We start from the raw sequence: 70,526 nt of genomic DNA on the forward strand, positions 1-70,526 counted from the left end.
AACAACATTGTTTGTGCTATGTTAATATGCATTGTTTGCACTATTACAGTCTAGTGAATGGACGTAGTATTGGATTGGATTTCTTTTCAGAGGATCAGGTGATGGTGACATTTGTAGTACAGTAACAGTAGCCTACAGACTTGTAAATAGTCATTCAGCACTTGCTCAGTCATGCTCAGTGGCAATATTCATACCTCAGACAAAGTGTCAGGTTGTAGCTACAGTATCTATCCTGACCTACTGAAAAGGGTGAAATCCTCTGGGTTTTTGCTGGGACAAATCTGACACCTTTCTGACAATTGCCACAGTGTCATTATAATGACTCTAGCCTGTCCTAATTGAAGTCTGCTTTATACTTCGTTTTCGCTCAGCGGAAATATCCAATCTACAAGCTCACGCTGAGAGCTTGTATATCTGCTATTTGCAGTGAGTGACGTATACACTGGACTATATATACATTAAGCATGAGCCTGTACTTGACGTCATGTTCAGATGTTGCCTACGACCCTGGTTTTCAATGTCGGGTCCGGGGAAACGCCAGGCGGTCCAAAGTGACCCTTGCGGGTTTGTAACTCAGAGGAGGAACAAACGGGTCCATTTGGTTCCATTTGTATCTTCTCAGAGTTGAATTAACACTGAGAATTTTACAGTGTACATTGGGGTCCCAGAGATAAAAAGGAAAATGTGTACACTGACTCTCAGAGTTACAGACCCGTAAGGGTCCATTTGGACCCGCTGGTGGGCCCCGGACCAGACGTTGAGAAACAGGGGCCTTCAAGTAATGAATTAGCTGAAGGGTATTTAACCACCCTGACCCCTGACCCTTCTTTCTTACAGATGGTTCGCTCCTCCCAATCAACCACGTTGAGGTACAAATATCAAACGCCCCCTAAACCCTCCCTCTCTCTGACCTCAAATAGTCGACCTTCCTGATTTCTTGTGTTAACCCCTCCCATGTACACAGCAAAAAAAAAGTGTTAATGTAACTCCCAAAGTGTAAAAAAGGTTCATTTTTTACACTTTCAGAGTTAAATGAACACTTGTATTTGACTGTGTAGCACTCGTCTTACCAAAATTACTATTTCCCCCCTTTGCTTCTCAACTGTGTTTCCTTAAGTGGAATGCCATTTCCGATATTTCTTACCCCTCTCCTCCTGCTTTTAATCCTAACTGGAATGGTACAGTATGTATACTCTCCCATTTTCAAACTTTTAATTCTTTAATTGCAGTCTCTCTTTTCCTTTAAAAAATGATCCAGGCACTGGTGTTCTCTAAACTGGGTTTATTTCCCCGCTATTTCTCCCAAAACCCACCCCCCCCCACTCCCCCTCAATGCAAATTGGGGTGGGGTGGGGGGTGTGGTCCTTCACTGTGTTCCAAACCTGCCTCTATGCCCTCCTCTCTCTCAACAAAAAAAAACAACAACACCTGTTTCCAATGTCTTGAGAGTTTTCTCTGATTAAACGAACTGTCACCTGTTCTCCCTCGCCACTGACTCGAACCCCAAACAGTGTCGCCTCCTACCCAACCCCCCTGCCCCCCGTCCTCCTCCTCCCCCCCTTTGAAGCGGCGGTGGTATAGCCTTGAGCAGTGATACAGTAAATCTCGTCCTCCTTCCTTGTGTTTCTCGTCCTCTTCTCACTCTCTATTTCCACCCATTTTCCCTCCTCCTCCTCCTCCTCCTCTTTCCTCCTCAGCCTCTGCCTCCAGGGTCGCATCGCTCTCTCCGCCGCCCTACGTCGTTATTCTCATCTCCTGTTCCGGCCTCGTCTCCTTCGTGCTCCTGCTCCTCACCTGTCTCTGCTGCAAGAAGGGAGGAGTGGGGTTCAATGTAAGTCTCCAACATGTAAGAGACCACCTATTCACCTCGTCTTGTCTTTTGTCTTTTTTGATGTCACACTGTATGGAGGCCTTGTGTATGTATGTATGTACGAACATGGGTGGATAAAGCCTAATTTAAGCCAGACTTGTGCCTCTTCGTATGGCAGACTATCAAGCAATATACTTCAGTGCATGACAGTGTTGCTCTGAGTAATAAATTAGAGAGGCCTTAAGGAATTTAACTTATGTAAGTTGCTCTCTGTTCTCATGCAGAAACGAGGAAATGGGAAAATAGGAATCCAAATCTAAAATAGAAAAAGAAAATGAGTTATTTAACCACTTTAGCCTATAAAAAAAAGTCTGACTTTTTTTTAATTTCTTTTTACAGTTTTAAAACAATCAACATGGCAATTTGCTATTTCAAAAATGAGCTACAATGTTTGAAAACGTTCGCCCCCCCCCCCCCCCCCCCCCACAAAAATAGGGATGCCAGGGTTAAAGGTGGGTACCACCCCACAAAGATTGAATATCAGATGGCCACTGAGATCTTTTGTCACCCCACTCTGATGTATTGTATCATTGTATGATGAAAATGAACGTCTGAGCCAGGTATTATGGACATAGAACATTGGTGATAACGACAGGTCTACAACTAAACAGGCATGTATACGGTATACTATGCAGTATTTCATTTGTATTACATGCTTTTCTAAGTGTGCACAGGAGCTTTCTCGTCCACATGGCACTGTTAATATAGTTATAATCAGAAGCCTGGTGGTCTACAAACGTACTGAAACATTTTTATTGTTCACTTAAGGTTTGGCACTCATTACCACTATTGATTTAACTTTAAAAAACGACAATTCCAAGTTAAATCCACATCAATTTAATACCTTTGCACCTTACCAAACACACATTTCCAACCTCACATTTTAATTGCATCGAAGAACAAATTCAGATGATAAAATAATTGATGAATGTCTCTATGTTCAAGGAAACGTTCAGATGAGATCACTTACAGGCCTATTATTTATATGTATTGTTTGGGTTACTGTAGCTAAGTGGTTAGAGAGGCTGTCTGGTAATGAAGTTACAGTTCGACCCTCGACGCGCCCACTTAATACCACTTAACCCTTAACTGCTCCCCACCAAGTGCTCATCAAAAACCATCTGAGCAAGTCATCTGCTGGGTGGGGACGATACAATACTCTCCTTTCCCTTTCCTTTCCCTTAATCGTTACCTATAGCTCCATCATTACAATGTTGCAGTCTCTCTGCTTGTCTGGAGCAGATAAGACGATAGCAACAATGTCACAACATTTCGGTTCAAATTAAAATAATAATCGTAGGCACACAATTAAAACCAAAATACGCTGTAAATAAAGTGTTGCGTTCTTATAACTTTCATTAGTGTAAACTGGATTTTCCCTTCGTGGTGCAATCTGCCGCCGTTGTACTAGAATTGGCAGATATTCGAATATATTCGAATACTATTATTATTAATATTTAAAAAAATATTTAAAAAAAAATTGTTTTATGTTTATTTGACAGGGACAATACAAAAAACAATGTATCAAGTGCTCGGATCCAATAATACATTGTTTTTTGTATTGTTCCTGTCAAATAAACATGAAAAAATATATATATTTTTTAAAATTCAAATATTAATTTTCATATTCGAATATACATATTTCCCCCATATTCGAGGAATATTCAAATATTTATATTAATTTAATATTATTTTACCAGCCCTACGTTGTACACGGCATTACAATGGCCTGTTTAAGTGTGCTAGTAGGCAGACATGGTGATTCACACTATCCATGAGATAAGGAGAGTATACCCACCAACTGTGAATAAACCGCTGCTGTAATCCTCTTAACGATTTTGATATTAAAGTAGAAACTGTATCCCGGGTCAACGGACAGACAGTCTCTCGAGTTTCAGGATTTGCACCTGTGCGCCACACAATATGCCAAGCTGTGTCCACGCATGTTCTGTACTCTGTACAACTGGTCTGTTGCTCTGATATACTGCTGCTGTAACATGATGCATGCTGTTACTGAATGCTTAATGTCAAGTGATTATGCAGAGTATGTATTGTTGTATTGTGTCTGTCCTCTACTGTCCCATTGTACTAAATGTGAGGTCCTGTTATTATTATCGACATGCACATAATGACACACATAATGTGTGTCATTATTCCCTCTACGCTTTTTATGGAACCAATGCAAGTAGGCGTAGTGTTGAACCATATGAACCATAGCATCCCTATTCTGGGCATGTCATAATAGGCAAACGTTCAGCGAAAATAGCCGACCTACAAGCTTACAACAAGTCGTAGTGTGAAGAGATTTGGTGTAGAGAGAAAAAAGGAGGCGAACAAGTATAGACCCCTAGGGGACCACAGTCAGCAAAGTACTGTATATAGGGTTTAGGTGGTTAAAAATAGGCAACTCCCTCACTGTAAGGAAGGAAACGTTCAGTATGGCGTTGATAACTAGGTTAAAATCCCACTGATTCAAGGGAAGGTTGTGGGGTCGTTGTGGGGTGGCATCCCATAACACATACATACTGCTTTGCTTATTGCAAGTGGATCCTGATAAGAGCATCAGCTAAATCCTTAAGAAAATATAAATAGAGGGGTAAACTGTGGTCGTCCACGAGGACACACACTGGGGAGATGGAGTGTCCTCATTTGCAGTGGAGGGGCCCAGTAAATCCAGACTCCCTTTGCGATAAGAACTCTGAACGAGTCGATGACTGCAACTTGATGAGGAAGAAAAGCTCAATAATCCTCTCTCTGTTCTAATTGTGTGTAAACCCTTGTTATGACCTGCCAGTGCGTTTTGCTGTAACTTACGCTGGCAGACAGTGTGTCATTAGTGGTCCACAATGGCTGCATTCACCTTCTCATCTGTCCTCGATGTTCGCTTATAAATGGCTACCCGCTGTGTGTAGTTGGTAGGTAGGCCATGGCGCTCGGACAAGCCGGCGTGTGTGTGATCCCCATACGCACAGTGCAAGATCAAAAGAATGGAATCTCACTCTGCACTGGCGTGCCAAAAACACTTTGTCCTCAATTGATTTAACCACTTGAACCCTAGCATCCCGATTCTGGGGGGAACATTCGCCAAAAATAGCAGACACATTGAGAGCTTGTAGATCAGTTAGTTTTGGCAAATACATTTGGTGTAGAGGGAAAAATGAGCACACCAAGTATAGAGGCAACTTATGTCGAGTTTACAAAGTATAGATGGTTTTAAGCGGTTAAGAATGAAACGTACCTACCTGTCAAACACTGTCAAGTTTAGCTTTTCTTTCCACATTTATTACCTGATGACTTTTGACTGCTACTTCTCTGATCTCCCCACGGCAACCCCTGGTGACCAATCAGGAGTTTGACAATGCGGGGGAGGAGTGTTCTGGGGGGTCTACCCCCGTTCAGGAGGACAGTCTTTCCTCCTGCCCCTCCCTTCCTGAAGTCTACACCCTGCCTGTCAGGGATAGACCCATCTGCCCCGCCCTTCAGGATGGAGCAGGTAAGACCCACAATCTATTAAATGCCTCTCTCACTTTAGCCACATACTGTATTGTACGTAAATAGGGATTTTTTTTCTGTAAATTGCTTTAATTTTTAGATTCAGTGTGTTTAAATATTCTCCATAGTCATTAAAATCGTATCTAAATAATTGAGTCAACTAATCCTCACAGAGCCGCCAATTTTGTTGATCAATGAATCAATTGAAGCTTCTCTTATGTTGCTTTTGTAAGTCACTCTGTCTAAAATGTTAGTGATGTTGAACTGCGGCAGAACATTGGGTTATATAGCTAGCTACGTGGCCATGGTATAACTCCAAGTATTATGAAAGTGTGGTAGGCTATGCACATCCCCCCCAAAAAATAAGAAAGAATTCAGGTAACCAGAAGGGAATGTCTGCACACAGTACAAGACTGCTCTCCCAATGCTTTAATTAATTAAAGAAGAATAACGTTTCGCCCATGCAAGGGCTTCATCAAGACCTGATGAAGCCCTTGCATGGGCGAAATGTTTAATTAAACAGCGGAAATTCCCTTATAACTCCAAGTATTGTCAATAACCTTCATCAGCTATTCAGTAGTTAACAAGGAATCATGTTTTTCTCTCTCTCTCTCTATTCACTCTCATTGCATGGCAAAACGGGTCTCAACGTCACACTTTTAGCCCATGAATGAACACAATACAAACAAGCCAGATGCCACCAGTAAAAAACTAAACAAAAACTGAATCTTGTAACTCTTGGGAGAATGAAATGCTCTTTTCATGTTATAGTAATCCTGGATTTTAAAAGTGTGTAGATGAGCCATTTCACTTTAACAAAACAAACCAATTCACTAGCTAGCTAACTAACTAACTAACTAACTAACTAACTAACTAACTAACTAACTAACTTAATAATAGAATGCTTTGTTTGCATTCATTTATGTGCTGAGAGCGTGTTTTTGAGTCCTGTTAAGTCATACAATAAGAGTGAATGGAAAGAAAACAGAAACATGATTCCTTGTTCCCTTCCCATAGAACACAGGAGCAAATGATAATGACGCTTGACATTATTTGGACTAATATGATGGCCATGTAGCTACAGTATTCAACCCAAGGTTCTCTACAAAGGTTTAACATCACTTTAAAAGGCTGATTACCATTATGAATGTGATGGTGACGCAAAAGCAATCAGAGTAACAAGTCTTAATTGGTGTTTTAGGTTTTATACAGTGGTAACTAATGCACATTTAAAGCAGGAGTGTACATTCCAAATGAAAATGTATTCAGTAGATAATGAGGACAATTGTCAAGTTGCACCCTGAGTTAAAACGTAAAGCAGGGTGTCCATGGTCATGGTTCCTTTCAAAATACAAAAAAAGAAGTACCCGGTTTGATTCCCAGACGGACGGACCATAACTTTGAAAATGAAGAAAAAAAGGTTTGAATATATATTGTTTTTTTTTCTATTGATTATCTTAATAAAAACATATCTAAAAACATGTCTGAGATTACATGAAATACATAACTTTTATAACTAATATGATGTAGTGCTGCACTGCATGGGCTGTGACACTGTGGCCTATACTCTGTAATACAACAAACATTGTTTAACAGAGTAATACAACGTAACGTAACGTGACGTGACGTGACAAAAATAACAGATCTGCAAGCTAACAACAACGCATTGCACTGCAATGCGTTGTTAGCTTGTAGATCTGTTATTTTTTCCACGTGACACCCTCGCACCATGGAGTATAAATAGATCACATGGTACATATTTGTGTAGCAGTTAATTTGCACCCTGACCACCACCTGCAGTTGGTGGTGGGGATGTTAAAAGTCTACAAGCATGCAGTTTGCTTATCCACAAAAATGCCTGGGAAGAATTTGTTCAATAATGTATGGCTTTTGAACACAAAGTATCATGATAACTAGCTCAAGAGAGAGGCAGATCCTAGCCGTGCTGGATGTAGGCTATGCACCAAAATGTTTGATATTGTCATTGTCAACATGGGGGGAAGCAGTTCTGGTTGCTAAAGGCAAAAAGCATAACGACAACCAAAAGGCTGCTGAACAGACTGCCAGCATTGGCACATATTTTACACCTGATGTACTGTAAGGCCAGATAACGTTAGGCCTACAGCTTCTACAAGCACGGCAAGGCAATTTCAAACAATGCTCAACCAGTCCATTGCCACATAGTGTGACCTGCTATCGGCTGAAGAGTGAAGACATGTGGGCACTTAAAACAATGGACTCCCATTATTTGTACAGGTCCTGTGCTAACACAGGTGAACTTTTCAGAGCTATGTTTCCAACAGCGGAATAGTGGCCAAATGTACTTGTGGGGAAACAAAATGTGGCTACCTCTCCACATTTGGAATTGCACTTCCACTTCAAATCACTTGTTGTCAGAGAGGTGTCCAGGCAGGCTGGTTACACAATGATGTTCAACAAAAGCCTGAACAAAGCTCTCCAACTCAAATAGATGGACCAGCTTTGGGATGGGGCAGGTGTAAAAAACATAATTATGTAGGCTCTAAGTTCCTAGAGCACACAATTGCTCAGGACATCGTAGAACGGATGCAAAATATGCTCTCCAGAAGTAATGGAAATGGGGTAAAATGTTGTGGGAAAGTTATGGAAAGGTTTTGAAAATTAATTAATTAAAATGTGATAATTTTTCTAAATCATCTCCATGTATGGGTCCTCACTAATTCTCACTATGGGACGCCATTTCTGACTGTGGATGGTTTGAAAATGTGCCTACCGATAACCGAAGACTGGTAATGCAAAATTTCAAACTTTTTTTTAAATTTATGCCAGAAATGACTTCTATTTTCAGAATTTCCAGGAAGAGAAAGACTGTAGTTTCAATTAGCTTGGAATCCCACCGATGATGTCATTGGTAGACAGGTTTTTGAACTGTCCACTATAATAGTCCACCTCTGAGACACAGAGAAGTAGATGGAAATGGTGCCATCGTCTAATAAGCATTAGTGAGGACGAATTACTTTAACTCTACTTTATAGGAATTATCATCGCAGTTTGATACTGACCACTCATAATGCCTAGCTGAAACAACTCTGTGTATATTAAAACACAACATAGTTTTTGGTTCCTACTGGAGTAATTGCCTGTCATGTCTATAGCCTGTATGTGTAAGTGATACTGCCACATTGATACTGCCACATTGAAAACATCTGACTGTCATATTATGACAAGCACTGCACGATGTGACTGTCTAGTCTACTAATCTGCAATTACTTCTGGTGGGAAGTGAGTCATCTGTCCACTTATTTTTGTATTTGTTCTTTCTGTAGATAAACAGTAGCAGGAGACAGTAGGGGAGGGACAGTTCATAAGTTACACATTGTTTTAGAGATGACCATACTTGTGTCACTAGACATGACATTATTCACAACTTTAGCCACATACTGTATTGTACGTAAACAGGCAATCTTTCTGTAAATTGCTTTCATTTTTAGATTCAGTGTGTTTAAATATTCTCCATAGTCATTAAAATCGCATCTAAATAATTGAGTCAACTTTGGCTAATCCTCATCCTCACAGAGCTGATAAGATCTCTCTTCAACATAAAATGTGACTTTAAAATGCAACACTTGAAAGGATTTTTATCCCCCCATGCATATTAAATCCTGCTCAACTGCTATTCGTCTTGTACAGTAACAGTAATTCCAGTGAGAATAAACAGCCCAGTGGTTTTCACAATACTGAATACCTCCACTATGCCTAGCAAGTTTCAATCCTCACACACTGCTTTTCCACACCTTATTAACTTGAATGACAGTGAATCGGAATGAGTCAAGGACCAAATGCAAACACAAATGAGTGAAACTAAATGGAAAGCTATTACAAGAAACTGGTGTACATTTATGTACGATATGTGGCCTAAGTTGTGAATAGACATTCAGAAGAATCACCAGCCCTCACGGAAATGTCCTTCAGGTAACTTTTATAAGCAGGCACGTGCAGCATACGGACACGTTTTGGCAGAGCCTTCCTCAGCGCATGCTGAGTAAGGCAGCCAAAGGGCATTATTGTGAGTGTTGGTGATTCTTCGTGCACCTGCTACAGAAACTGCTTGTAGACTTGAGCTGTGCTCAGATCTTCTTAATTAACTAGTCAATGACATATAGCGTGACCACCATCTCTGAGCACAAAGCTCTGTTTTTCACTGTCGTTTCCATCTCATTTTACAGACCCCACATCTCAGTGTTTCAGAAGACACACTCTCAACTACCTGCAGGAGATAGGAAATGGCTGGTTTGGCAAGGTGAGGTGATTCTCTGTCTCATTCAGTTGTCATATTTGCACTTGCTCAGTAAATTTGAACTGCTCTATCAATGCACTGGAGGAGTGCCCCGGACTGTTTGTGCAGGCCTAATACCGCAAACTACTACACCGATCTGCACTTAAGTTCTTGTGCATGCTGCTAGTAGACCAGCGAAGTACCTCCACACATTTCTTTTCCACATACGTATGTTTTATATATTATTTTTATTTTTTTATATTTAACTTTTATTTTATTATGGAAGTCAATGGGGGTCCATTTTTTGGAATGTGAACATTCCCTCTACTTTTCCCCTTTTCCGCTCATACCAGTAACTCATCCATACCAGGGCAATATGTTATTTCTTTCAAGCTAATACTGGCTTCCCACCAGATGGCATGAGTCATAACACATTTTTATTACTGATCTTCCAGTCTCTGCTTTGGCTCCTTTGCCTTTGCACAGGAATGTGATGCAGCCAACCCCTTTGATATTTAGATTGCACATCTACTATTATCGAGGTTCGGAGTTGGAGAGAGTCCGTGTGTTATAAGGGTTGTAAAGTGAGGACCAATCTCCTCTCAGCTCTTGCAAAATGCAAACTCATCTCTTAAATAAGTACGTCACACACACTCTCTCTCTCTCTCTCTCTCTCTCTCTCTCTCTCTCTCTCTCTCTCTCTCTCTCTCTCTCTCTCTCTCTCTCTCTCTCTCTCTCTCTCTCTCTCTCTCTCTCTCTCGCTCTCTCTCCCTCTCATCATATTTTCCTGCTGTACTCTCTGAAGTATCCTCTTGGCTTGATTCATTAAAGAGCATACATCTTCCTTCCTACTTTTTGTTGTTGTTGTTAGTTTTAAGCTGTGATCTCTATTCCTGTTACATTTTCTTTCACAGGAATATTCTCTGATGGTTGCTTGAAAAGTTCTGCATCTAACAATGGAAGCTTATTTTACTGTTACCCTTGAGGTTGGTTGGTTGGTTGGTCATCCTGGATAAGGGCAACAATTAAATAAATGCTTCAGATGTAATTAAACTTAAAGCCTGATTTATACCTCACTGCGCGCCGCCATCCCCTTGCCGAAATGCGTCACGTTGTGTAGATCTGTAGCAGTAGATCTGCTATTTTCTGCGCAGGACACCGTCAACCAAGTATAAATCAGGCTTAACCAATTAAAACCGGGAAAGCATCTGTAATTCATTGGCTATTCAAAAATAGCAGATCTGCAAGCTCACAGTGCGTCACTTCGTGCCGGCGCTGTGAGCTTGTACATCTGCTGTTTTTTGAACATTTTAGAAAAATCCTGAAAGTGTGCAAACTGCTGGTTTACAAGGCATTTGTAGAATCGGCCTCAGGTCTTAATGGGTTAAAGGTATCATGACATTCATTTTCACTTTTTTTATTTTCAATGTTTTATTTGGGGTTTTATGACCTCAATTACACCCAAAAAACCTGAACTTAGAACATTCATTGGATTTTCTGTGGTCTGGGGTTTTCTGAATAATTAGGCTGAAAAGTAATCTGAGCTTGGCCCTTCGACAGTGAGGTCACAGTCGATTAATCCCGCCCACTCTCCTCCTCGCCCCTCCCCTCCCCTATCCTTTCCTTTGGGGGGGGCGGAGCAGAGGCGATGATTGACAGGCAAAATCCCTCACCAGCGACACCCGCAGGCAAAGATTTCTTTTTTCATTGCAGTTGAAAAGGCTTTAGAAATGTGAGAGAAAAACACCTGCCATGGATCACTGGAATGGAATTTTCACTTAAAACTTTTTGTACACTTTTGAAGGACCAGGACAAAGACTTTGAATGTGGTGTAAAAGTGAATGTCATGATACCTTTAAGACCTGAGGCCGATTCTACAAATCTGTGTAATTTTTTGACTTGAGCTAAAAAGCAGTATTTTACACTTTGGCTATTCAAAAATAGCAGATCTACAAGCTCGTAGCGCGGCACTGAGTGCCGCGCTACGAGCTTGTAGATCTGCTATTTTAGAAAAATCGTGAAAATGTGTGCAAATCTTTGAATATATAATTTCTTTCAAAGCGAACATTTTTTACTCAAATCTTTGCTTCTGGGGGGTCCCTGGAACAAAACATTTTGAGATGGGGGTCCGCAGCCAAATACATATCATTTTTGGCCTCAGGTCTTAATGGGTTAATGGTTAAGCTCTTCCCCTCTAACTATTTGCTATTTTATTTTCACCCATCCCTCCATCCCTATGTGTCCTCAGGTGATCCTGGCGGAGGTGCTGTGTGACTGCAGCTCCTCCCAGGCTGTGGTGAAGGAGCTGCGTCTGAGTGCCAGCCCTCTGGAGCAGAGGAAGTTCCTGGCCGAGTCTGAACCGTACAGGTGAGAGAGAGACGCTAGTAGCTATACTGACAGAGAGGAGGACATTTTGGACTCTTCTTGTCCAACAGCAGAAGGAACGTCTCTATATCCACTACTAAAGTGAAATGTCAATTAGTTGTGTGGGGACTGAACATTGGTGGATAAAGACTGGTCTAATCAGTTTACTATGCAAGTAGATTAGCACACACACACGCACACACATGCACGCAGGCGCACACGCACACACACAATACTAAGCACATCAAGACACCATGCAGACATAACACTGTCACGTTCATTTCCATTTTCTCTTATTCTTAACCACTTTCACCCTGGCGTCCCTAGTATTATGTCATCATAGGCCACAGGGGTCTCTCCAGCTCTTTAGTAAACAGAATATATGTACATTTTCAGGTAGGGGACAACTTTTAAGCCAATCAGGAGAGAGCACTGAAAATGCATTTTCTGTCTAATTAAGAGCTGGAGAGACATGGGATACTCCTTTTACTGAACAAACACTCTAATAGCAATGAGTACTATCGGAATATTTAGCTATTTAACACTTATTTTAACCAAAGTAAATCACTTACCATACCTTTAAGTATAGACGCCTTAAGTGGTTAAACCAACGCCTTGCTGCTGTATCTCAATGACTCTTCATTTCACCAAGTCTCATAACCTCTCTCTCTCTCTCTCTCTCTCTCTCTCTCTCTCTCTCTCTCTCTCTCTCTATCTCTCTTTGTGATTTCTATCCCCTCTCGCTCTCTTTCTGTTTCTCCATCCTGTACCAATGTCCTCTGTCTCCAGGAGTCTCCAGCATCCCAACATACTCCAATGTCTGGGTCAGTGCAGCGAGAACATCCCTTTCCTCCTGGTCATGGAGTTCTGTCAGCTGGTGAGGACAAAACAAACCTCTCACAGAGGGCAGTGGATTTTGTCCACTGTCCTTAAATAATATTTGTGTATTTTTATTTGTTTATAGGTAGTTTGTTAGTTTAGTTCAGTGAGAGAGAAATAGTGTTGACGAGACACAGGAGGTACTGTAGTAAGTCACCCATATTGTTCGATCCTAGGCCAGCTTTTGTTTCGCAAACGTGGCCCATCTGAGTGTTGGGGCCACTGTCAGTGTTGCCAGATTTTGCAAGGGAAATAAGCAACCAGGTTTATGAAAACAAGCCCAAAAGAAGCGACTACACATGAGCACTTTAAACCTACGGTATATATATATTGGCTATTTGAAAATAGCCTATCTACAAGCTCACAACGCGTTGCGATGCGATGCGTTGTGAGCTTGAAATCTGCTATTTTCAAAAACATCTTGGGAAAAAGGTGACAAATTTGATTTATTTTTGAAACATTTTAACAACACAAATATGGTACGGGGGTCCCTGGCACAAAATGTTTTCAGATGGAGATACGCGGACAATTACATATTGATTTGGGGGTCCTTGACATGAAAATATTTGAGAACCACTGGTTTAAACAACATTTAGGAAGCAAGCCCAAATAAGCAACTACACTTTAGAAACAAGCCCAAAAAAAACGCAACCCGCAACTACCAATATTTACAAGCGACTTTACAGAAAAACAACCCCAAAGTCGCTTATAATAAGCGGACATGGCAACACTGGCCGCTGTAGCTTAGTGGGTAGAGAGGCTGTCTGGTAATCAGAACAGGTCACCGGCTCGCCCACTCGGCACGCATAGTGTAACTGTTGAAGTGTCCCTGAGCGAGACACTTAGCCCTAACTGGAGGAGACATTCCTTCCCTCTCCTCTCATTAGTTAATTTGATTGGTTCAGGCAATGTCACGACGGCATGGCCGACGCTCCATATCAGGACAGTTTGTCGCACGATTTCGTTGCCAGATTGCTTGCCTGCTGGCAGTCAGGATGTGGTGTTAAGAGATCTGAATGTGAGAGACAGCATTTTAGTCAATTATCGTTTGATGACTCTGTACTGTCGCTTGCTGTTTTTAGTAATCATCACTCGCATTATTAAACATGCATTATTTTCAACCATTGCAAACCCTCCCTGTTTCGCTGATATTTAAAACCTTCAGTGTTGGAAAAGGTACTCAAATGTTTTACTTTAGTCAATGTATCAATACTGCAATGTAGAAGTACTCCATTACAAGGGAAAGTTCGGAATTAAAAATGTACTTGAGTAAAAGTACAAAAGTATTGGTATCAAAATGTACTTAAAGTACCAAAAGTAGAAAGTACTCATTCTGCAGAATGTCCCATTTCACAAGTTTTCAAAAACTGTAAAATTTATAAAAAATCTTTTGAAAATAGCAGATCAACAGCTTGTAGATCGGCTATTTTCAAATGGCCGAAATGTATATAGGGCTGAAGTGGTGAATGTATGTTTTGTAATAATAATCAAAATCTACAAAGTATCTAGTAACTAAAGTTTTCAAATAATTGTAGTGGAGTAAAAGTACAATATTTGCCTCTGAGATGTAGTGGAATAGAAGTAAAAGTATTGGAAGTTGGAATTACTCATGTAAAGTACAAATACCTCAAAATTGTACTTAAGTACAGTACTTCAGTAAATGTACTTAGTTACTTTACACCACTGAAAACCGTATGTGTGTAGGGTCTGTTTCTTTTTTCTCCCCTGGCTGTTAATGACAGGCCAGCATGGGATTTGACTTTCATGGGGCGATCGATGACCCAAACAGATCAATTACCGCAACTGAGAGGGAATCCAAACAAACAACACTGGGAGTCCTTTGTTTACATTTCTGCCCTGTGTGACAGTAACACAGACTCACAGACACACAGAGCGACAGGGTCATATGACAAAGCCTAATTTAGCCATAAGTGTTGTGAGTATACTGAAGCTGAGAAAAAAAGATTCAGTCCACCAATAGTGCTGTTCAGTAGCATCGGTGGTTACAATTAAGAATCAAGAGAAGAATCGATATTTGTATGATAACCTGCAACCTTCAAAACACAACGCGGTAGTTGGCAAATTAATTAATAAAAATTCGGAAGACATTGTTACAAGGTCAAATGTTACGTTATCAGTTTTCATTCATTGTACTCCGCTCTAGGGACATTTAGTATGCATATACAGTATACTACGTCTTATCCTATGTGTATATACTGTAGGGATTTAACAGACTAACTAATCAATTATACAAAAAAAAAATTATAAAATAATCGACAACTATTTGACTTGTAGATCGGTTATTTTAGCAGTTTTTGCGTGGCAGCATTGTATAACAAAGTAGCCTAAAATAGGGCTTGAAAAAAATCTATTAGAATTATTTTGCATCGATTTGTCGATAAATAAAAAATAAATATATGTATATTTATATTAAAAAAATGTGCTTCTCAATTATTTTATTAAATGAAAAAGTCATCAATAGAATAATCACAAGACAATAATTGATAGTTGCAGCCCTAATCCTAATGTACAAACCACTACCACTGACATGACCAATTCCCTTAATGTGTTTGAGGACATGTGGAGGGAAATGTGGAGGACATTTTTTATTACAGCCATTTCATATAGCCATTTCAAAATGACTGTCCTTGTCGCTTATTAAGTGCTGTCTCCAGTCGCCATTCCTGTTTTAGGAGAAAGGCACGAAGGGTTAGCAATTTATTTTTGCTAAATGCTAAATGCAAAACATACATGGAAACATGCAAGACACATTAAAATATAGAATTAAATGCAGAAAATAACCTAGAAGGGTGAGGCATGGAAAGTCTATCTGTCTATCTGTTACGTTTTGGTTTCACAGCAGAGTAATGAGAAGTGGCCATGCTGTGTGCTGTGGGGCACCATTCACTCGGTTGGTTGGTCATTAAACATTTCAGGGTTCCTCCGTGGTGCATCCGGCTTCAGGCATTTCCAACCTGCACAATTGGCTGTGATTGTGGGGAGGGAAGCCGGGCGGAGAGGGCTATCTCTGTCGCTACACTTTTATTGACTCCTACAGGAGTCTCTCTCCCGGAGGAGAGACATCCTGATAGGTCAGGGTGCCAATCAGTAGGGCTGTTGAACTATGAGGAATAGGGTGTTCCTCCGCAAAACACATTACATCCTCCCAGTGAAGCTCCTCACATGTGCTTTCAACCAGTCCAAAAACCAGCCTGTTGGCAGTGGCGGGAGATGTACTCAGATATTATACTTAAAGGGCTGTGGACAATTCAGAAACCCGCCTACCAGTGACATCATTGATGGGGAATCCAAGCTAGTAGAAACTGCAGGATTTCTATTCCTGGAAAGTTTGCATGCTATAATAGAAGCTATTGTTCTTGCATTAATTACAAATTAAAACCATTAAAACATTTAAAAATCTTGTTTGAAATGACCAAACCTGCCTTCAGATGATGTCACTGGTAGGCAGGTTTCTGAACTGTCCACAGCCCTCCTCTGAGACACAGAGTGAATAGACTACACAAAAAATACTACACAAGTGTGTGGGGAAATAAGGGAATTGGTGCAACGACTAAAGTGAGAAAAAATAAAAGTAAAACCATTTCATTGTTCTGTTGCTGTGATGTCTAACCAGGGTGACCTGAAGAGATACCTGCGGGCCCAGCGGAAGTCAGACGGGATGACCCCTGACCTCCTCACCCGGGACCTGTTGACCCTCCAGCGAATGGCCTTTGAGCTCACCTCAGGCCTGCTGCACCTCCATGAGAACAACTACATCCACAGGTATGTCAACATGTACCCTGACACTAGAGGGCAGCATACTCATTCACAAATCAGTCACAAACAGAATCACTAAATCATGGTCCAAATACAATAAGATGTTACAGTTTGCAGTCTTAAAACCTGGACGTAAATCAGCATTTTTTTTTAGCTATGGGTTTGTTCACTAGATTTCCAGTGCTTTTTCTTCCCATAGGCATAGGGTTTTCGATTTATGCAGAAAATGAGGTCTGTGGTTAACAAAACCTAAGAGTTTCATCACTAGGTTGCAATCGTTTTCTCAGAGGGAATGGAGTGTCTTATCAAGGAGGCTCTGAATATGATGCCTGGTTTGCAAATAAAGAAAATGAAAAGCTTTTCTTTCACCCTTTAAACGTGTTTCACATTCCACTCTTTAATCTGGCTTTTATGGTTTTCCCAATTTAACAATAATAATATACAATTCATATCACATGAAGGGCAATATTCTGAAAACCAAAAATTGCAATATGATTTATTTTTTGCTTTTCCTTTTCTTTAATAATATTGTGCAGCCCTGTCTGCCATGCTCATCGGGATCATGATTTTGGATCATGATTGTGCTGTAGCTCTTAAAATAGAGAGCATTTGTATCATTGATGGATCTAAGTGAACTATTTGGGTGTGTTTTCTTCCCTGCAGTGATCTGGCTTTGAGGAACTGTCTTCTGACATCAGACCTCACTGTTAGAATAGGAGACTATGGCCTCTCGCACAACCATTATAAGGTAAGTAGATATTGTGTGAAATATACCATATACAACTTTTCAAAATTGTCAAATGTCCTAAAATTATTTCACTTTTATTAAAAAAAATAGCTTAAATGGCCAATCTACAAGGTCACAACAATGTATTGCATCGTTACATGCATTGTCAGATCTGCTATCTGCTAGATCTGCTATCCCTACTAGTGGTGGGTCTCTAAGGATTGCCATAGAAGTTTCTGTGCACATTCATGCTCCCAAGAGGATGCACGCTGTAACTCAAAATGTCTAATTGCACACAAGATATCTCAAAATGTAATGACCCGCTACGCACATTCATGCTCCCCATAGGATGGTCCCTAATAATGATTTTGGTGACCCAATGGCCTTTCCTCTAGTGCCACTCTTAGGCCATAATTTCCAATTAAACACACAGTATCTCAAAATATAATGGGTACATTGCCTTGAAACTTGATGAACACATTCATGGTCGCTTGAAGACACATGTTATGGATTAATCATTCATATCTTTGTCTCCTTTGTTACATTGTTAATTTATCGTTTATTTGTTCTTCTTTAAATGAACATAGCAGTGGTATTGCATGTTTAGTCCATCGACTATGACTCACCGTATACTTCACTGCTGACCTTTTCTCAAAGCATGCACCAGTCGCCAGATTTTAGAATAATTTCTAGACTGTCTGTATTTGTAAAATGCTCTGCTTCTCTGAATGATTTTTATGTTACCATGAAGAAGTTATGGACCTTTGACCGTAAATCAATCTCTTATCAGGGGACTATTTTTGGCTACATTTTCAAATCAATCCATGCTTTCAATTGCATTCAAATGCAATGATAACATTATCATGGTTCATAAAAGCCTGATCATAAGTTACAAAACGTATCATAATGGCGACAGAATGTTTACAAAGAAAGAGAGGTATGCTTTGCAAAATGGGCATGTATTTATATGAGTCTCAATTAATGGACAATGTTCAATATATACGCAGATATTTGTTAAATCAGGACCGCGACACATCCAGAAAACTCATCACTACCTTCTGGTTCATAAGAGTAATATAATCGTGTGTGTTTATTCATTTAGGAGGACTATTACCTGACTCCAGACAAGCTGTGGATCCCTCTACGTTGGATTGCTCCAGAGCTGATTGAGGAGTACAGAGGATCTCTCATTGTTACTGACCAGACCAAGACTAGCAATGTGTGGTACGTGTTAAAATACTCTGTTGTTCATTTGACCACCGTAACCACATGAACAGCGTCCCTATTCTGGGGGCTCATGAGTCCAAAGGTTTGGACGCGCCATAGCGTCCAAACATTAGTCATGTTTTGTAGTCTTGTTTATTGATTAATTCATATTCTAAAAGAAGATCCATGCGCTCCAGTGTCTTTCTGTGGTTTAGTCTTTCTACAGTGAGTGTTTTTATTGATCTGTTTGTTAAAACAGATATTATATATTGTTGCTGTGGGGTGGAAACTGTCCAAAATCGTTACTTTTCAGGAAATTTAAAAAACAACCTGTGTTCCAATGGATCCAATGTAGTGATGTAGTCACACGCTCTTGTTAATACTTTTCATTGGTTAAATAGTAATAAAACCTACAGCAGACTTAACCACTTTGAGGACAAAATACCTCTTTCTCTTTCAAAATATATCACAAATAGCAGATCTACAATACAAGCTCACAAGGCAATGCCATGTGATGCCTTGTGAGCTTATAGAACTTTTGCACAACACCCTTGTGCAACAAAGTAGGCCATTATTTTACCCAAAAAACATAAAAAATTGAAATATGGAGATACAAGGTTTCTGCCCAGCAATGACACATGTATAAAAGCTTTGATCCGTGAAAGTAGGATTTGGAGACGCACACTCAAAACAACACCTCAGTGAGGCGCTGACAACTGATAAAGAACTTCAGGTGGAAAGAATAACCTTGAATATGTGTGAGCATGAGCGTGCATCTTCTTTATTTTTAGTTCTAGATAATAAGATAATATCAGCCAATGAAACGTCAACACAGCAATGAACGTGGTAGCAATGATGATGTATCCGGCCTGAGACCCCTAATCAAACCGAGCATTTAGCTAGTGTCTGTCTGTCTGTCTGTCTGTCTGTCTGTCTGTCTGTCTGTCTGTCATTCGCTTTATTTCTCACTCCCTCACTTTTGTTTCCCTTCTCTCCTCCAGGTCGTTGGGCGTGGTGATATGGGAGCTGTTTGAGTTTGGCTCACAGCCTCACAGGCACCTGAGCGACGAAGAGGTGTTGACTTTTGTCATCAGGGAGCGACAGATCACCCTGGCCCAGCCCAGACTCAAACTCTCCCATGCAGACTACTGGTGAGTCGTCACGCAAATACATTCACTACCCACAGTCTGCCCAAAGAGCAGCTTGAAACTGAGGGATATTTCACTTCTCCCTGCCCTGTCAATTGTATTGCAGTGGATATGATATATTTGAGCATCTGGCATGGATAAAATGTTTCTTTTTTTCATCTAAAGATGAAAATCTTTCAAATCAATCAGAAAGTAGTTTCTATTGTTTGACACTTGATACTTAAGCAGTTATCTAGGCCCCTAGTGGCAGAAGGGAGAATGGCCGTAGTTTGGTGGTGCTAGAGTAGTGCTTTCAATTTGAGATGAGGTTAAAGCTGCAATCTATGTCATGTCCTACCCAGGATTCGGGTTCCCCATGTAAGCACCAAACTTTCTACTGCTGAGCTATACAGAAAGCCCATTTGAGCGGAGGATAAATTGAGTTTTGAGCTTTGTGCAATAGAGTACAGAAGTCCTGACGTCACTCGTCCATTCCCTGGTTCGTAAAGTAATTTCGCTATGGAGAATAACATTGGGTCATCTTAGAATCGTCTCATATAAGAATTGTGGTCCAAAAATAAACTAACTGTCTCTGTGATATTGTCAGGGAGGTGGCTCTGTATCGTTTATGATAGTCAGTCACTCATATTTGAAACAGTCTGCTTCTGGCGAAAATGTAACTAATTTATCGGAAGTATTAAACATTAGCGTTTTCTCACCGTCAGTTGATGCTTCATATCCATAAGAGTAAAACCGCCGGGGTCATTTGTTTATTTTTGGAACACAGTTCTTATTTGACGCGATATTAAACACGTCTATGGGAATTCAGAACGGGGGGGAAAAAACGCGACCCAGGTAGGATGTGTAAATTACGTCAGACTTCGGTGCTCTATAGGCCTACCTAATTATATAATATCATTTCTTTGTTTGTCTCTCTGCTCCTCCCACAGGTATGAGATCATGCAGTCATGCTGGCTACCTCCGTCCCAGCGGCCCTCTGTCGCCGAGGTGTTCCTGCTCCTCTCCTCCCTCTTGGCTGCCGAGCGAGGGCTGTCGAGGGGGAGTGTCGGGGAGGAGGACGAAGAGGACGAAGAGTATGACGTGGGAAGAGGGAGGCGGGGCGCGGAGAGCGACGAGTCGTTTGAGAGACGCTGGGACTCCCTCCGTCCGCCTTCCTTCCAGGCCGCCGCGGCCGCCAGCGAGCGGCAGAGAGAGAGGGAGTACGGCAGGGAGGACAGAGACCACTCCTATCCCCTGCTGGACCCGGTGGGGAACTGCATCACGCCGTCCTCTTCCGAGCTGGACGACATCCTGACCGTCACTGAGACCAGCAAAGGCCTGAACTTTGAGTATTTCTGGGAGAAGGCCCACGGGAGGCGAGGCTACAAACCGCTTCCGCCTCCTCAGCCAATCCCCAATGTCCCCCACACACACAGGCAGTCTCTGGACACGCCCACTGTGGTCCCAGTGATAAGCGCCCGTAGCCCTTCTCTAGCCAGCGAGTACTACATCAGGCTGGAGGAGCACACGCCGCAGGACAAGTCGCCCACTCTTACAGGGAAAGGACTGCCCTCTTTCCGCTCGGACTCCATGTGCCCCGGGGACTTGGAGCTGGTGGAGATCCGCAGCGGCATGCTGGGTAAAGAGCGTGTTCCGTATTCTCCTGACAATGCGTTTGGTGGCTCCAGAGGGGGTAGGAACATCCAGACGGTGCGCTCCAGCGAGATCCAGCTGCAGGTACCCAACATGGGGGTGGCAGAGTTCAGAGACACATCCAGCAGGGTCACTGACTTCTCGGTGGTCGACCTAGGCGACGATGAGGAAGAGGAGAACAAAAAGAACGGTGAGGCAGACACAACGTCCAGTTCCAACCAGGCCCCCGTACTCCCCCCCAAGCCCCGCTCTATGTCCCTGTCCTCGGCCAACCACCTTCACTCGCGTCCCCTCCCCGCTCCTCCACTTGGCTACCAGAGAGTGCTGCCTCACTACGCCATCGGAGGGAAAGTGGAGACGGACCTCCATCACATGGGAAGCTGCCCTCCGTCCACCCTTGACCACTTGGGGTTGCACCGGTCCCGCCAGACTCTACCCCCTTCGCCGTCCCTCTCCCCATCTCTGCCCCCGTCCAGCCACCCTATCTACCCCCCGCCTCAAATGTGTCCCCCACCTCTCCCACCCCACTGCAAGTCTCAGCGAGGTTACCCCAGCTACAACTCAGCAGACACATATTCCAGATACAGTAAGATGATACAAACTCAAAGAGACCCACTATCCTGTGACTACGTTGACAGAGAGGTCGGTGTGAGACACACATCGTCGTCGCACGGCTCCAAGGAGAACTCTTACTCCCACAAAAAAGACTTTGAATCTCCCGTGCGGCGACAGAACCCCTTACGTCCCATATACCGTAATTTGCCCCGCCCTCAATCTACTACCCACCAGAATGAGATGCACTCTTCATCCTCCAGTCCCACGTACTCTGATGAGGATGACTCCCCGTTCACGTCCCCAGACAAACCCGGTGGAGGCAGCACCGTCACCCACTCCAGCCTGTCGGAAGATGCTGACCCTGCATCTGAGCTATTCTCCAGAGGGATGAGGAGGACTCAGTCGCGCCTCGCCACCATCCTGCCCGCCATTTGGAGGGAGGACGCGGAAATGGAGGCTGCTGAGCGCGTGGCTGCGGCCAAGAAATCCCCCATGCACTTGTTCCTGACAGAGATATCCAGCGTGTCAGAGTCTACTGAGTCCAAGTCGGAAGGAGGAGAGACGTCCTCGTGGGAGGGAGGAGAAAGGGAGGAGAAAAGAGACAGAGAGCGGTCAGGCAACTTTCTCCTGCCCAACAGAGGGATGCGGAGATCCCGGTCTCTGGTCACAGAGCTTGGCTCTGCAGGAAGGTCGTGGGGGATGGGGGAGAGATATAGCACCAGGAGCACAGGTGAGGACAACACAGGCACCAAAGGCTCTTTCCAGAGGGACCTTTTCCTCACTGAGATCGACACCGGAAGGATGGATTCAGAGGGAGAACCAGAGAGAGATTCAGTGAAATACCTCCAACCACGGCCCTACACGTGTGCTCCTGGCCTTCCCTCCTACACCGAGGCTGAGGAGGCCTACTCAAAGGGCATACGTAGGTCCCGCTCCCTCCTGTCCGAACTCCCCATGGGGAGGCAGGAGTCTGAACACCTGGAGGCGGAGAAGGTGCCACGGAGAACAGAGATGACCAGGGAGGAGTTCCTGAAGGAGATCCAATCAGCTGAGACCTTCCTGACAGAAATCATATCCAGACAGAAAGCTGCCAGCGCCAAGACCGAGGAGGTGCAGTCGTCTGCCCACTCCCCCACCCCCATGTCACCTGAGTATGAGTCAATTTGCATAGACCCAGAATCCTCCCAGACCATCAGCTTCCAGTCAGAGAGCTCCATAAGAGCATCAAACAAGGGCAATGATGACATACAAACTGAGGCCATCTATGCCCAAGTAACCAAGCGGGCCAAAAAGAGCGAGATAAAGGTCACCATGAGACCAGAGATCCCCGTCCTCCACATAGGATCAAACACACAAGAGGTCAAAGAGGATGTCCAAGGAAGCAACCACCCCCAGATGGCTGAAGTCACTCCCGACACTGAGCCGCACTCAGACTCCCAGTGCCAATCTGGGGAGTTTGTGCTCTCAGAGATTATGCCCCAAAACGGTCTTCTGTTCAAGCAAGCTGTCACATGTGAGACAGAGGGAGAGCATGAGGAAGAGGAGTGCTTAGATGGTCCAGCGTTACCTGCCAGAGGAGGACAGGAGGGAGGCGACACAGAGGTCTCAGCACAGTCTCTTATTGAGTCTGCAGACTGTGTGGAGGAACCCAGTGCTGTGCTACAGCGTGAGGACAAATCACGTCATGTCACAGACGAGACGGAAGACAGTGGTGAAAAGACCGCTGTGATAGGGAATGGTGAAATGGTCAAAGATGAACAGCAGATTAGCAGCTCTACCGGGGCCAGAGCTCAAACGTTGGGGGAGTTCGATGCCAGTTTACACCAGGATGCACCCACAACACAACCTGAAACCCACATAGAAGGTCACTCGGATTGCTCAAGACTTTTCCCAATTCAAAATAACACTGAGAACTGTGTGGAGGTGGAGAGGGATGACTCACAGCAACACGGTGACAGCTGTCAGGCCAGGCAGGTTTGTTATGCTTCCAAAAGAGCAGCCACGCCTGCCGTCACCCCAACCACCCCTGACTGGGACCCCTCCTCCGACCTTATCACGCCCGACTCCGTCCTGTCACCTATGACCTCCAGCTCAGCCGACTGCCTTACGCCGAGCGACTCGTGGATGGGGAGTGGAGGCGGAGTGGGGAGTGGAGGGTTTAGGGCGCTGGGAAACGAGACACCCCACCGAGACTCCGCTTACTTCTCCGACAGCGACTGGGAGGGGGAGGGGCTGAACCGGAGGGGCAGCGATGGAGTCTCTGGCTCCAGGCCTGGCAGCGGGCGAGGAGGAGACAGGGGGACACTGACCGGCATAGAGGAAAAGACTGAAGCAGAGGAGGAGGTGGAGACAGGACAGAAGAGCCCTTTGAAAGACAGGACAAAGGTTTCAGATAGCAAAGCTGAACCAGACAAGAGGGTGACCATTGAGACACTGGAAGAAAAGAGCGTTCCATATCAGCATGCCACTGTAAATTATATCACCCTTGTTAGTAATGACAAAGACATTTTGAGCAAAGGGCTAGAGCCTGCACAGAGAGAAGATTCTGGCATTTTCCAGAATGATAGCGGGGAGGCAGATGGGAAGGGACCAGTCAAGTCAGGGCTTCTGTCTCATGAGTCCCAGGCCAAGGACGGTGTTGACATCATAACCAAGTTGTACTCAGATCCAGAGGATGAGCGCCTCAAAGGCCTCCCACACAACGAAGGCTCCCAGTTAGACAACCATTACACAGACGCCGTCATCTCTCACATGCAGATAACAGACTTGAAGCTACATTCCAAGAGCATCACTGACAGTCTGATTGATTCTGTATCTGTCAGCGAGTCAAAGGACTGCATATTGAGACTCGACAGCAAAGAATGCATAAGAGACACACAGGCGGATAATCTGTCAGATCTCCCTGCTCTCAATGCCCCCTGCAGCGAGACTGATGGTGGGGAAGTGGTGACACTCTCCCACTTTGATATTGATAACAGTGAATCCAGATTGTCTAGGTTCTACACCATTCAAACCACTGATGAAAACCTCAGAGATGGACCCCCGGCGTTACTGGATCCCGAAGGCGGGAAGTGTGCGGACGATAAAGAAAGCAGTGTGACATGTTCTTTTTGGGCAGAGGAGGAGGTTGTCGGATGGTCAGATAAACATGAAGGAGCAAGGCCAGGCTCAGAGCTTCAGCAGACAGATGCCAATGAGCTGGGCTTGAGGAACCTGCGCTACCCAGAAGACGGTGAAGACAACAAGGTTGGGGCCAAGATGGAGCCAGAGAAACAGCTGGCAGCTGGGGAACTGAGTAACGCCATGAGAGAGAAGTCACCTCAAAGAGAAACGCTGAGGACAGAGTCGACGGAGAAGGACTCTGTCAGCAGTAGGGAAGAAAGGCCACCTGAGGGTCTGGAGCTTAAAACTAAAGACCTGTGGAATGCTCTTGAGGAGGAGGAGGAGGAGGAGGGGGGGGAAGAGGAGGAAAGGAGAGGAGGCTGTGGAGGAGGAGTGGTAAAAGGAGAGTTTGATTGCCATCGCTTCAAACAAGGGGACTTGCATTTGTGGCCCGCCGAAAACGACCAGTGGGCCTCTCCGGAGAACAGGAACCGAGATGCTGAACTAGGTTCCGAACTCTTCTCAGGGTTCAATACCAAGGCCTGGGAGGTGGGAGAGAGGCTTGTTGTGGGCCGTGAGTTCTGGGAAACTGAGGAAAATGACGAAATGGCAGGGAGTGAACCTCACCCGGCTGTCCAAGGGGGCTGTGAGGAAACCAGTAATGACGAGACCCAGGGGCAAGTTGGCCAGCTCGGAGTCGAAGCGAAGTGGGATTCCGGCGACTCTGATATCCTACAGGCTGTCCCACCCCCGGACATACAGCAAGAGGAAAATATTGAGAATCTAGAAGAGGTTGATGAACAAGACAGTGGTCTGACGGGTCGAGTCTCAGAGATTGAAGTCGAGAATGTAGAAATCCCGGATCGAGAGAGCTCAGATCCTGGGAAGAAGCAAATGAAACCACACACAGAGCTGGTCAGGAGCAGTGAGGCCCAGCTCCACTCCACAGAGGAGGAGGAGGAGAATCAGAACTTTAATAGGTGGCCGCAGAACCACCAAGAACATTCATCAGTTGAAAATGTAAAAGAAAAGGGCTCAAATTTAGAGATTTATTCTACACACCCGTTAGAGAATATAAGCTCAAATAGATCTACTAGCATCCCTGAAGCTGCTCAAGTAGACCTTTTAAGTTTGGAGGATTTTGCACCGTTAATGGACTCAGGAATTGCAACGAGTCCACAACTTGTAGGGCAAGAGATCCAGGAAGGTGTGAGTGTTATGAATGTAAGGGAGGATTACAGGGACCTTTCTCCTTCAACAGATGCCCTATCTCGCCCCGGCGACAGTGGATTGCCAATAAAGGGAACAGATCAGTGTTATGCACAGTTAGACAACTTTAGCTCTGTAGACTTCCCCAGTCCTCCACCCAGCATAGACCTTGATGTCCAAGATGACAAGCTGGAGAGTTTTGATGACTCTTTCCCTAGTCCTCCGCCATCTGTCGTAGAAGAGGAGTTTATTAGCCACATGAATTTGGAAGACTTTATTGCTAGTGCAGAGGCACGGCCATATATTTCCCACACTTCTGACACAGACCCCTCAGAGCTTCCTCCACCTGCCATGACCCAAAGCCGAGGGATCTCAGCCAACCTGAGCGTTTCTCCTGTGCATATAACGTTAGAAAGCGAGATCGACCATGTGCACCACCTAGCGAGTCACGATGACCAAAATAACCTGTCACACAGAACGCCCCTGACCACCCCGCCTCTAACCCGACGTTCCCACGACTCCCTCCCAGAACTGTTGATCTCTGAGTGGAAGGATCTGGACGAAGAGCCCCTGGAGGATTTCGAGAAGCTTGAGAAGCTGTGCTGCATATCCGGGGATGGGGAGGATGCCCTGGGTGACCTCTTCCTGGAGAACCTGGAGCTCCTGGAGTCTCTGAAGAGGACACCTGAGCTGAAGCCAAGAGGTGCAGGAGATGGCGACAGGGTTGAGGAGGCGACCTGCGGCTCCCCCTGTCCCGAAGGCAGGAGGGTGGACCTGAAGGAGGACATTGACGGCAGCTCTGAGAAGGTGACAAAGTCCACTTCATACATGATCCCGGATTACCAAGAAGACATGCTGTCACCTCAAGAGGAGAGGTGTGACACACAGAGCCCAGGATGTGATCAGGGGTCTCTGTCGAAGATGACTACTAAAAATGGACTAATGATGCAGGTAAGCGTGTCTTCGCTTCAGATTAAATCGGTCTATAGAGTCCTAATTATTCAGTTATATCGTCGCTGTCGGGTGGAAACCTTGTGAAACCATTCGTTTTCAGGAAATTGAAAAAAATAACCTGTTCCATTGGATCCAATGTAGTTATTATTTAGTCACAATTTTACTGGTTACATATTTATGAAACCTACAGACAGACTTAACCACTTGGTGTACCTATTTTGGACATGGTTGATTATTTTCCAAATGCTCCCAAATTGCTCCACATATCCAAAATGTTATTCAGAAATAACTAAAATAGCTGATCAACAAGCTCCGCATGAGATGCATTGTGAGCTTGGGAGGCTATTCTCACTACATTTGCATGACACAAAATAGGGCCTTTATTTATGAAAAAGAAACGACAGCGATGATATACACCGACATGTCTAGGTCTTTGTTGATTAATTATAAGCACTGTGAATGTGAGAAAAAAGTGTACTCCTTATGTGACCTATATGATTCTTTTTTTTTTGTTCAAGGTTTCTTTATTTTATATTTTCACATACAGGTCAATAACAAAAGGCATACAAAAACAGTGAATGTATGTTACCCCTCCCACCCCCCCAAAGTTCCCGCTCCGAAAGAGCCACAACCCTGGTATCTTATTGTACCATTAACACAAAGGACAATACAAACAAATAAGACTCAAATTGCAATGAAAAATTAAAGTCAAAAAATAAAAAATAAAAAGTATACACAGTAGAATATATATATTATTAAAGAAAGATTTAAAATTAGTTAAGAAAATACACAAAAAATATAATACAAAAACAAATTCAGTGGGGTCAATTTATGGGTCATTAATGTCAGCAGCATTCAGTCTCTATAAGGTTGCCAGATGGTGTAAAATTTCAGAGCACACCCCCTTGTGGAGTAGCGAATTTTCTCCAAAGTCAAATGATGCATAACATCATTAACCCATGATTTGAAAGTTGGTGGGAGTTTTTCTTTCCATTTAAGCAGTATCAGACGCCTAGCCAAAAGGAATGCAAAGGCTATATCATATTCCTTTCTTGGCGACTAAGTTGTACATCGTGACCTATATGATTTTTAACAATACATTTTCCTCTTTTATTCTTCTCTTTCTTTAGGTGTGTGAGGAAAGGTTGCAGTTCTCCCTCAGTGAGAATGTTCAGACCAACGCGTTGTGGGGAACGACAGTCAAAGACACTGTGACTCTGAGGCCCTGGGGCGACCAGCCCACAGACACCAGTGAAGAGCCAGTCAGTGTGAAAGACAAAAGTGACGATGAGAGGTATGAAATCTGACGTTTATGTTATTTTAGTCATTTAACTGACGGCTTTATCTCTAGCGACTTGACGAGTGCTTGTATAAAACAAGCTTCATTAAGCACTTTCAACCTGCCGTCCCTATTTTGGGCATGTTATTATTATTAATTTTTTTTTTTTTACAAAAATACATAAATTAGCAGATCACGGCTCACAGCGCACTGCGTTTAACCTTCCAAAAAAGTCAGTCAAATAGACAACTATTCCTTGACCCCGTCTCATTGACCCACCCAATATGCTTATGATGAATGTTTTTTGACACATTTATGCCAGTGTGAACATTTAAGTCAGCCTTAGAAGGCAGATATCATACTGTACAGTGTGTGGTCACAAGTAGGCCTACCAAGACAAGAAGTGGTAGAAGTGGAGTGGTAGAAAGAAATTTTGTTCAAACTAGTAAACGAAACGCTTGTGTCACTATCCGTTTAGGACTAATTACCCAAAGATTTTAATTAACACATATAGATAATATAAAGAATTAAAATATTCTGTATAACTGATGAACTCATACAAGACGATTGTTACACGCTTGTTCTGTTTTTCAAAGTGACCATCAGCAGTTTTCAGACTGGATTTAACACATTCATTGCCCGAAAAAGCCCATCCCTAGTTTGAACATTAAGTAGTCAAATACAGAACAAATGAACATTCCTGTTTACATTTGTGTAGTGGTCAACCATTTTTTCCTTTTTGCCCGGTAGCCAAGAGGAGCGTGGACCTGCCTCCGGTCCCTGGCCTGGCAGTGACACTGCTCCTGAACCACCCACTGTGACTGAGCAGCCAGAGGCTCCAATCCCTCAACCCCCTGGAAACCTGGCCATGAAAGGTACCTACATGTTAGTTGGTACATAACATTGTTACCCTGCCCGCACTATAGGCCGTTCATCACCTTGGCTTTTTGCCATGCATTTCTATGGTAAACATGCTGCAGTGCTCCCCTTCCCAGCACTGCGCCCAGTGTTGTAAAGTAACTAAGTACATTTTCTCAAGTACTGTACTTTATTTTTATTTTACTGCAATCTTACTTCAACTCCGCTACATCTCAGAGACAAATATTGTACTTTTGACTCCACTGTAATTATTTGAAAACTTTAGTTACTAGATATTGTAGATTTAGATTATTATTATGAAACCAATTTAGACCCATATACTTTGGCAATTTGAAAATAGCCGATCTACAAGCTCACAACGCGTCACAAAGCAACGCGCTGTGTGCTTGTAGATCTTCTATTTTCAAAGGATTTTTATACATTTCAAAACTTGTGAATTGGGACATTCTGAATAAGTACTTTTACTTTTGGTAATTTAAGTATATTTTAATGCCAATGCTTTTGTACTTTTACTCAAGTACATTTTGAATACCAGACTTGTACTTGTAACAGAGTATTTCTACAATAGGCTATTGGTACTTTTACTTAAGTAAAACATGTGAGTAGTACTTCTTCCATCACTGGCTGCGCCGCGTGTTCCAGTGCTCTCAGAGTTCAGCGTTCTTTGGTAGAGCGCCCTGGGCACTTCAAGCAGAACATTTTTCAGCTTTTGGAGAGGAGCGCCACTCAGTGTCACGTTTGATCGTCCTGGCTGTGTCTGACAACCTGGCCGAAAATGATATTTTTCAACCAATCATAACACTTGTTTCATTCACGGAGAATGTAAACGGATTTGTAAAGCCTCAACGTCATATCCTTTGGCGGTACTTCTGCCAAATTCCGGTACATCCGTTAAGACACTCAACCAGCTAGGTCTTGCCCAGTGTGATATGATAGAATATCACACTTCCAACCTTGTGATTGGCCAGGAAGCATTCTAATGTGTGTTTACATTAGAATGGTGCCGGCCTACAGTAGCATTGGCTGGCACCACTTGTGGTCTTTGTCTTTTTTCACTTTCTAATCATAAATATTATTGATGAAACTGTGGTATAATTGCAGTTACACACTGGAGGCTGTGCTTTACTTTGAGATATTGGCACTGGCGTGCTGTGACCAATAACACGATCTCTTGTGCGTTATTGCTTAAGCATGTTATCCCTGCCGTGTTCAAAATTTTCAAAAATAAAATCTACAAGTGTAGATCGGCTATTTTCACTTTTTGTTTTACAACGAAGTATAGGGCTTAAGTGGTTAATGATTTTGGATAATAATGAATTTGATGTATTATACAGACAGTGAAAAGCAGATGCAAAAGTAAAGAGAATTAAAAAATGCATTTGATTCTACAATTTACAATTACAAACAACATCCAGCTGCTCACAGACTGGAGCCTGGCGTTGAGCTGTAAATGTTATCATCCGTGTCTCCCACTCGCAGCCAAACTAGCCCGTCTGTCTCTGGCGCTGCCGCCCCTCACTCTGACGCTTCCCGTCGCCACCGGCGGCAAGGGAGGCTTCGGGGACGGGGGCATCGGGGGTCGGCTCAAAAGGAGGAGAGGCCTGTCGCCGGGCAGCGACGTCGACGAAGACGAGGAAGAGGAGCAGGAGGACGAGAGCTCGAGGAGGGTGATCGTGGTGACAGAAACGGACGTGGACAAGCGAGTGGGCCTGCGGAGTCTGCTGAAATCTCCCAAGGAGCCGTTGGACAGGGAGAAAGACAGGGGGAGGAACGTGTCCTTTTTTGACGACGTCACTGTCTATCTGTTCGATCAGGTATTTCTCCCAAAATGTTCTCCTAAAATCGCTCAAATTATCAAATGTTACCCGTAACAAATGCGTACAAATATGTCCGAACAACTATTCTTTAATGTCAGATTATTCTGAATCTACACTCTTACTATAACTATAAATCAAGGGCCTATATATCTCTTCCTCTTGCTGGTGGGAGTAATCTGCAAACCGTAAGTTTTATGTCCTACCCGGGATTCGAACCCTGGTCCCCTGCCCGAGTGCCATAATTTTTGCTGTTGAGTTATAATGGAAAACCTGCTTGGGTAGAAGATAAATTGCGTTTTTAATCTGTCAATATCATGCCAGTATCATGTCAGTATCATGTCAGTATCATGTCAGTATCATGTCAGCATCATCATTGTCAGTATCATGTCAGTATCATCATGGTCAGTATCATGTCCAGTATCATGGTCAGTATCATGTCAATATCATGTCAATATCATGGTCAGTATCTTGTCAGTATCATGTCAGTATCATGGTCAGTATCATGTCAGTATCATGGTTAGTATCATGGTTAGTATCATGGTCAGTATCATGGTCAGTATCATGTCAGTGTCATGTCAGTATCATGGTTAGTATCATATAATTCTTGTTTTTCTCTCTTCTTGAAACAGGACACTCCCACCGTTGAACTGAGCAGTTCAACTCCCACCAGCCCAGCTCCAGCCTCTGCCAAAATCAGCAAGTTTGACTCACATGGTACGTATGTTCATAAACACACCAGATATCAGCATTATGTCCCACTCACTGTAACAAAAACTGTCGAAAAATACATCTAGAGATAATGCTAATAAAATCTATTTTCATTCGATATTTTAAGTAGTTATTATTTAGTCATAAGCGCTTGTTAATACTTTTCATTGGTTAGATATTTATAAAACCCACATACACACTCAACCACTTTCATTTTCAAAAATAACAAAAATAGCAGATATACAAGCTCACATCGCATCGTGTGAGCTTGTTGATGAGCTATTTTAGCTACTTCTTCCTGATACTCTTGTACAACAATGTAGGGAATTCATTTATGAAAAAACATAAAAAGTTGAAATATGGAGATTGGAGACGCAAGGATTCTGCCTGGCAGCGACGAAATAAACCTCATAAATCAGGGGTCTTCAACAGGGGGTCCGGGACCCCTAGGGGGTCCTCAGAGTTACTACAGGGGGGGCCTCCAATTTTATTTTTTTTTACATTAACCACATGAACCCTATAATCCCTATTATGAGGGGAACATTAGCCAAACATAGCAGATAATAGCAGCTATTTTTGCCAAAGAGAGGGAAAAAAGAGCAGACCAAGTACAGAGCCAACGGTCAAGTTTACTTTGAGTTTGTAAGTGGTTAAAGGTCTGAAAATACACATTAACATGAAACATATTAATAGAAAAGATCAAGTCAACAAACCAAAAAAACGAATTAATTTACTCAGCACTGATGATGCTGTCAAACAAGTCTATGAAGCTATCTATCAAAAGTTGCAACACAATTTTATACAATATGTATCTATTCATCTCTCTCTCAGCCAAGGGGTTCTTGGCCTGAAAAAACGACATCTCCCATCAAGTGGTGACAGATACAGTATCACCTCCCACTGGAACCAAGAAGCCTCATTTCACCCATCCACTTCTCCAACTATACAGACAGAATTAATCTGCTATAATTATCCTGCCCCTCCCTCACACTGTGACATGTACGACTGAGTGGGGACACAAATCCCGTGCTCAACAATGCAAGGCCTAAGCTCTGTTTGCCGACATGTATTAATTTGGTCTCCAGAAGCCTTCCAGTCTCTCTCTCTCACACACACACGCACTGGTCGCTTCATGTCACAGAATAATGAGAGTTTTAGTCTCGAGATTTCCCTCTGTGCTTTTTAAAATGTTATTATTATTTTTACATTTACAGATATGCACCAGCACCAAAATTAGGCACTTTCATGATCTGCTAGCCATCAGAGCTCATCGTTCCAAAGGCTGAAAGGAGATGAGATGTTCCTTTATGTTATTTTTAGCTGTCTTCAGTTGCTCTAGAGTAGACTAGCGGCTGTTTTGTACTGTGACATAGCTGGATAGCAGATGAATTGACAGTGGTTCAGTTAGATTTAGTTTAGCACTCATTTCCTTCTGCCAGTCTCAGTAAAAACCCGATTTATACTTCGTCATAAGACGGTGTCTCGTGCCGAAAATAGCAGAACTAGAAGCTCACACAGCGCGTTGTGAGCTTTTAGATCTGCTATTTTAGCCATGCAAAAACCAACTAGGCATAAAGATCTGTGTATTGTGTATTACCACGCCTCATACATGGTGGCTGTGTGGGAGTTGATTGTATTTGACTGTGAAACTTAAAACCAGCTCCTGTGGGGGCACCTTGTTGACTCAGCCTGTAAGCTCTAATCTGAAAAATGTGTTGTTTTTGCAGAAGCATAAATGAGGCTTTGCTTCTGACAGGCACAACACAAGCTGTGATGTTCTGACGTCCAGATTGTGATTTGAAAGTGTTATCGGCACACTCTCTATACCGTCTCTCCATTCTCTTGTGCAATACATTGTAAATACCTTTAAGTATATATATATATATATTTAGAATAAAACCAACTCCTCCTGTCTCTACATCAGGGGTGAACACCAAGGGCAAAGATTCCAGGAGAAAAGATGACCTGCCGATCAAAGCCCGGTCACCGGTGGGTGCCAGGCCACCGGTAGGAGCCAGGTCATCAGTGGGAGCCAGGTCACCGGTAGGAGCAAAGTCACCGGTAGGAGCAAAGTCACTGGTAGGAGCCAAGTCACCGGTGGGGGCCAACCCTGTGACATCATCGCGCTTCACCGTCAGCCCTGCCGATGACCCCCACCTGGTGTGATGCCGCCGCCGCGCTGCGTCATGGGAACCTTTTAGAGCCGCACCCTCTGAGATTGGTCAGTGAACGGCACCAGCCACTCTCTCAGAGGCTATTTTTTTATTGAATAGGCAAGACGATTGGGAAGGGAAAGACTCCCGTTCTAGAAGCTGGGCACATTCCAGGTTTTACCAGCTACAGGAAATTTTGTATGTCAAGGGTTTGCCGAGCTCCTCCGTGCCACTTGTTTTAGGAAAGTTTATTCAGAGCCTCGGGCTTGGCAAAAGTCTTCTGTGGAGGAAGTATGCAGTATATGCTAGGAGAGGAGGAGCCTGGAGCTTAGTAAAATCTGAAACAGATTTGACGGCTATGCAATGGGAGTCTTAACTGTGTACCAGCTTACCCTCTATTTTTTTCCCGGCTTCGTTCTGTTGTATTTTTCCCCATATGTGCGGGGAGTGCACTTTCTTTGGTCATCTATCTGTCTATGTAATGCCTAATTTATGCTCCGCCATACTTTGTTACATGGCGGTGTCGTGTCCCCAAAAATAGCAGACCTACAAGCTCCGTTGTGAACTTGTAGGTCTGCTATTTTCGGTGCGCACCGGCGTCATGCGACAAAGTATGAATCGGGCTTAAGCGCTTTGTTAAAGGAAAGAAAACGTTTTTCATTGCAGTCCGTCAGTTATTCTCGTAGGCAGCCGTTGGGGACAGAAGATGCTTGACTCCTGTGTTTGAATCCTCATTCAACATTTGTACAAATACCGTAATACAAGTGTATACAATATCATTAGAGCTGTTTAAGTTTAGATGTATTCTTAGACTGCACGAAAAAAGGAAAAAAAAAGAAGCAAGCTTTGTTACGTTATACTTTTGAATTTCAAAAGGCTATTTCTATTATTTATCTATTATTTATGTATATGGTTATTTATTTAAAAGCAATTTCCATGCTATGTAAATATTATTTATTTATTTTGGGTTCGCTTAATTTTAGCTCTCAGAATTGTTTGGGACAAAACGCATCTAGGTTTAACTTCTCAAGGTCTTTAAGACAAATAAATCAAAAATATTTTCCCAAACTTCTTAATTGCTAAAAAGTATTTTGTATAATTTCACTTGTTGATATGATCCCATCCCGTATGGAGCTATGTCCTCTAATGTAATGTATTTTTTTTATTTTTATGTCAATGAATTTTTTAGCTGTCTTTGTCATTCCTTTTACCTTGTTTGATGACAATTAATGTAGCTTAGCATGAAAAAAGTGGAAGCCTATCATTGGTAAATAACTCCATTTGTTGATGTATGTGTTAATTTATCTAATTTTCTACTAGCAGCCAATCATACAGTCGAGGTCCAATAATCCCTTTGTTTAGTCTGTTTCAACGTTGGTTTAAAACCTTGTATTGTTTAAAGAATGGTTTTCAAGGGATACTGTATAAACAAGGGGAAATAAAGTCAACATAAAAACTGTGAAACTCTTATTGAACTGTTTAATGACAATAAATTGTATTGACGTATACGTACAAGGTGTTCCATTTAATAAGAAAAATCTTTCTGAAAACTCTGATATTCAACCATCTTATTTGCCACTATATTCCACTCATAGTGTGTATTTTTTCCACGATTTAATCATGTCGATTAAATTCCCAATTTCCCCCACACATTGTCAGACTGTTAAACCCTACAATTGGTCATGTGGGAGGGTAGCCTCGCGTGGCCAGACAATATCACACGACACACTGCGTTGCTCCAAATAAGGTGATAAGCCCGCCCACATTTGGATACTGGGCCCTGGTTGGCTCCACACCACTGCGGAGGGAGAGAAGTGGAATCTCTATGGAGGGGGGCCAGACCTAATCTGCCGAGGGCTAAAGTGCGATGCGATTTTGCAAAGGCAGATTCGGCTGGAACCAGGCTAGTGGGAGGGTGTAGACAACCAAGTCTCCTGCATGGTACATGCTCAGGGGAGGATGTCTCTCCCAGGTGTTTCGCCCAGGCAGACAGGGTTTTGAGGTTAGGTTGCTGCTGGCCAACCATTGGTCGGTGTCCGTAGGTCTCAGCTCCATGCTTCGATTCTCAACCAATCACACACTCACTTCATAATGGAAGTTGCATTGCTCATTACTTGCTAGCTGTTTGCAGCTGCTTACCGCTGTCTGTTCTGCTGCTGCTTTTACAACTTACTGCTCAACTGCTATCTTGCTGCTCTGCTGTTGCCATGCTTGCGATGAAGGCCAGGTTGTATGGCCACATTGTTCTTAAAAGTACAAGTCATTTGTTCTTATTGGTAAATATTTAAATACAAGCCTACTGTAAGCCCACCACCTTGTTTAGCTTACCATCCCCTCACGGAGTCTGTCTGTAATTTGCCTTTCCATGCCAGCCTCCTGCCACTGCCACATAACGTAATTTGGATTTTAATGGACCCATTTCACAGCAGACATTTTCACAGGTAAACACAGGTTAAGGTAATAACTTTAATTGTGGGTGCGTTTCATACAGGTGTTTCTGTGTGAGGTTAACTGTACAGGAGCTGTCCATGGTGGTGCAGTTACATTTAAATGAAACACACCCACAACGCACGTTATGAACGTTTCTATAGATTGGATGGCCAATTGGATGTAAGGATTGGACAGCCCCCCCCCCCCCCCCCAAAAAAAAAGAGTAAACAGCCTTGGTCAACAATGGGGCTCAGTATGGTTGGGGTGCTAGAGAATCATGCAGCTATACCTATGATCAGGTTTATTTCTTAGTTCACCATTGGATGTAGGGCCTAAACCAAGACCTGTATAATGGTATAGAAAAGACCAATGAATAGAATCCTCAGAAGCGTAAAATCACCTCTATTGAGTGCCATGTCTTATGCTTCCATTTCATGAATTTAATTGACAAGATTCAAGCCAATAATCTACAAGCAACTATATGAGGACATGGGGCATCTCACCTGACATTTAGCCAGAGACCGCTTATTTTGACCAAAGATCTGTCACCTGTGACCTGATGCATGTAGAAACCTCTACTCCATTTGAGATTATATCAACTCATCTTCAATTTTGCTTTAAAAGGCCGCTTGTGTTCAATAGTCTCTTAGGCTGGTGGATTGTGTCTTTAAGGTCGACTTAAACCCTACGTATATATTGTACTTAATTGACCGGGGTCCCCCAAGGGTCTATACTTGGTCTCCTCCTTTTTCGCCTCTTCAAATCAAAGCTACATACAAGCTCACAACGTACGGCCTTCTGACGCTTTGTGAGCTGGTAGATCTGCCATTTTTGCCAAAATTATGTTTGCATATTGACATGTGGATAAGACTCCACCAGAATAAGAAAGTTGCAAGCAGAAAAAGGAAAAATCATTACACTATAAGACAATGTTATTTTTCTTTAACTTTATTTGAACCGAATCTGCAGTTAATTTAAATGAAGAAAAAGTGACTTGTTCTGCTCTGTACAATTTTAGGGTACTTTGCTTTCTAGACATGAACCCCTTTTTTAATGCAAAAAACAAAAGTCATACTGTAGCTTGAAACTATACAAAAATTCAAATGTCAAGTAAATCCAAATCCATCCAATGGTGCCAAACTCTTGCAATTCAGCATCAGGGGCTAAGGGGAGGCAGCAGACTCGAGGGCAACCTAGTGGGCAGGTTGAAGGGTGTGGAATGGGGAATATCAGGCTGAATAGAAGACTCAGTAGCCGGCTTGGTGGCGAGCCTCAGAGGAGATAAAGTTAGAGGTTGGGTAGCAGGATTAATAGGTGTCGCGGAAGCTGGCTGGAGAATGAATATGGTTGGCTTCATAGCCACAGCGGATTGAGGGCTGGTGCCTGACTGGGCAGAGTTTGGTATCGCCGGCCGCAGTTCCCTCCACTTTCGCTGAGGAGGGGTTGTTAATGCAGGCTGGAGGGTCCTTAATAAGGCTGACTGGAGGGCGGCTGTTGAGACAGACTGGATTGGGCTTGGGGCTGTCTGGAGAGAGGTTGCCGACGCAGGCTGAAAGGTGAATGTAGTGGTCTGGAGAGGGGCTGTTGAGGCGGGCTGGAGGGTGAACGAGGTGGAGTTGAGAGGGACTCCCGAAGCAGACTGAAGGGTGATCGAGTTTGTCTGGAGAGAGGCTGCTGCAGCAGGTTCCAGTGTGCTTGAGACCGACTGGAAGGTGACCGTTGCAGGTGCCGTAGCACGTGTCAGTTTCAGAGGGCCTTTATATATGGATCCCCTTGCGCCAAACTTACGCTTTGTCCTGCCAATTTTGTTTCTCAGCAGAGATTTTGGTTGGGTAACAGGGCCTTTGCGTTTTTTGTTCCCTATGTCAAGTTGCATCGCCGCCTCAGTGATCATTGGTTGCATATCATTTAGAACTGTAGTCAGCTTTACACTCAGATCTTCAAGGGTGTTCTGGTCTTCGATGACGTAAAGATTGTCAAGAATTTGCTTGTTCAAACTGACACACTTCCTCCACGCAGCCATCTTCTTGGCGCGTTTCCGTGGGAAAGTGTTTCCATCGTCGATGACTCCTATCTCACAAGTTGCCTGTTCTCCGGGTGAAGTGGACACTGAAAAGGAATTTTGATAAGAGGATTGATGTCATTTTTTTTTTAAGGAGCACATCACCCATTTCAACCGTATCTTCATATAGCTGGTCCTTACTAAAGCACATTATAAAATGGCAGATTTTTTGTTTGCTCGCGTCACAGACAGTTCAGAAACCTGCCTACGGTACCAGTGACATCGATGGGGATTCCAAGTGTACAGAAACTACAGCCTTTCTCTTCCTGGAAAGTTAGCACACTGGAATGTAAACCGTTGTTCTAGCATTAATAAAAACAATTTCTGAACTGACCACAGCCCTCCTCTAAGACACGAACAGAGTAGACAGAAATGGTGCCATCATATAATTAGCATTAGTGAGGACCAATTATATGAAGATAGGATGAAAATGGGTTGAGTGGTCCTTTAATTTGGACACTTTAAATTGTCATTTCACAATACCATCTTGAATGACACATAATGTGTATATTTTTACTTCTAGACGTTGGTTTTTAATGATGTCAAAGTATTCTGCAATGGCGTTGACTGAAAAATAGTGCTCAACTATATATATATTAAACTAATATATATTAAATATTTTAACTAACTAACTAACTTAACTCATTGAGTGCCAGATTTTAAAAAAAAATTATGTTTCTATACATAGTCATAGGTAGTACAATTGAGTGCCAGAATTGCCAGAATTATTTCTATATTATGTTGTCCCAGAGCTTTTTTCAAGGTAAAAAAAAAAGTGCTTAGGAAGCGAGATACAGCCTTTTTCAGTTATACGTTAAACAAGGAGTGGATGGAGCTGCAAATCTTCAGATAATGATATCTTGGGTTCTGAACATGTTTTAATTTTTTTTTTTCAAAAACACATCAAACACGTCATTGGCACGTTGCGCCATAGCGGTAACACACGTGAAACACGTTAATGGCACTCAATGAGTTAAGCAATGCATAGATATTAGTAAAGCAGTGGTTCTCAACCTTTTCTGGACCAGGGCCCACGTGAAAATGTTGAAAGCATTCGCGGCCCACCCATCTGACCTCAATCAATCGATTGTGTTCCACCTTGGTTCAATGGAACTTTAAGTTCTCATTTATTGGTATAACGTTTTAATATTAATGTTATATTATCATTACAAATCTTAGTGTTTTGCCAATTATTTGGGGGCCTACTTGGCTACTAACTGGCGGCCCACAGGTGGAGAACCACTGGTGTAAAGGACCTTTAACAACGCACACCAACAACATAAACAAACAACATTCACCTTCACAAGTGATAGGCTCTCCCACTTCATCCATTGCCATATCATCTCCTTCCACAATAACTTGTTCAATAAGGCTGCTGGCGTCCAGCGTATAGCGAGGAGCCAGATCAACTGGGGTCAGCTGTTGCCATGTCCAGCCCGGTATGAACTGGTGGGAAACAAAGAAAATGAACACTAAGCTGCAGCGCTTCCACACATTGCGATGACTGGATTGATTAATTAATTATAAAGTCAAGTGGCTATCCAAAATTAAATGCCATATATATATATATATATATATATATATATATATATATATTTTACAGGGAAATTGAAAGGGGAGCGCTTATTTTTACCACCCACCCAGGCAATTCTGTAGAACCAACGTTGAATGAAGCCACACGCATGCACATGCATGTGTGTGTGTACACATGCACACGCATGTGTGCGCACGCGCACGCGTGTGCATGTGTGTGTGCGCATGCACACACACGCGCACACACACGTGTGTCGTCGTGGATAGTAACCCATAAAAAGATCTATTCTCCCCCTATCGGGTTACAACTCGGACGGCGCTGATTCGACTCAGCAGAGCATCGGCCGGTCGGCGCGGGCACTCGCGCCTGGAGGCGCTCGGGCGCGTCTCCTCGGCCTCAAGCTCTGCTGAGTCGGCGCGCCTCCGTCATGGACAATAACTATTATCACGTGCGGTCCGCGTCGCATCAAAGCCCCACCTCGTGCCTCCTCCTCGCGCCGCCTCGTATCAAAGCCCTGCCTAGCGCCTCCTCCTCCTCGCGCCGCCTCGTATCAAAGCCCCTCCTCCTCCTCCTCCTCCGAGAGAGAGAGAGAGACTAGAGATATCAGGCTTTGATAAGAGGCGGCGCGAGGAGGCACGAAGCGGGGCTTTGATACGAGACGGCGCCTCCTCGCGAAGCTGGGCTTTGAAACGAGGCGGCGCCTCCTCGCGAGCCTCGCGTAAAAAAACCCTGTCTCGAAAAGCTCCGCCTCGCGCCGAAGCCCCGCGCCTAAAAGCAAGCGCTCCTCTTTCAATTTCCCTGGAATGCCAATTTCCCTGTGACATATATATATATATATATATATATATAATTAGGCCTACCATAATTATTACATTAATCGCCTGATCATAATTACTTGAGCTAATCACAGTGGATTTTGAACTTGAGCAGTGGATAATGGTTAAAACAACATTTTAAATGCTGAATTGATTTTCAAATTCCCGATCTACATACTCACAAAAATAAATGAATCACAAATCGAATCGCAATGATTTGTATGATAATTAATCTTCAACTACATTTCAAGATCGTGACAGCCAGCCCTATATATTACCTCTCCTTCCAATGTATGTCCAACATGTGCACTGGGGTTTGTGATTATGTAGATGTTCTCCCACACAACGGGATCCCTCCTCAGGGCGGTTCTGAGCGCCTTAGCCGTTATCTTTTTTGCTCTGTCCGTGTTGTTCTCCAGCTAACATAAAAAAGTGACAAATACATTGCGTGGTCAAAAAAAACAACACATCAGCTTCATCTAAAACATAAAGTACTTACTAACCATAATATAGAGTGTACTTAAAAGTATCTATGTATCATCAGCGCCCATACCCTAGGTGGGGTTGGTGAAAGGGCCTACTCTGTGTGGAGTTTGCATGTTCTCCCCGTGTCTCCTAGGGTAGTTAATACCCTCACAAAAACATGTAGTAATCCTGGTCGCTATACCGCCTCCCCCATGACAGCCGGGGCGCCTGATGGAGGGGAAGGGAACTGGTTGGAATAACGTGTTCCTTCCACGCGCTACGTCCAACCAGGGAAACTCCCCCCTGTCAGGTGACAAGAAGGTCAGTTGGCTCTCATGCCTGAAGGAAGCATGAGCTCGGCCCTGGCCTCCCTACTGTGGGGGACTGGTGTAGTGCTGGTGTAGGGCTGGTGTAGCGCCCAGGATCACTTAGGAAATTGGCACCGGGTGAAAAAAATGGGTTACAAAAATCGCGGGATAAAAAATTTAAGTAAAAAAAAAAAAAGTATCTATGTAGAACATTAACTGAAACTGTTTGAAGAATCTTTTTGACGGTTGTCTTATGCTGAAGCACCCAGGTGCACAGTGTCTATTTTGTTGACAGTTCAGAGACAGTTCTTTGTTACCATCACATACGAATAAAAAGGTAATACTAATCGCCTCAGTGCATAACTGTAGTCCCAGGCTCCCAGAATGTGGCATACCCATTTCCTGGTACCAGTTAATTTTCCCATAGCTTTGTTTGATTGGCTCAACAGCAGATTTGAACTGGAAACACAAGAGACTATCAAACGAAGCTATGGGAGAATTAACTGGAACAGGAAACGGGTATGCCACCTTCTGAAAACCTTGGACTTCAGTTATGCAGAGCCTTTTCATGCGAGAAAATTGTCTACTTTAATAAGCATGTTTGAATCTCAGGTAGCACAGAAGACTTACGGATTGCAGCTTTATAAAAGATAATGTACCAACCGCATATTTGGGGAACCTCGCTATCCTGGTGACATGTATAGAGGATGGACACCCCACCTTCTTTGTGTCCTGCCCTAAAGTCCTTCTCTTTTTAAAGCGATGGCCTTCGAGCTGCAAGATTAGATGTTTCAAGTCAGGTTGTGATACCTTTCAGTCTTCAAAAGCAAGAAAGATGCACATTTACATAGCAAGGATGTTAGTTACCAGTGGGCCTCATCTACAACAAAAATAGCCGATCTAGATCAGCTATTTTTTTTATTTAAAAAAAAAAATCTATACGGAAAAAAAATCTAAACAAAAAGTATGAATTTGTGAATGAGGCCCACTGAAGATGGACTGAAGATACTGTAGATCCATGGTTCTCAAAGTGGGGTCCGGGGACGCCCACGGGTCCTTGAGGGAGTTCCAGGGGGTCCCCAGCTAAATGATGGATAGTTAGGAACCAAATGGACCCTTACGGGTCTGTAACTCTGACAGCATACAAATGGAACCAAATGGACCCGTTCCATTTGTACACTCAGAGTTAAATTCACATTGATTTTACAATATAAATTGGGGTTCCAGAGATATAAATGCCATTAAATGGGGGTCCGTGGCCTAATGTATGTCAAACTGGGGGTCCTTGAAATTAAAATGGTTGAGGGATCACTGCTAGAGACGTAAAAAATATTCCCTGGCATATCTTTTCAAATGGGGGTCTGCGGGCTAATAAGTGTCAAGTTGGGGGTCCTTGACATTAAAAAGTTTGAGAACCACTGCTGTAGATGATGCAGTCACCTGAATTAAACTCACCAGTTTCTTTGCTTTTTGCTCTCTATATCTTTGTTTCTTCATTAGAGAGAGGTCTTTCCCGTGGTGGCAAATCATCTTCTTTGACCCAATGAACACAAATGGCACCCCTGTGTATTCAATAGCCGGCGTGCCAGCTCCCCGTGCCCACTGCCAGTAAATTCGACTTTTTGTCGAGGGCTGCCATGCTGTTGAAACAAAAACGACAATAAAACATCAACTTAATCATGTTTAGTGATAACTACTAGCCATGTTATACAGTGAATCTGCAGAAATAATAATTGCTATTTTGATTGTCTCAGTAACAGATCAAAGCTACAATATGCAAGTTTTGCCTCTCCCGACAGAGAGGCAATTGCAATGATGAACACCCAGGATTCAAATACGGGTCTCCTGCATGAGAAGACAATCAACTGCTCAGCGAGAGTGAATCCTCTTGTTGATGAGGGGAGACATTGGGCTTATGAGCTTCAGGCAGTAGGTGTCCTAAACAGACATAATGGTCTAAATGTCCCAATGGAAGAGTAAGAAGACCACCTCCAGGCTCCAAACGCAGTGTCATGGAGTACGCCTCACTCAGCTGGATGAGTGCTCCACCTACATATCTGGGTCTACTTGACAATATTCAGAGGAAGGCCCTCGAAATAATTGGAGTTGAACAGGACACTGCCAATACACAACTCTACATCGCTAGCCTTAGCCACAGAAAACACGTTGCTGCCGCTACAGTTCTGTACAAGATGCGCACCCCCCCACTGCCCCTGGGACCTCCAGGATATGCTCCCTCATACGTCAGACGGCGAACCACTCGCCTATGCACAGCTACACCAGAACATGCTCTCAGCCCCCCAGGCTCCAATACACACACACATTGGACAGAACCTTTCTCCACACTGCTGTCCGGGTGTGGAACAGCCTACCAGAGCATGTAGTTGATTCCATCACAGACAATGGCCTTCAAGCGTTTAAATGCAGAGTTCATAGACATCTCCTGCTGACCAGACCACCCCTCACACTGACTGTTGAGCTGCAGTGAACCGTATAATTGGCCAATGGATGCATTATCTTTCTCGGCTATTGTTCACAATTGCATCAAATAAAATAAAATAAAACACTGCAGATGTGCTAGTATATTGTATTAACATACTCTACACCACACAGATTGGTCAAACTAATGTTTACCTAAAATAAGTTCTGGGTTGCAGATTTAACAGTAAATACTGGTGTGAGCATATTCTACATTAAGATCATCTTCTTGCTTGGGAGTTAATATGTTGATTCTTGTTTGTTTTATCATGTTAATTGTGACCTTCCCTCTCACACCCCTCACCACCATGACAAACTTGATATAGAAATCACACTGTTCAACTTCAAACCAGAAGAGCTGGTAGGTAAGGTAGGCACATTTAGAGGAGCAAGTAATTCAACTTGGGATCCAGAGATCCCCAGGGTTCCAGGGGGTCTCCCAGCTTAATGATTCATAGTTATGAATAGGAACCAAATGGTCCATTTTGTACAGTTTGGGGTCCCAGAGCTTAAAAGAAAATCCATCAAATGGGGGGTCCTAATGCTCGTCACACTAGGGGTCCTTGATATTTAAAAGGTTGAGAAAGAATCGCTGAGGTTAGACGTCGATGGGTTCCCAACCATGTACTCCTTTCGGAACCCTGTATCTCTTTTTTATTTGGGACCGTCATCCTAAATCAAAAACATATATACAGGCAGAGGCCTGTATATATGTATGTATATGTATATAAGGAACCATCCTCTGGCCTGGGTTTACTTCCTACCTATTCTCTACTAAACCGTCATGCCAGAAACATTTAAACAAAAATATATACATGTAGCGCAACTCTGGTCGACACCCCTTTCCCATTTGAAAACACGTCGTTTTAGTAAAAAAAGAAATAAACGCCATTTTTTGATAGGAGCATCGCCGTGCAACGAAGCAACCTGTACATATAAACAATATATTACCCCGTTCTACATCACCACAACATATTATCACTAACTATTGCGATCAACTCAAGAGAGAACCCCATATTTAATTCAAAATTGTCATAAAGCGTGTTATTAACCTAGAATCATCTGTTAAACAACAGATGGCAGTTGGACTTAAGAGAGCCAGTGCTAGCCAAGCAGGCTAACGATTCGCCGGTATGACCGTGTCGCGCGAGCGGAAAAATAGCCGATCTGCAAGCTCGCGGCGCGTCGCGGAAGCGACGCGCCGCGAGCTTGTAGATCTGCTATTTTCCCCCTCATCCAGCCAACAGCCGGAGGCTAAAAAAAAAAGGTGCTAATGCTAAATGAAAACAACACAAACCTCTGTCCTTGTAGCTCCTCTCCACGGAGTAGATGACGAAGCTGGACAGCGTCGCCTGCTCGAACAGCTTGATGTACTCGTCCACGTCGTCCATGTCGTCAAATTGTCGCGTCATGTTTGTGTTTATTTGGGGGGTTTTAGCGGCGGTGCTGCAGTCAAATCTGTCTCATCTAACTGTTCACTGCACCTCCTCCTCCCGCCCTCCTCCAGACACTGGTGCCTCTTCCGGCTGGCTCCTTCCGCTAGGGTTACGTTTAGGTGCGTTGTTGTCGCCATCTAGTGGAATGGAGGGTGAGATTGTGACACTTAAAACCCCATATTATGGGTAACCGGAGTCCCTCAGGGCTCAATACTAGTGTGTTTTCTGTTTTCTGTCATTGTGGGGAAATCTTTTGCTGAAAATAGCCGATCGCCTCGCGTTGTGACTTGTGAGCTTGTCGATCGGCTATTTTCAGCGAAAGCTTTCCCACCACAATACCTATGCAGCCGGGGTTTAAAGGGTCTACACCATGAAAATCACTTTTTTCTAGTTTTTTTGTATTTTTTGGGGTCCCCAGTGTCTCTTGTACCCCAAAAAATGTTTTTTTTTTAATTCAGTCATTCCTTCTCATTTCATGGATTTCCAGAAATGTTTATGAGGTCACAAACATTATTGATGGCAAACCCAATGTTAAATGAAAAGTGCCCGAATCGCTCCGAAACTTTTTCTACGTGGGGGTCTACGAACAAATACTTCGGGCTCTGATTTTGGCTCCGCCCCCCGGAAGTGGGTGAAACAGGCACCTCAAACACTTGGTGGAATTGTTCAAAAATGTTCAAAGTGTTTTTTTTTCGATTTTGTATTTTTTTTTATTTTTTTTATTTTTTTATATTTTTTTAAAATATATTTTTTTATTAACAGACACAATTGACTTGGGATGAGTATATCTGAGTGATGATTTATGCTCAAACCTTTTGAAAAAGGTTTGAGGGACATACACCATATGATATTAAATATAAAAAAAAAAAAGTGGTTCTCAGACTTCTCACTGAGAAGATGTACAGTGTAGCTGGAGGTGGCAGGTTTGAGGATGCCACGATTCTCATTAGGAGTGACATGATCAGAAATAGACCCTTAAATTGATATGTTTTTGAACAGTTATTGTGCCAGGGACCCCCATTAGAGAAGCTTTGTTATTGCTATTACAACAGTTTGCACAGATTTTTCTAGGTTATTATGACTTTTACAGGGGCCAGTTTGGAATTGCAGCCTCCTGAAGGTAGTTTTTAAGGGCAGTTTTGAAAGTGAGTAGGGTTTGCACTCCTTCACTACTTTTGGTAGGGCATTCCATATTTTTGTTGCATAGAGGGTAAGGGGGACCCCCTGGAACTCCTTCAAAGACCCACGGGAGTCCCAAGACCCCACTTATTAGAGAACCACTCGATTAGACAGACAGACAGACAGACAGACAGACAGAGATGACAAAGACAATATCTTAAACTTTATTCAGATAAGAACTCAAATAATGTTTTTATTCCAGGCTCCACTCCACTCCACTCCAGGAGGTGGCGATAATGCACTTAATCTGTCGGCCGCCATAAAAAGCCAACAGGAAGGAGGGCTGACGTATTTTTTGTGCGACGAAACGATCAGACGCCGTGGACGTCGCACATCTGACTAAACTCTCACTAAATATTTAACTAAAACCTTTGTCACGCATCGAGTTGTTTCCCTGCACGACGGGATTATTAAATTCCCGAGGTGAGTTAGTTTGATAATATATCATGATGTATTGTGTGAGTGAGTGTTGAAGCCCTGCAGTCAGTGGTGCGTCAGGTCAGGCGTTCATGTAAACATTGGCCAAGTAGCAGTAGCTTCAGTCTCAAAGAAACATTGAATTCTCAAAGAAGTGACTCTGTCGTCCATCTAATGTGATAGCATCAGTGATGGTGGAAGTACTCAGACATTTTACTAAAAGTAGCAAGTAAAAGTAGCAATACCACAATGTAGAAATACTCTGTTACAAGTAAAAGGCCTGTGTTCAAAATGTTACTTTAGTACAAAAGTATTGGCATCAAAATATACTTAATGTACCAAAAGTAAAAGTACTAAAATGTTTGAAAATAGCAGATCTGCGTTTGTGAGCTTGTAGATCTGCTATTTTCAAATAGCCTGTGTGTGTGTAAAATAGGGCTAAAGTGGTTCATGTATGTTTTTATAATAATTTATATCTGCAAAGTAACTAGTAACTAAAGTTTTCAAATAATTGCAGTGTAGTAAAAGTACAATATTTGCCTCTGAGCTGTAGTGGAGTGAAAGTATTGAAAATTGGAAATACTCCAGTAAAGTAAAAGAATACCTCAGAATTGTACTTAAGTACAGTACTTGAGTAAATGTACTTAGTTACTACACCATTGGATAGCATACGTATATTTTAAGTAGTGAAATGAAAAATATCAATACATTTTAGCGAATTTGGGATATAGAAAAATGCTTATTTCCTCTGTATCTTTAAACCCAGAGGAGTTTATTGTGTAAATTCAGTTAAGGAAATAGGGGGTCTTCAACGTTTTTCACAATTTTCAGGCCAAGGACCCCTTGGCTGAGAGAAAGATGAAGTAGGGACCCCCCACTACATATTATATGAAATGGTGTTTCAGATTAAACTGTTTTGTAGATTTCTTAGATAGCTTCATAGACTTGTTTGACAGCATCACTGACTGTTGTGTAAATGAACGTTTTCTTGTTTATTTGTTTACACTAGTTGGATTCATGTCATGTGTATTTTCAGACATTTAACCACTTAAACCCTTGTTAAACTTGACTGTTGGCTCTCTACTTGGTCTGTTCCCCCCCCCTCTACACCAAACCTCTTTGCTGAAAATAGCAGAGCTTGTAGATCAACCATTTTTGGCTAATGTTGCCCTAAGAATAGGGATGAAGTGGTTAAAGTAAAAACAATAATCCTATCACACAGAGAGTTGGCGGCCCCCCTGTAGTAACTCTGAGGACCCCCTTGGGGTCCCGGACCCCCTGTTGAAGAACCCTGCCCTAAATAATATGGTCGCCTTGGGCTTAAACATGCCAGTGGTAAAAAAAAATTGCAGTCTTCATTCAATCACAGTAACTGCAATTAACAGTAGAGGTTTGTTAAAGCAAAGTGATAGTGATTAAACAAATCATCTAAGGCAGTGTTTAAGTGGGTTCCAACATTTTAATTTACTGCTTTCTATAGTTTTAGCAATTTTCGCGATATTTTTTACAGTGGGCGGGGGCATTCTGTCCGGTGGCTAAATATGTCTTTTTTTTTACACAATAACCCAGCGTTTTTTTTATTATTATTTACAGTAGCTCTTCTAGCCCCCAATAACTCACATCTGGCCATCAAAGACTACAGGACCTTTTTTATTGTGTAAAAAAGGCATATTTAGCCACCGGACAGAATGCCCCCGCCCACTGTAAAAAAGATTGAGAAAATTGCTAAAACTATAGAAAGCAGTAAATGAAAATTAAATGACACTCAGCTTTTATTTACTTTAATTACAAGCTAAAATATAAACCTTGGTTGTAAAAAAACAAAGTTGTCCTTTAAGCCCTTAACTATGAAACCGTAGTGATGCAACACTTTGTGAGCTTGCAGATCGGCTATTTAAAAAAATTCTTGACAAAATGTTGACCAAATTTCTCCTATGGGGGTCCCTGGCACACAATCCTTCAAATGGGGGTCTGCGGCCAAATACATTTGGGGCCCTGACATGAAAATGCTTGAGAACCAGTCATGATGACCTAAGGAGCCCTTCCTACTGTACATCAAGGCGAACGAGGACAAGATTCAAATGAAATTCAGTAACTGAATTAAGATGTCTTAATCCACCAGATGTCTCTAGCGGACGAGCTGCTGGCAGATTTGGAGGAGGCTGGAGATGAGGGCGAGGATGGGCTCTATACCGGAGCAGAGGAGGTGGACAGCGATGGAGAGGCAGTGGAGGGAAAGTCAGAAGGGGGGTTGGAGGACATCCCAGAGGAGATGGAGGTGGACTACAGTGGAGCTGAGAGTGTGGCGCAGATCGCCAAGCTGCGCAACAGCAAACAGGTTAGTTTGATAGCCTTTTTAATTGTTGCCACAATGCAGATTTTTTTTTTTTTTTTTAGTGGCGGAAATGGCAGACAATATACAATCTCAAGCTTGTAGATTGGCTGTTTCCGCCTAGTTCCAAGTCATCCGGTATGATTTCTCTACCATCTACCATTCTTGCTGATCTCCATTATTTGCCCTAGAAAAGGGACACTAGGGTTCATGTGGTTAATAATGTGTCTATAGTTTTCAGAAATCATGGCCAAAATTGATATCTATGTTGGGAAGCAGCGCAAGAACTCAGAAGGTGAGAATTACCACACTGTTGATTTTCTGCATTGTCCACTGTCTCGTTTGTACAAAGGACATGTTATCTGTATGTTTTTTTCGGTTATGTTTTTTGTTTTACTTGGGGTGGAAGAGCCGTCTTCTTATATAAATTGCTATTTTAGTGTCCACAATTAATATACATAATAATTTAAAAAAATTACTTTATTACGGCCAAGCATGAAAATGCAAAATACCTATGGTAATCAATCAGCCGTCTTGAGACCAGCCGTTTCCCCTACCTCGCTCTGTTATGAAGTGTATTAGTTTAGTCAATTATACCCATCCATGATATGATGCTCTTCTATTGCACTTTGCATCCACCATTTAGTTTGCAGTTTCCTCGTAAAAACAACCTAGTTGGCAAGAAAGGGTATAAAGAAATGCTGGTTTGGTTGCCCGGTAAGCAAAAAAATGATGTCAAAATGGGGTCCGGTAACACCCAGGGGTCTCTGGTTTAATAGTACCTATAGCTAGGAATAGTTTGTTTTCACAATTATACCACACTTGAAATTATTACAATACAAAAATATGTTTTAGTACCACCACTGTAAATATATTTCTCATGTACAATTTGACATTTCAAATGATTAATTTAGCCTTTCAGACCTGTTAAGAATTATTTGGATTACCCACTGGAAAATAATCAAGCATTAATTTAACCTGTCAAAGTGGAAGAGAAAACGACGTGTGTAATCCTCTTCCATAATTTTTTTTATGATGATGATTAATAGCACCATGTTCTGATGACATCTGATCCATTGTTTCCCCCTGCAGTGTCTGGCCCCGTCGAGTCTGACCCAGAATACAGACTGATTGTAGCTGCCAATAACCTCACAGTGGAGATTGACAATGAACTCAGTGAGTTTTTGTGATCCTTTTCGCAGAGCCTAGAAATACAGATTTCATTTGATTGCAAACAAATATTGACCTCCACTTCTCATTTTCTTCTTCTTTGTCAGATATCATTCACAAGTTTGTCCGTGACAAGTACTCCAAAAGATTCCCAGAACTGGAATCCCTGGTGCCAAATTCTCTAGATTACATCCGGACAGTTAAGGTGAGTTTTCAGTTGAGATCTGTTTTCAAGTGACTGTACAACGATTTCCGTCGAGTCGTTCCGATAGGTAGTTGTCCAGAATCGCCGATCCAACCGATATCCATATATGGGCATATACTGATGACATCAGGGATCTCCATATATGGGAATAAAAGGGACATAGGTAGACAGACGGATACAAATATCTCCATATATGCACAAAAGAGACACAGTTGGATGTGTTTTTGATTCATCTAAAAAATGCTGATGATGAACAACATCAATTTGCACATGTGTCCCCTGGGTGCCTCTGATACGGCCATATATGGGCACGTCGGATCGGTGGTGCGACGTAGGTTAGAGGCTCTACTAGTATATTCAAATTGCCTTGTGGGCATCACAAACGTAACATGCCCATATATGGACTGGAGACTACTTTAAACTAGCTGTTAATGCTGCATAGCCACCTGAACATCTACTTTTAGTATAAGAGCACATGGTTGCATGATCTAAACAGTAATTTGGGTAATGTTTAGAGACTTGTATATTAGATGTATTGCCCAGTTGCCTGAAGTTTTCACTCTTCAGAAGAATTCTGCCTCTCTAAAGGAGGACATGCGTCTGTGGTTTGTGTTCTTGCTTTTCAGGAACTGGGCAACAACCTGGACAAGTGTAAGAATAACGAGAACCTGCAGCAGATCCTGACCAATGCCACCATCATGGTGGTCAGCGTTACAGCCTCAACCACACAGGGGTCTGTAAAATAAATGAACACACGCAAAGCTTTGTACCCCTTTGAAACTTTGCTCACTGACAGCTTCTTTGATCTCGGCAATTGACTATATTCCATAATACTGTTCAAGCAAAACACTTAAAGCCTAACTACTCCCGGGTGCCACATTAATGGCAGCCACTGCTCCTGTGTTGGGAAGGGTAAATGCGGAGGATGAATTTCATGTATGTGTAAATGTACATTGACAAATACCCCAATTACAAAAATACTAGGACATGGTTCATGCTAACATTTCTAACAATCTTCAATACATGGTTCCTTTTAACACATTGACTGCCTGAGATTAAAACATAGTTTTTCCTCCCCATGCCAGCGTTTTTTACCTTAAATTGTCGATCTTTGGAGAGCCGCGGATGCCACGTTGTAGACACAGAAGTAAACAAAGAGTGTCTGGGGGGTGGGGGAGGGCTCCTCTATCCACCGAGCAAATTTTTTAGAGCGCCCTCTTGTGGAATCTCCAAAAACGCATATATATGCGTTCTTGCCAGGCAAGTGATGGATTTGAAAGAATGCATATGCATTCTTGGCAGTCAATGTGTTAACACATTAACTGCCAAGACCGTAGTCCTACGGGCCGTTAAATCCAACTGTTAAGCGCCGAGACCGTAGCCCTACGGGCTGCGGTCTTTTCGCGCATGCGCGGTCCGGGTGCACTTTCGGATTTTTTTTGATCCACTTCCGTTTCCGGTTTGATGACAGGAAATAGAATTATTTGGGATCCGGTTTTGACGCTCACGCCCGCTCCCATTCTACAGACGAAACTGAAACTCAATTCTCTTCCTGTAGTTTTTTCTCCTCGCATTTCACTGTTTAACGTAATCCGCTCTAACTCAAACATGGATGCCCCGTTTGACACGTGGTTTTCACTGGGAGATACAGGGAGATCTCGCGGATGTAAACAGACCGTGTAGCGCTCAATCTTAAGGATTTTAACAAGATCTATGGCGACATGAAAAAAACAAAAAAACAACAAAAACACCTTGGCACTGGTGAGTACATTATGAGATTAGCCCTTGGCAGTGGATGTGTTAATGATATGAACGTGTGTGATTAATCAAATGAAATCACAAAAGTAAAAGGACAAAAAACAAGAACTGTTTTGATTGTCTTAGGACAATGCTAGGTGACGATGAGTTAAAGTGGTTGGAGGAGGCCTGTGACATGGCTCTGGAGCTGAACCAATCAAAACACAAGATCTATGAATACGTGGAGTCCAGAATGTCCTTCATTGCTCCAAATCTCTCCATCATCGTTGGAGCGTCGACAGCTGCTAAGATCATGGGTAAGTGGAGGGTGAAGACGGTCAACATTTAAATGATAAAATGGGTCATTATTATCACATTACATTCGTGGCTGATGAAAACCGCTGTCAGCACACCCATTGTGGTTACAATTTAGGCATTTATCAGATTATCAGACGCTTGTATCCAGAGCGATTTACAAAATGTGAGATCAGCAGAAAATGGCATGTATCCTAGTCAACAAATGAGTAGGGATGCGAGGAGGATGTTTGCTTGGAGCGTTGGCACAGTGTTTTAGGGAAGGCTGGATTATTTTGTTTGTTCCATCTCAGCATTGTTTCTTGTGATCTGTGTGTGTGTGTGTGTGTGTGTGTATCGTAGGTATTGCTGGTGGTCTAACCAACCTGTCCAAGATGCCAGCCTGTAATCTCATGTTACTGGGAGCCCAGAGAAGGAACCTGTCAGGATTCAGCAGTGCCTCACTGCTGCCTCACACTGGCTACATCTACCACTGTGATGTGGTGCAGGCACTGCCCCCGGTCAGTGCATACATTTTCACATGGTCACGATGATGGCTCATCTTTTTTGTTGACCTTTATTGATTATTGATCCCCTTTATTGGGAAATTAAGTTTAATTTTCACCCAGCTGGTGGCTGCTCAGATGATCATGATGAGCGCCAGTTAGAGGTTAAGTGGCTCAGGGACATTTCAACACGATACTGTAGCTGGGTGGTCCGGGGGGGGCGAACTAGTGACCTTCCGATTCCCAGGCGGCGCCTCTACCCACTCAGCTACTGTGCCAATTTCTACATTGCTGAAAATAACAATGTTTTTCAAATTAGGCTTTAATGTGAAGCAATAGTAACCTGACTCTGCCAGATGGGGGCGGTATTGAGTTTCACAATCCACCCACCATCTGGGATCGCTCAGAGAGTAGAGCTACCCGCACCGTTGCGTGTACGAACCAATCAGCGGCTGCTAGGGGCGGGATCATCCAATCACCTGCCAAGTAGCTTGAAAAAATGGAACGCCGTCTTGCATCGATTCTGCTACCGGAGTCCCAGATGCAAGTAGGCTGTGAAACAAAATGTGTGTCGCAAGCTTCTTCCATCTGGCAGAGTCAGGTTAAAGCAATAGTAGATCTCTACAATTAATGATAGTATTTTCGATGTTGGCAAAATCTGTATAATTTCATTTTGGGGGAACTATTGTTAAACAATGAGAATAATACCTTAACTCATTGAAAATTAAAACATTTTAAATTTAGTAAAACAAAAGTGCTTAGGAAGCAAGATACAGCCTTTTTCAGTTATAAGTTAAACAAGGAGTGGATGGAGCTGCAAATCTTCAGATAATGATATCTTGGGTTCAGGAAGAAAAAGAAAATCTTTTTAAAAAAAATTAAAGTTATTTTAATTTTTTTTCAAAAACACGTGAAACACGTTGATGGCACGTTGCACCATAGCGCTAAAACACGTGAAACACGTTAATGGCACTCAATGAGTTAATGTAAGATGAGTACTTGATGGGTACTTAAAAGGTAAAATGTTGGGAATCGCTGCCCATTGTGTTCACATGTATTTTGCTCTTGTGTGGTGTTTTATTTAGGACTTGAGGAGGAAGGCAGCTCGTCTGGTGTCTGCAAAGTGCACCCTGGCTTCCAGAGTGGACAGCTTCCATGAGGGTTCAGATGGCAAGGTGAGACGAAGCAGTCACACATCCCTGTTTCATTCATATTCAGCCTACCTGTTGAAAAGAAATCACATTCAACAAACTGATATTTCACAATGTTTGATTCAGCTTCTTGATGGGTGACACCTTTTTGAACCTCCAACCACTACTAACTAACTTAAGGCCCTGATAACACCAAGCTGACATTGGCTGAAAAGCAATTGCTGTGGCAATTGGCCGTCATTATGGTGGTGTGTCCCACGTCTTGACAGAGGACGCTTATTAGCGGTGGCCGTTCACCCGACTGAGCATGTCGAATCGGCACCGTGAGGGAGAGCTGAATTTGTTAAGCAGCCAGAGCAGCAAGCCAACAACAGATTAAAAGGGGGCATGGTGGTGAAACGAGTTAAAAAGCCTTTACAAACCACCTGACTTCAGCTCCAAAAGTGTAACAAACCACATATCCATTGTGGAGCATAATCTTTCTTGGTGTTGTAGTAAACATAGCATTTTGATTGCTGCTATTGGAAATGTTCACCTATAATGACATGCCCAAAATGGAGATGCCAGGTTGAAAGTGGTTAATAAATGTATGCTTGCAGACCATAGACATATAGAGGTAGACGCCTCCTCCGGCTCTGAGGCGTCTGAGTCTCGGGCGCCATTTTGGAGAAGGCAAGCTTTCTGACTACTGGCCAATCACAGCACATCTTTTCCGGGACTTTGCAGAATCTAGTTGTATGAAAATATAACGGGTTTCGATATGTATTTTGCAGACAAGAAAACGCATATGTATAACGTGTGTCACATGTAGATGGACAGGCATGGATTGAGATGCACTCAGTGTTGATCTGAAATCCGATTAATCTACTAGAATTGTTGTAGAGTTGGGGAAAATATGTATGCATAAAAGAACCGAATTTGAGGTTAAATGTGAAAACTTGGGGTTGTAAATTGCCCTGAATCCCCAAATGACGCCCCTGTAAAGTGACCCACCATTCCTGACCACCCTGTGTGTTTCTCTGCAGGTGGGATACGACCTGAAGGAGGAGATTGAGAGGAAGTTTGATAAATGGCAGGAGCCTCCTCCGGTGAAGACGGTGAAACCACTACCGGCCCCACTGGATGGACAGAGGAAGAAAAGAGGAGGAAGGAGGTACACACTGCCTTTAGAAACCTCCACACCGGATGGGTCATAATTATAACCACTTGAACCCTAGCATCCCTATTCCCGGTCAACAAAGTAAATGGGGGTTAAGTGGTTAAAGGGAGCCTGATGGAAATTGTTTTTTTTTCATAATCAACCCTTGGATTTGATCATAAGTGTTTTGCGTCTTCCTCAAGGTATCGTAAGATGAAGGAGCGTCTCGGACTGACAGAGATCAGGAAACATGCCAACAGGATGACGTTCGCAGAGGTCAGGAATGGATTCAATGTTTCTCAAAATGCCGTCATACCCCCCACTCCTCACATGGTCTCATGGGAACAAATAAAATGTATACCTGCACTAAACTCTGAGTGTAAAAATAGACTGCAAGGGTCCATTAACGTTGAGGACTTATTTTGTTTCCAATTAAACCCAACTTCCCAATTTATTGTGGTACATTTTAAATAGAGGTAGTACATGATTGATCAGGCTAAATGAATGCATTGAGATGAGACACAATTGTTGTGTTTTTATTTTTGCTCAGTTGGGGTGTTAAAACCCCATCGTAGATGTGCAGGGCCCTGTTTCACGAAAGCAGAATTAAATGAGCCTGGATTTAAGCCAAATCCAGGTTTGACAAAGTCTGCTCCGTACAGCCTTTATTCTTTATTAGGATCCCCATTAGCTTCCACAAAGTGGTCGCTAGTCTTCATGGGGTCCTCACATACATAACATGTATACAATAAAAACAGACAATAGTTAAAATTGTGCAATATAACTAGAAAAAAACAGACAAAGTATAGTTATCAGCAAAATAAGTCACTCTGCATATGAAACGGAGACAACAATAACCAAAAAGTCACAAATACAGATTGTTCGCAAAATACACAAAACAATAATGTTACTGTACAAAAATTGTGAAAAACACAAATTACATCTATATAGGACTCAATTTATGTTTAAGTAACTTTTAAAAAGAAAATCTACTTCTGGTTTGTTTAGCATTTATGGGGAGCATATTCCAAGCTGAAAAACCTCTATAATGAACAGTTCTTGTCATACTATTTAGGTTGTGGCTTGGCACTACCAGATGACCTGAGCTCACTTGACGAGTGTAATGTCCATGACAGAAACCTGAATATAATACCTGTTCATGAAAGAAGTGTGGTGTGTTGTTCCAGATAACATTATGCATGAATAACAAAAGACGATATTTTAATTTAACCTCAACTGTTAACCACGATAATTGTTTATGCATCTTTCTTACATTGGCACGGAAAGAACAATGAAGAACTAATCGTGCTGCTCTATTCTGAGCAATTTGAAGTTTCTTTATATGTTTCTCAGAAGCACTTGACCAAATAACAGGGCAATACTCCAGGTGTGACAAAACAAGTGACCGAACAACATCACTAAGCTCCGTACAGCCTGGTTTATTCCGTTCCACGTACGCCAAGCCAGGCCTAGACTTTGTCAAACCAGACTGTGTCGATCCAGGATGGTAAAGCCAGGCTGAATGCACGTTCACATATTCCTATAAAAGACCATGAAAGTCGATAGCAGAATCCTTGAACTTGACCAATCATGGAGCCCAAAACCAGAGCGGCGTTCTTCTCTGTGGCTGAACAGCAGCACAGCAGCAGCTCGTGGAATCATACAAGGAAGTAAAATGTATAATAAGCCAAAAAGGAAACACGGCCGCAATAAAAAGTATTGCCGACAAATTAAATGCACAAGTCGTGCATCTGGTTTGACAAGTCAGGATAGCTGTTAAATCCAGGTGAAACAGACCCCAGGTGTGGATGACATCAGCCAGCATGGACGGAGATGGTTGAATCTGTTTTTGTGTTGTCTTTCAGATTGAGGACGATGCTTACCAGGAGGACCTGGGCTTCAGTCTGGGTCAGCTGGGGAAGAGTGGCAGCGGGCGGGTCAGACAGGCCCAAGTCAACGAAGCCACCAAGTCCAGGATCTCCAAGTCCCTCCAGGTACAGCCAGAACAGACTCCTGATAAACATGATGTGTATTATATGAACCCACCAATGACTGCTGGTTCAATTGAAGTGTTCCAGTCCAAAATGTTACTCATATTTTAACCACTTCCAACCTGGCATCCCTAATCCGAACAATATCAAATTCAGTACATTTCAATAGCCACAATAACAGATCTACAAGCTCATAGTGCGGCTTGGCTAGGTTCTCCAACGACATTATGGCAATACCGATAATGATCATTGCAAAAAAAAGACTCTTATAACTGCTCAAGATTTAAAAAATAGTTCCATATGCACTGTTTATCACCATAAGTGGCTTTTCTGTGTTTTTGCTCCAGTTAGTCCAAAATGCGTCTGCCAGACTCCTAACAAAATACAAGTCGTAGGTCACATATTACACTAGTGTTTGGCTAGCCTCGCGTGGCCAGACTGTATCACTGCGTGGATAGGAGTCTGGTGCTTCTATGAGGACGTTTCTTTCCCCAGGGGGCGGGATCAAAAAAATAGTCTGCACGCAATAGAGCATCGCAGTTCCCGCCCACTTCCTGGTTTTTCGTGGTGCCGGAAGGAACAACTCAATGCATTTTTCCCATTGACATTTCCAAAAATATTTATATCTATTAATTTAAGCCTCGAATCAAGCCATCATGACATGACATGAATCATGACCATAAAACGTTTTTTTCTGTGATTTTTTTATTTATTTTTATATTTAATTATATGATATACTATATTTAATAAATACCCTTTGTTTTGCCGTTTTCAACAACAAAAAAATCACAGAATCAAACGTTTTATGGTCATGAGGCTTAAATTAATAGATATAAATATTTTTGGAAATGTCAATGGGAAAAATGCATTGAGTTGTTCCTTCCGGCACCACGAAAAACCAGGAAGTGGGCGGGAACTGCGATGCTCTATTGGTTAGACCTACAACCAACTACCAATTACAGTCTCCCATATTTGAATACTGGGCCCTGATTGGTCACTCCAGACTTCGGGAGCAGGAAATGGATTCACAATGGAGCGGTGCCAGACTCAAATCGCTGAGGGGCAATTTTGTTTTTGCACTGGCAGATTTCGTTTGGCTGCTCTACACTGGTTACCCACTGAATGTAGAATTGATGTACAAATCCTTTTAATCACTTATAAAGCACTACACGGGCTGGCCCCACGCTACATCTCTGAACTACTGCATCCCCTTGCCAATGTGAGATCTCTCAGGTCTTCTGCCCAAGTCTGTCGGTCCCAAAAACTCGACTCAAAACTAAGGGTGACCTAGCCTTTGCAGTGGTTGCTCCCACTGTGATACTGTCACCACTTGTGTGTGTTTTTTAAAACTGTGTCAGTTGATTGCTCTAAGAAGTTGTTAAAACCTAACTTGTTATCTAAGCACTCTAGCACTATTTTCTCATTGTACAGCACCTTGTATCTGTTTTGAATGGTGCTTTGTAAATAATGTTTACTTACTATAATGTTTTGAACATGCTCCCTGTGTTTGCTTTTCCCTCAGAGGACACTGCAGAAGCAGAGCATGTCATTCGGAGGGAAGTCCACAGTCAGAGACAGATCGTCTGGAACCAGCTCCAGTGTTGCTTTCACTCCTCTCCAGGTACCAAAAATAACCCACTCCACATAGGGTTGGTTGATCGCTAGCAGAACGCATCGATAAGGGAAAGGGAGCAGAGCTCTCTCTTGCTTTTACCCAGTGCAAACCAGTGTGTGTCACGCCTCACGCACAGACATACCCACATGTTGATATAGTTCCTGTAGCAATCGTTTAGGGCACATATATGATCTGTGTCAAATGTGAATTGTCACTTGAATTTCCTAGTGCAGATAACACGGCACACACCAAGCAAGAAAGAGAAGGAATGTCACCTTTTAATGTCAATGTTGCAGACAAACATGTACAACACTGCCCACTGCAGTGGTGTGTCCAACAGCTCTATGGTAGATTTATTTCCTCTCATGCAGGTGCAGAAAAACACCATGAGCTGATTGTCAGCTGTTAGTATTTTAACACCCGATGTCTCCCAATCTGGTGTAGACTGTTTGTCAGTTTGATGTGTCAGGGCCCTTGCATAACGGTTATTGGGGCCCAACTGTTCCAGTGGAGGTGACTGGTGGAATGTGTGCGAGTAAAGCAAGGCGTTGCTAAAACGCCCATGTTCAGTTTAAGTTCTGGGATAAATTGATAACTTTTGGTATAATACTTAATATAGTCACTGGAAGAAAATGATAAAACCAAACCATTGATGGAATATCGGTATAGCACTTATAGAAACAGGATAAAAAAATTATAAAACCATGGATGGAGTATAAAGAATAAGAACACTATTATATGTATGAATACAATGGGATATAATCAACAAATAGTGGAAAATAATTTTTTTTAATCAGCATAACATTCATTTCAGAATATTGTACAGTTATAAACGGATAAAAAGCGAATGACAAATGCGTCATTTATACTCTGTTGTACAGTGGTGTCACTCACCGAAAATATCAGATATACAAGCTACAATGAAGTATTGGTCTGGCTTAAAGATGACCAAGGTTGTTCTAACGGCTGTTTCCCTCTGTCATGGTCAGGGGCTGGAGATTGTGAACCCTCAGGCAGCAGAGAAGAAGGTGGCTGAGGCCAACCAGAAATACTTCTCCAACATGGCAGAGTTCCTCAAAGTCAAGAAAGAAGAAAAGCTGTGATGACTATTAACCATACAGTATTACTGTAGCTCCTCCTTTTTTTTCTCCACTTTGACTCAACCACGGTAAAGAGATGGCTTTTTTTTATGTGTATTATTTTACTTCTGTATTTTATGTTCTACCTTTTGACGTTTTTGGCCGATTTGAATAAAAACAATTCTGACATTTGACATGTTTTCGATATTTTTATTATGGCATCGAAAAGTGTCTGGTTCGACCTAGACTAAAGGATTGATTCACTGTCATAATTCTTACATATACATCACTGTTGTATAACAACTGGTAATGAGTTTACAGTAGATGACAGCTTTATCCAGAACAACTTTACAGTCCTCTATAACTTCACTTACAAATGCTGAAGACAATCCAAAATGGAAGTAAATGGGCATACTACTATAATGACCTCCGCAAATTTCAACATTTTATATACTACACAATTTAAAGCAATAAACAGCAGGCCAAATGTCAACAAAGCAGGTAACATTGATGTAAAAATCGTATACAAGAATGTCATCAGATTTTATACAATGCTGCTCCTATCTTTCCAATTGATGCAGATGCTTTTCCTGTCTGTAGACAAATCAAGTCTGAAATAAAGAACTGTCAGGAAATCGCATAATTATTCCTCACATTTTGTACACGATGAGACACAATTGAAAGTCCAGTTATATCAGTTATTCTTTCATCTTTGCTCAACATTCACTGACGGGATATTCTTGGTGGTGCCACAGGATGACCACATAGTGGCAGTAGGGCTGAAGATCTCATCTTTACCAAGAGCAGATCTATTATTCATAGAGATGAGATAGTCATGAGATAATATAAAACCTAGCAATAAAATACCTTTTATATGATGATATTTGGCTATGTCACAATTTATCTGTCTGACAGGTCATAGAATGTTTTGTCACCAGCCTTAAACTGTCATCAGTAATCACTGATGACATATCTTTTTTTTTAAATAGATCTGCTATTTTCGAATAGTTGAAGTATAAAATGGGAAGTTTTCAAATAATTGTCGTGGAGTAAAAAGTGTTGTGGCGTAGAAGTATAAAGTATCGATAAAAGGCAATACTCAAGTAAAGTAAAAGCCGTAGTGGAAGAAGTACTCACATGTTTTACTTAAAGTATCATTCAGTAGCCTACCACAATGTAGAAATACTCTGTTACAACTACAAGTACAAGCTTGATATTCAAAATGTACTTGCGTAAAAGTACAAAAGTATTGGCATATACTTAAGCACTGACTTTTCTCCCATGCTATAGATACATAGATGTTTCTTGTGGTATTTTACACAAATGTGTAAAATACTGACCATTTACACATTTAGCTTTAAAATACAAAATGACCTTTTTCGTCAGGGTTGGTATGGCCGACTCCGGAGGATTAAGACTCATGAAGAAGACAAATATTTTTTGCTCTTAGATCCTACAAGAACATGAGAGACAAAGAGACCTCAAGAAGGTCCAACAGGAACATCTTTTTGAGATCTCAAATGGAACTGACTGGTGAATTTTACCATGAAAAAAAATTATATATATAAAAAAACGAATAATTCCAAATAAATTGAATGGTGAAGGTAGTAAAATCTTGAACCTTGATTAGATCAATCGTTGTGTTATTCCCCCTTTGTGGTTGTCTTCCTTCTCTCTGTGGTGCAAATAGAACTTTGCTTAATCAGGTCACATGGCCTATTGTTTACACTTCATGTAAACAATAGAGTTAGATCTCTGACTCTGATTCTCTGATTGAAGAAATTGCTAAATATATAAAATGATAGAGACACCAGACATGTGTCAGTGAGCTGGTCCTTGTTGATGCAACTTTATTGTCTGTCTTTATATTTCCTCTGTCTCTCCAGACCTACATCATGACAACACTGAAGCAGGTAAGACACTGAGACCTCTTGTTTTTTAGTGACATGTAGATGGGGAAGTGTGACCTAACCGGTGACACTTCTTATGAAACCCATGTCTATAATGCCTTATACAGTAAACATACTTTATTATGCATTATACTGCTTACAAACACTGTATTCGAACTCATAATGCTTTATAACAATAATCATAACACCTTATAAAGAATTTATTATGGACTATTTCAAGTAATCATAATACTGCAGAATTACTGGTCACTTGCAGACCTTTTCTTTCGGAGGATAATAATAGTGTATTATAATTGTCATAGCTGTAATCCACTATAATAATTTCACAATGCATTATATTCATGCTTATAATGCTTTGTAGATTACAAGTCACTATAAGAACTGAATGGGTGCCTTAAGTAAAGTATAAAAACATTAGATATATGCACAAAAGCTTTCTGCCTACATCTTCAGGAATTACTTGACTAAAAGCACACATTGACCATGTATTGTGACTTGTAATGACACGATTGTGCATTATAACAATAAGTATATACACATTATAACATTATTATAATAAAACAATTTCAGTAAGTGTCCAGCAATTATTACATACGGTCGGAGATTTGTCTGAAACGGTTGAACATTTTATTGTCTTGAACTTGCCATTTCTTTATTTTCAAATAACAGTAGAGCCCTTTTATATCAGCTATTTTCAAAAAGAATCTTGAAAGCCAGTCCAAATAAGCAACTACACTTCAGAAACAAGCCCAAACAAAAGCAACCAGCAACTATGAATATTTACAAGCGACATTACAGGAAAACAAGCCCAAAGTGTCTTATAATAAGCAGACCTGGCAACACTGGCAGCCCAGTGCACATCCGGCGACAGTTTGTGCTGAACGAAATGCCAACTTTTGCCAACAGATTACCAGTCTGTTGCAGTCTGTTGTAGTCTGACTCTGAAGTAGTCTGTTTGGTGGGGAGTCAGCTTTATTAGAGAGCCTGTTTTCCAGCTTCTACATTTAAGGTTGAACAACATTCAAAAAAGCATATCTCCTTCAAATATTTTCAGATTTCAATGTATGACATCATTTGAAAGCTTGCATTCTGTAATTTAACAATCTGTAAAAATCTATAAAATGAACAGGGTATACATTCGGAACAAAGCGCTGGACTCGTTCACATAATATGTACGATCGATCAATCGATATGGAATAATTTAAGAAAAGTATCATTCAAGAACAACATTTGATACTCTCACTTTTATTCACAGCTTGCAGAAATGGAGCCTGCCAGCAGTGTCCAGTCTGAAGAGCAGATCCTGTGTTGTATCTGTCTGGATGGGTTCACTGATCCAATCACCACTCCATGTGGTGATTGGTATTACTGCAGAACCTGTATCGAGACTGACCGTGTGTGTGTTTGTCAATTCTGTACTGAGTTAGACAAGTCAGATCAAACTGTATCTCTAGAAGAAGAATGTGAAGGAAAGAAGATTGAGCTGGGAAAGACAGAGGCTGATGTTCAGCAGATGATCCAGGAGAGACAAGTGAAGATTCAGGAGGTCCAACTCTCGGTAGAAATCAGCAAGGAAGATGCAGACAGAGAGATAGCAGACAGTGTGCATGTCTTCACTGCTCTGATCAGCTGCATTGAGAGTATTGAGCCTGGGCTCATTGATGTGATAGAAGAGATACAGAAAACAACAGAGAAACAGGCTGACGGCTTCATTAAAGAGCTGCAACACGAAATCACTGAGCTGAAGCAGCTCTCACACAATGAAGACCACCTCCACCCCCTCCAGAACTTCACATCCATCAACACCCCTCCACCCACCAAGGACTGGACAAAGGTCAATGTCCAGCAGTCTTCACATGTGGGGACCGTGAGGACATCTGTGGCTCAGCTGGAGAAGACACTCCAAGAGATGGAGAAGCTGAGGGAGAAGCTGTGGGATGAGCTGAGCAGTCTGAGGATGGAAAACAAGTGAGTTATGGAAACGTGAGGAATAAGGAGTGGCCAGAGAGTCTGACAACAGGAAGAAAGGTATCACACCGAAAGATTACTGGACTCTAAGGTTGGAGAATGGAAATGAGTGCCATGTTCTTGCCAACCCTGATGTCCTCCCCCCTGTAAGAGAGAAGCTCCAGAAAGTATTTGTGGATTATGAGGAGGGTCTGGTCTCCTTTTATGATGTGGAGACCAGAGTTCATCTCTACTGCTGCTCCTATCTTTCCAATTGATGCAGATGCTTTTCCTGTCTGTAGACAAATCAAGTCTGAAATAAAGAACTGTCAGGAAATCGCATAATTATTCCTCACATTTTGTACACGATGAGACACAATTGAAAGTCCAGTTATATCAGTTATTCTTTCATCTTTGCTCAACATTCACTGACGGGATATTCTTGGTGGTGCCACAGGATGACCACATAGTGGCAGTAGGGCTGAAGATCTCATCTCTACCAAGAGCAGATCTATTATTCATAGAGATGAGATAGTCATGAGATAATATAAAACCTACGCAATAAAATACCTTTTATATGATGATATTTGGCTATGCCACAATTTATCTGTCTGACAGGTCATAGAATGTTTTGTCAGTATGTCACCAGCCTTAAACTGTCATCAGTAATCACTGATGACATATATATATTTTTTAAATAGATCTGCTATTTTCGAATATAGTCAGGGGATATTAGCAGAATATTTTCCAATCTTGGAATAAATTCCTTACCAAAAAAAATCTTCGCCAATGTGTTTGTAAAGGTGTCTAGTAACACATCTCACAAAGACTGAAATGCAGTCCCCCTAGGAGAATTTTTGACAGCTCCTTAAAGTTGGGGTACCCATCATAACCTTGGTTAAAAAAAAGTCCAAAAGAAAAATCAAAATTTTATTCTGTTTTAAGTAGCATGTGAGGGGTCAAACTAGGGTGTTTTTATTATTCTGAATCCATTGCAAGCATTTGTTTTGCACCAAAACCACTCCTTGGGCTAAAAACGGCCATCCTTTTCCAGGTATACTTTTTGTGTAAAAAGCCCATTGAGATTGGGCCGTTTTTAGCCCAAGGAGTGGTTTTGATGCAAAACAAATGCTTGCAATGGATTCAGAATCATAAAAACACCCTAGTTTGACACCTCACATGCTACTTAAAACAGAATTAAAATTTGATTCTTTTTGGGATTTTTTTTAAACCAAGGTTATGGTGGGTACCCCAACTTTAAGGAGCTGTCAAAAATTCTCCTAGGGGGACTGCATTTCAGTCTTTGTGAGATGTGTTACTAGACACCTTTACAAACACATTGGTGAAGATTTTTTTTGGTAAGGAATTTATTCCAAGATTTTTTTAATATCCCCTGACTAAATAGTTGAAGAAATAAAGTAAATTGTTTGAAAAAAAGTTTTCAAATAATTGTCATGGAGTAAAAAGTGTTATAAGAAGTGTTTTAGTGTTTTAAGAAGTATAAAGTATCGATAAAAGGGAATACTCAAGTAAAGTAAAAGCCGGGGTGGAAGAAGTACTCACATGTTTTACCTAAAGTATCATTCAGTAGCCTACCACAATGTAGAAATACTCTGTTACAACTACAAGTACAAGCCTGATATTCAAAATGTACTTGCGTAACAGTACAAAAGTATTGGCATATACTTAAGCACTGACTTTTCTCCCATGCTATAGATACATAGATGTTTCTTGTGACAACTAATTATTTACTTTAGGATTTAGATGCAAAGTGGAGATGATCTAACAGGGGCCTGTTCCTCGAAAGGTGAATTAAATAAGCCTGGATTTAAGTCAAATCCAGGCTTGACAAAGTCGGGTCCATATAGCCTGGTTTATTCGGTTCCTGGAACGCCAAGCCAGGCTGAAAAGGAGCGACTTTGTCGAGCTAGGCCTTGTCAAGCCAGGCTGTGTCGAGCCAGGATAATGAAGCCAGGCTTCACTTATTTCTATAAAAGACCATGAAAGTCGATAGCAGAATCCTTGAACTTGACCAATCATGGAGCCCAAAACCAGAGCGGCGTTCTTCTCTGTGGCTGAACAGCAGCACTGCAGCAGCTCATGGAATCTTACAAGGAAGTAAAATTTATAATAAGCAAGAAAGGAAACACGGCCGCAATAAATATAGATCCAGGGAGAAAGCGTGGCAAAGTATTGCCGACAAATTAAATGCACAAGTTGTCCAAAAATATGCAATTAATTTATATACAAATCCATAAATATATAATTCAGTTAGGTTTAAACATAAGGAGTTTAAGTGAATGTTGGAATTATAATTATAAACACTTAGAATAATTTTCTAATTTCAAATTTCTAAAATCGAAGATCTACAAGGGAAAAGCTTTCCTTTTGGCGGCCGGGGGTCCCCGGTCCACGGGGGTCAACGGGGGTCTGGGAGTACACGGGGGGCCGGGCCCCCCGTGTACTCCCGGACCCCCGTTGACCCCCAACAGAGGTCCGGGGTACACGGGGGTATACGGGGGTCCACGGGGGCGGGGGTCCACGGGGGTCCGGAGGTCCATGGGGGTCCGGGGGTCCACGGGGGTCCGGAGGTACACAGGGGGCCGGGGGTACACGGGGGTCCGGAGGTCCATGGGGGGCCGGGGGGCCACGGGGGTCCGGAGGTCCATGGGGGTCCGGGGGTCCACGGGGGTCCGGAGGTACACAGGGGGCCGGGGGTACACGGGGGTCCGGGGGTCCACGGGGGTCCATGGGGGGCCGGGGACCCCCGGCCGTCATAAGACAAAAACATTTCGGGCTTGTAGATCTTTGATTTTAGCATAAGAATTGAATAAGTGTAGAAAAACTCATTGGTTTATGATGAACAGCTATTTCACAAAACTTGAAGAACAAGGCACTGGATTAATAAAGCTTGGCTGTTAGCCTGCTCCTGACCAGGCTAACTTCACAGCTAAATTGCCATGGTAACTAAGCTAGGCTTGCTTCAATTCTCTTTTGAGGAATCGGATAAGGCTAAACTTAGCCAGGGTGAACTGGCTAAACTAATCTTCAAGATAATTCACCTTTTGAGGAACCGACTCAGCTCTAATCCTGGCTAAATTAAGCCAGGATAGGTGGAAAAGCCAGGCTTTAGCTCTAATTCACCTTTTGAGGAACAGGCCCCTGGTGAAAACAGGAGAGTTGGCAGGTATGTGTTAAAGCAGGGGTATTCAACTAGATTAGGCAGGGGGACACAATTGTAAAATGACTTGAAGTGGGGGCCACAAAACCGTGTTCGTGGTTAACCGTTTGACTGTTTGTTGTGTGTGCTATATGGGACAAAGCAATGGACATAGTATGTCTATTATGGTAACTTAATAGGGCCTGCTTCATACTGCACTCATGGCTTTTGATGTTTGATAGGATAGTTTCTGTGCCAGTCCTTTATAATGCACAGGCTTTGCTTTGGATATTGAGAAAATAGGAAGTAGATATGTCAGTGTTCTGTGCGCGGGTCCCTCGTCTTTGTGAGAAGAGAATTGGAGCCAGGTTCGAAACTCAGAAATAGCTACAAATGGATGCCATGTGATGGATGAAAATGGACTCAAAACTCATCTGTTGTGCTTTTTTATGTTGATATGCCACTGAAATGAAGTGATATAGCTACTTGAAAAAACAGCTGAACTACTTGAAAGATTATTCAGAAAGTAGAGAGAAGTAGACAACATTTCTGGCTGTTTGGTTTCATCGTATCCATGACTTCTACTTTTGATACTTGTACTTTTACTTTTGATACTTAAATACATCTTAACACTTTTTCTTAGTACATACGATGAGCTACCTGAACACTTTACAAGTGATTTTCTTAGGGGTGTCTTTAACTTTTACTGGAGTAAAAATATCTTTCAGGTAAGATACAGTATCTGTACCTTTGCACCAAAAAATTAATAAAATAATAGCATAAGTTAACCCTTTAATCAACCAGTTACAAATTCCTCAATGGTCTCGTTTAACTATGAACATTTGTTTTCATGTGTGTTGTCACGGTCTTGTGGCCCCCAACTTCAAGTAATTTGTGGCCCCCTGCCTAATCTAGCTACCCCAGACGTGCTACAACAACACGCAGCACAGCAGATCTACAGTAGTATATTAGGAAACATACCGCCCAGAGTGGTGGATGGTCTCCACAATTTACTCACTAAAGATTACATTTACCCGCATTTGGGTTCTTGTAGCAGTGTCTTGACTGCAAATGCAGTAGGTGGTGGGTGTTACTGTAATTAACCTGAGTCACCCTGAGTGAGTCCCAAACCTTTCTAAACAGTCCCAGCAAGCACAATGACGTCATGATGACGTTATGATGACGCCCGGTCATCACCCCGGTGACGTTCAGGACTAGGCCAGATCACAGCCCATATGGGGATGATCTTTACGTCATTTACAGGACGTCATCACCGGGACATCATATGGACATTTGGACAGCAATTTTGGGTGATGAGAAATGTGTTTAGATGACGTCCTGGAAGTGACGTTTTTGTGGTCAGGATTAATTTTGGTTGAAATCAGGTGATATTCTGGGCCAGATCTGACTTGTCTTGGTTTGACTTGATCTAGCCCCAATCGAGACGTCACTGATTGGTCCGGGTCCTGACTGTGCTTGCTGGGGTAGCCTACGTGTTATTCTTATCGGGCTATTGGTTGGTTATCTATTAATGAGCTTCGGTTAACAGTTATGAAAAACATTCAAAATGGTCATTCTGTACAACCAACGATCTAATAATAATTGTGTACATTTATTTTTACATTGGAATGTGGAATGTGTTCCAAGGGCCACAAGAAAGCTCAGCTGGGGCCGGATTAGGCCCGCGGGCCGCCAGTTGAATATCACTGTGTTAAAGTGTTCTTTTAGTATGCTAGCTTTGAGTTGGTAAAGTCCTTGTGGGGGTTCCAGGGGGTCCCATAAAATCGATCGATCTATAAGCTCACAATGCATTGCGATGTGTTGTGAGCTTGTAGATTGCTAAAAAAGTGACAAGTTGTAATTGTTTTAAAACATTTTAACAACACAAATTTTGTATGGAGGTCCACGGCCAAATACATTAATTTGGGACTCTTTTGAGAACCACTGTAGCCTACTACACTACATCATATCACAAAAAAAATAAAATAAATACTAATTGAGCAAATGTCACATTATACTACATCATAATAAATATGCCATGAATAATTATGTTGTCAGTGCCGTTTATAAAGCCCTGCATTGACTTTTTTTCAGCCAGCAGGTGTCATGGCAACAACATGAGACCCAAAACGCTTGATAGTCACGTGACTTTAGCTTTTTGTAATAAAACGTATTTACATCAATGCGTTTATGTAGTTACATCAATATTTAATATAATAATAATACCAGCTAATGTCCCTGCCTTGTTGACATAATTATTTTAGCCTGCTTTACATTATGTTCATTATGGTAGTTAATAGCAATCATATCCTTTGCTTCATTGAGTTAGAGGGAGGGGAAGGGAATGTATTGTACCATTTCTTTATTCATTTTCAGTAATCCATCTATTAGCATCTTTTTGCGACGAGGTCTAACTCGGACGTTGTATCGACGTCGTATGGCCGTCGTATCCGGACGTTGTGTGGACGGAGGTCTGGTTGGTTGGTGGTTACATATAGGTCTGACTTGGAAATAACAGGAGTCTCCTGGTGAAAACAGGACAGTTGGCAGGTATGCATGATGTCAGTATCATGTCAGTTATGTTCCACTTAAAAAATGTTGTTCCAATTCACAGATGTATTGTTAAAAATAAAAAGAAATCATGTTACATTCCCCTTCAAAAATGTATGCCTATCATTTAAAAAAAAATCTAATTGGGCCTGCTGCGTCCGAAATCACATAGGTCTACTAATATGAGTATGCCAAATGTTGGGAATTCAATTCATAAGTCAGGTACTGTAGTTAATTATTGTAGTAAATTATTATGGACAGGAGGTGGCAGTGTTGCATACATTATGCCTCCATTTTTTCAGTAAACCCTGGTTCATTTAGGAATGGGTTTGGTGTGATTAATAAGGCACTGAATGGCGTTATGAATACATAATTGATCCAGTAAGTATACGTTTTAAGGAATCACAGAACAACAGTATGGGTCCTTCTTTGCATCTGAATGTGCTCCTTTCTGGTGTGAAACATAAAATCCTATCAGTTTCGTTCTCCTGTCTGTCACATTGAAGACAGATACCCAAGATGAGAGGACGTTACAGGCTTAGCTCTGATGGTCATTGGTCACACAATTAAATGACAGGACATGACATCACACACTTGCCTTGTAATTTCTG

The 70,526-nt window shown here is 42.3% G+C and overlaps 3 protein-coding genes across 3 annotated transcripts; 2 read left to right on the top strand and 1 right to left on the bottom strand.

The window, feature by feature from the left end:
* Nucleotides 1-23,984: 23,984 nt before the first annotated feature.
* On the top strand, nt 23,985-34,031 carry lmtk3 (lemur tyrosine kinase 3; the record flags this gene model as incomplete). The annotated part of the gene is made up of 7 exons (XM_080425789.1): nt 23,985-25,299; nt 25,399-27,167; nt 28,301-28,464; nt 29,200-29,324; nt 30,808-31,142; nt 31,775-31,859; nt 33,778-34,031. The coding sequence occupies 7 exons, from the start codon at nt 23,985-23,987 to the stop codon at nt 34,017-34,019; spliced, it is 4,035 nt and encodes a 1,344-aa protein (XP_080281915.1). The 3' UTR covers nt 34,020-34,031.
* A 3,337-nt stretch (nt 34,032-37,368) lies between these two features.
* On the bottom strand, nt 37,369-45,593 carry LOC308084059 (uncharacterized protein). The gene is made up of 6 exons (XM_080426535.1): nt 45,396-45,593; nt 43,076-43,260; nt 42,284-42,394; nt 41,126-41,266; nt 39,797-39,944; nt 37,369-38,545 (listed from the first exon to the last, which is right to left on the bottom strand). The coding sequence occupies exons 1-6, from the start codon at nt 45,508-45,510 to the stop codon at nt 37,593-37,595; spliced, it is 1,653 nt and encodes a 550-aa protein (XP_080282661.1). The 5' UTR covers nt 45,511-45,593; the 3' UTR covers nt 37,369-37,592.
* A 1,421-nt stretch (nt 45,594-47,014) lies between these two features.
* On the top strand, nt 47,015-60,540 carry prpf31 (PRP31 pre-mRNA processing factor 31 homolog (yeast)). Its single transcript, XM_080427012.1, has 14 exons — nt 47,015-47,136; nt 49,253-49,468; nt 49,697-49,757; nt 50,555-50,638; nt 50,740-50,837; nt 51,464-51,570; nt 52,722-52,891; nt 53,232-53,389; nt 54,460-54,549; nt 55,551-55,678; nt 55,867-55,939; nt 57,529-57,657; nt 59,177-59,275; nt 60,259-60,540. The coding sequence occupies exons 2-14, from the start codon at nt 49,253-49,255 to the stop codon at nt 60,370-60,372; spliced, it is 1,527 nt and encodes a 508-aa protein (XP_080283138.1). The 5' UTR covers nt 47,015-47,136; the 3' UTR covers nt 60,373-60,540.
* Nucleotides 60,541-70,526: the final 9,986 nt, after the last annotated feature.

This window comes from Gymnoscopelus braueri (assembly GCF_963280865.1).
Source record: "Gymnoscopelus braueri genome assembly, chromosome: 4".
NCBI lineage: Eukaryota > Metazoa > Chordata > Actinopteri > Myctophiformes > Myctophidae > Gymnoscopelus > Gymnoscopelus braueri.

Coding starts and splice junctions, on each gene's coding strand:
- prpf31 (XM_080427012.1), top strand. CDS start 49,253: ATGTCTCTAGCGGACGAGCTGCTGGCAGATTTGGAGGAGGCTGGAGAT. Junction 49,469..49,696: donor AGCTGCGCAACAGCAAACAG/GTTAGTTTGATA, acceptor ATGTGTCTATAG/TTTTCAGAAATCATGGCCAA. Junction 55,679..55,866: donor AAGAAAAGAGGAGGAAGGAG/GTACACACTGCC, acceptor GTCTTCCTCAAG/GTATCGTAAGATGAAGGAGC.
- LOC308084059 (XM_080426535.1), bottom strand. CDS start 45,510: ATGACGCGACAATTTGACGACATGGACGACGTGGACGAGTACATCAAG. Junction 41,267..42,283: donor CGAGGTTCCCCAAATATGCG/GTTGGTACATTA, acceptor TTTTTATGTTAG/CTGGAGAACAACACGGACAG. Junction 39,945..41,125: donor GACATACATTGGAAGGAGAG/GTAATATATAGG, acceptor GTTTCCCACCAG/TTCATACCGGGCTGGACATG.